The sequence below is a fragment of the Muscardinus avellanarius genome, assembly GCF_963383645.1.
Source record: "Muscardinus avellanarius genome assembly, chromosome: 12".
Taxonomy (NCBI): domain Eukaryota; kingdom Metazoa; phylum Chordata; class Mammalia; order Rodentia; family Gliridae; genus Muscardinus; species Muscardinus avellanarius.
This window is the reverse complement of record NC_137798.1, coordinates 25,774,799-25,835,746: the sequence shown is the minus strand read 5'-3', so window position 1 is coordinate 25,835,746 and position 60,948 is coordinate 25,774,799. Positions and strand designations below refer to the sequence as shown.

Below are 60,948 nucleotides of genomic sequence, written 5' to 3'. Positions count from 1 at the left end.
AGGAGGATCTGGGTTCGTGGATAGCCTCAGCTACTTAGTGAAGCCCTCTGCAACTCATTGAGACCCTGTTTCAAAATAAAGAATAAAAAATAGGGCTGAGGAGGCTGGGTGTGGTGGCGCACGCTTGTAATCCCTGCGCTTGGGAGGTGGAGACAGGAGGATCATGCAGGTAGGTTCAAAGCCAGCCTCACTGGCTTAAGAGACCCTGTTTCCAAATTAAAAAAAAAAAAAAATATATATATATATAGTCTGGGAGTGTAGCCCTGAGGTAGAAGGGTTTCCAGGAACCCCAGCACCACCCCCCAAAAAAAAAAAAAGAAAAAAAATAGGGCTGAGGGTGTAGCTCCGAGGTAGAATGCCCTGGGTTTCATTCTCAGTACTGAAAAATAAAATAAAAAAAAAAGTCCATCTGTGACTGGCCTTTTGCAGGCATCCCATAGACCCGGGTCTGATGTGCTCCTTCTCTGTGTCCTTTCAATTTACCTTTTCTAGTGGCAGTGGCCCCTGCTCAGGTCCGGGGGATGTGAGCGGGTGCCATGCTCACACATACCAACCAGAGCCAGAAGCAGGAAACTTTTCCCTGCAGTGAAGAAGGCAAGACACTCCAAAACTGTGCTTCAGGTGGGGGGCAGGTGGCAGGAATTGCCTCGGGAGTCAGTCTGGAGCCCTGGCTCTTGTTCCTGGCTGCATCTTACCCTCGGGTCGGCTTCTGATGGGCTGTCCACCGGGCCCCCGCAGTGCCTTAAACTCAGCTCTCCCTTGGATGCTATTTCCCCAGCCCTCTTCCTTCAGATTGTCATCCCAACAGCGGCAGTATCCAAACCAACCCCGCGGTTTGAAAGCAGAGGACAGGTGGGTGTTCCAAATGGTGACTTCAGAGAACAATTTATTGGGTGCAGAAATGGAAAGGTGCCTCTAGGAAACAGGGCAGTTGGAGACCTTGTTCCGCCGCTGCTGCTGCCTCTTCCTCCTCCCTCTTTTGTGTGTGTGTGTGTGTGTGTGTGTGTGTGTGTGTGTGTGTGTGTATTCCACCCAGAGGCATTCTACACCCCCTCAGCCCTGATTTATTTTGAAATAGGGTCTCACTAAAGTACAGATGGCCTCACTAAGTTGCCGAGGTTGGCCTTGAACCTGTGATCCTCCAGTCTCAGTATCCCAAGTACTGGGATTAGTCAAGGGCCACCATGCCCGATGATTCATTTCTTCTTAAGTATATAAAAACAATATATGCCAGGCATGGTGGTGCACGCTTGTAATTCCAATATTTGGAAGGCTGAGACAGGAGGATCCAGGTTTGCTGGCAGCCTCAGCTACTTAGTGAGGCTCTCTGCAACTTAGTGAGACTCTGTTTCAAATTATAGAATAAAAATATGGGGAGCCAGGTGTGGTGGCACACGCTTGTAATCCCGGCATTCGGAAGGCTAAGACCAGAGGATCGCGGTTCTCCAGTACCAAAAAAAAAAAAAAAAAAAAAAAAAAAAGAGGGAGGGGCAGGGGTGGTGGCACACACTTGGCACACACTTGGAATTCCAGCTCCTTGGGATGTTGGGGTATAGCTCCAGTGGCAGAGCATTACCGGCTCAACCCCTGGGCCTGGAAAAAAAAAGAGGAGAGAGAAAGAGAGAAGGAAATGAAAAGGAAAATCTGGATGATACGCAGCTGAAAAAGGGATGAGGATAACCCAGCTGAAGTAATGGTGAGAAAACTTAGGTGGGAGAATTGTCACATCTCCCCCGTTCGTGTCACCCTTCCCCGCCTCTCATTCTCCACTCCCACACAGGCATTTATTTTATTTTACTTATTTATTTATTTTTGGTGCTGGGGATAGAACTCAGGGGCATTCTACCTCCGAGTTGCACCCCCAGCCCTATTTTTTATTCTTTATTTTGAAACAGAGTCTCACTGAGTTGCAAAGGGCCTCACTAAGTAGCTGAGGCTGCGTGTGAACCGCGATCCTCCTGTCTCAGCCTCCCAAATGCTGGGATTACAAGCGTGGGCCACCACGTCCAGCTTCCTATTTATATTTTTCAACTCATCATTCTAGTTGGTTTCTGAGTGAACCAAACTCACTCTTGCATCTGGCTTCTAGGCACCACACCCCAGCCATCTCAGCTTTTCCTGTCCTTTGGTTTGCTTGTTCTTATTTCAGCGTCTTGGATTGACCTCATTCATCTTGAGCTCCTTTACAGCCCTCTCTGGATCCACGCTGGGAATTCCCCTCTTTTGCAAATGATCAAAAGTTGTTTCCTCTTTCTGGTCTTGATGTTCTCCCTATGCTCTCTACAGAGCACCCTCTAGCTTTGTCCCAGCTCTTTTTTTTTTTTTTTTTTTTTTTTGGTGGTACTGGGTTCCTGGAAGCCCTTCTACCTCCGGGCTACACTCCCAGACCTATTTTGTATTTTTTTATTTGGAAACAGGGTCTCTTAAGCCAGCGAGGCTGGCTCCGAACCAGCGCAATCCTCCTGTCTCCGCCTCCCAAGCGCTGGGATTACAAGCGTGCGCCACCACGCCTGGCTTGTCCCAGCTCTTGATGCAATGTGGTTTAAACAAAAGATGATTCTGGACCTGATTGTTAAGAATTTGGGGAAAACGAAAGGAAACAGACCTGGGGAGGAAAGAAAGCACTGATGGCTGAGTGCAGAATGGGAATGGGCATGGGAATTCACGGCCTCTGGGATGGGAGAGGCAAAAAGTACATGACTTGTTTATGCTGGGAACATCCTACCTCTGCTTCTTTCACCTCAGATGCTCATAGTGACCCAGAAGCACGGGGAAGAGCCTTGATGGACGAATGTACTTCTTAAGTCTCCTGTCTATAGTCATACAAACCCGCTCTACTGAGATAAATAGCTTTCTGGCTTTCATTAACCATGTCGCTTTCAATCCATCTCTGCCAAAGTCCTGGCAAGATCACTTGAGCAGGCGGTACGCAGGGACGTCTTCAGTTTGCCCATCTAACTCTCCAAATGATGCTCAGTGCCCATGAGGTTGACCTGTTTGCAATGCACCAACAGACATTTTTCTCTGTCAGTAAGTCACTGACAGTAGGTCGCAGAATAGAGGGCCAATGAGATGATTTCCCTGGTTTTCTCCTTGTTTGGGCCCCTCTACCAAGGCCACATCTCTTATCTCCCTTTCTCTTCCTTTTCTTTCTTTCTTTCTTTTTTTTTTGTGGTGCTGGGGATTGAACCCAGGGGTATTCTACCTCCAAGCTACACCCCCAACCTGTTTTTTTAATTCTTTATTTGGAAACAGGGTCTCACTAAATTGTGGAGGGCCTCACTAAGTAGCTGAGGCTGGCCGCAAACCTGTGATTCTCCCGTCTCAGTCTTCCAAGTACTGGGATTATGAGTGTGCACCACCATGCCCAGCTGTCCTCTTTCATTTCTTTTTTTTCTTTCTTTCCTTCCTTTTTTTTTTTTTTTTTTTTTGGTGGTACTGGGGATAGAACCTAGAGGCATTCTATCGCTAAGCTACACCTCCAGCCCTATTTTTTTTTTTTTTTTTTTTTTTTTTTAGGTACTGGGGATTTAACCCAGGGGCATTCTACACCCCTAGCCACATATTTTATTCTTTATTTTGAAACAAGGTCTCACTAAGTTGTATAGGGCCTCACTAAGTAGCTGAGGCTGGTTGTGAATCTGGATCCTCCTGTCTCAGCCTCCCAAGTACTGGGATTACAAGTGTGGGCCACCGAGCCTGGCCCTCTTTAATTTCTAACTGCTCTTTTCTTTTCGGCCTAGGTAACAGCATTGTTAATGCCCGGACCTAGGAGACTGCATCTTCGCTTACTGCTTTCTCCAAACCCTGCCCATACTGTACTAAATTTGCCCTTTATTAAACTTGCCTTGGTTAGTGTGCTACTATTTGCTTTGTATACGTGTGTTTGGAATTTGGGATTAAATTTAGGGGCATTCTACTTATGAGCTACACCCCAGCCCTATTTTATTTTATATTTTGAAACAGGGTCTTGCTCAATTGCTGAGGGTCTGAGTTGTTGAGGCTTGGCCTTGAATCTGTGTTTTTCCCACCTCAGCCTCCCTAGTATTGGGATTGTAGGAGGGTACTGCCACAGCTGGCTTCTATTTGCTTTCTTCTGGGATCCTAACATATGGGACACGAGAGCAATGGTAAGGAAGGAGAAGAGAATCTATATACTGAGCTTTTCTTAGAATCACAGAAATAGGAGTTTGAAGCTCAGTTAGCTAAGTGACCAAATTATTTAACTGTGTGTGTGTGTGTGTGTGTGTGTGTGTGTGTGTGTGTGTGGTAGTAGGGATTGAACCCAGGAATATTCAACCTCTGAGCTACTCCACCCCCTGCGCCCCTATTTTAGCTTTTATTTGGAAACAGCGGGCCTTGCTAAAGTGCTGAGGCGGGCTGTGAACCTGCAATCTTCCTATTTCAGCCTCCCAGGTACTGGGATTATAGACGTGCACCACCACACCTGGCTCTATTTAACTTTTCTTAATGCCAGTTTCCCTAGACTTATGACAGGGATAATATCTACCTGTCAGCCTTGTGGACGTGAGATAACGTATGTGAAGGCAGTAGCATATTATCGGGCAAGAAGCAGGTTTCGGTGTAGAAACTCTACTGTGATTACTACCTCCTAGGCACTCTTGAGTGTATTACATGTTCTTGCACTTAACACTGAAGAGAAAATACAAGAGGATGGTGGTGGTTCCTGGAAATTTCTATCTATCCCTCATCTACAGTTTATCTAGTTTTGCCTATAGCTTGCCTTGACGCCAATGCCTAGGCATGTAACCTGGGTTGATAGGAGGTTTGTATTTCTTACTCTGTAGGAAGGAGAAAAGATGGAAGGGAGACAAAGACTGAGACAAGGATGAGCGCAGGAGACCTTGTCCATACTAAGGTCATTTGGGCTTCCACGGTGAAAACCACAGAGGGGCAAACTGGGGAGGCAAGTGGGTTCCAGGAGACGCCATCTCTTTCCCTATTCGTCCACTAGGTCTGAACGGTCCCCCAACTAATAGGCGGAGGAACTGGGCAGCAGTAATCCTGCTTCTTCTTGACTCCAGATAACCTGTTATGTTTATCCTTAGCAGGTTTGTTGTTTTGGTACTGGGATGAAACCCAGGAGCATTCTACCTCTGAGCTACACCCCCAGTGTTACTTTTTATTCTTTATTTTATATTATTTTATTTGTGGGTCTGCGGATGAAACCCAGGGGCATTTGACCTCTGAGCTACACCTGCTGCCCTATTTTTTTTTTAATTTTTTCTTTATTTTGAAACAGGGTCTCACTGAATTGCAGAGGGCCTCACTAAGTAGCCGAGGCTGTCCACGCACCAAGATCCTCCTGTCTCAGTCTCCCGAATGCTGGGATTACAGGCGTGTGCCACCACACCTGGCTTTTATTTTTGCGATCCTCCTATCTCAGTCTCCCAAGTACTGTGATTACAGGCGTGCACCACCATGCCCAGCTGCAAAGCAGTTCTGAAGGAAAGCATATGTTGTAGAGGTCACTCAAACGAAAAGACAATTGGTAGGGCAGGCAGAGGAAAGCCACCAAGTCATGGCACAGCCAAGTAATCACCCTTGGTATTTATCTGGCGCCTTTCCCCCTCTCTGAACACACTACTTTTTAATCCCTTAGCCTGAGGCAGCCGGAAGGAGACAGAGGATCAAAGAATAGTAATTGTGTCCCTGAGGCCACGCAGGGCTCAGTGAGAAACATAGGAACTTGGTGGCAAAGGCTCCATTTAGCCCGATGATCTCATGGGCGTGCTGGGCATGCCCCGGTAGCCTGATAGTAGGTACTAGGAGTAGGGTAAGGTGGCTAGTGTAGGAAAAACTTGGACCCCCTTCTTCCGGTTTCTGACTTTAAACCTCTTTTCCCTGGGAGTTCTGGCTCGTTTTCTTGATCTTTGTGGGTAAGGTGTGCATATGGGGAGGAGCCAGAATTTCAGCAATACTTCCATGTCCGGAGCCATAGCTTACCACTGACAGAATGTCAAGAAGAGCTCTGCTTCCAGAGAAAATACCGCACCTAACACAAGTCCTTCCCATTCCCCACTGCACCCCCTTCTGCCTTCCTGCACCGGGCAGCTTCTAGGCAGTGGGAGAAATAAAATATGGCTGTAAGGGAAGGGTAAAATGAACATTTTATTATACACAGTAGCATAAACAGGACAAGAATCAAATCAGAAGTGATGGACCTTAGACCAATTCTCCAATTAATAGGTATTCAATGGAAACATCCCTTAGTCCTGAGCGAGAAATGGGGTCTTATAAAGGTACGAGCTGAGGTCCAGTCCTTAGAAATAATGCCTAGTACCTGTCAGTAAAAAACAAGTTCTGAGGGCCAAAGCCACTTGGGAGGTTTTTCCTGAGGTAGGGAGAGCTCCTTTCAGATACGTCCATCAGAAAAGTCAGAAATTGCCAGGCATGGTGTTGCACGCCTATAACCCTAGTACTTGGGAGGCTGAGATAGGAGAATCACAGGTTCGAGACCAGCCTCAGCAACTTAGTGAGGCCCTCAGCAACTTAGACCATGTTTCAAAATAAAAAATAAAAAGGGCCGGGGGTGTAGTTCAGAGGTAGAATGTTCCTGGGTTCAATCCCTAGAACCCATAAGAAAGAAAATAAAAAATAAAAAAATAAGAAAGTCAGAAATCTCTCAGGCCCACAAGGCAATGAAGGCCATGAAGGCAAAACCAGCAGCTACACAGCCCCACTTGGCCAGGGGCGCCTCTGGAGCAGCCAGCTCCCGGGGCAGGATTTCTAGGAAGGTGACATACAGGAACGTGCCGGCTGCCACGCACTCTAATATGGCCTGGGCCAGGCCTTGCCCCCCTTCGGAGTCCCCTCCAGCCACCGTCAGCCCCAGGGCCAGGCCCAGGGGGGACATGAGAGCCAGCAACAGTATGGAGAACATGGCCCAGCGTGACTCGGTGCCTATCTTCACCAGCCGCAGCCCTACACCAAACACCACGAGCCCCTTGTGAGCCAGGACGGCAAGGCAGAGCTGTATGGTCGCCGCGATGGTTGGCTGTAGCCCCACAGCGAGGCCTTCAAACACGGAGTGAAAGGAGAGAGACAGCAAGAGGACCAGGGCTCGAAGGGGGCCCTGTGAGGGCGGAGGTGGAGCCTCGTGGCTGTGGAAACCAAACATCTCAGTTCCACCCCACTCGGCCTCCCGCGCTGTCGATTCTCCAGCGGCCCCCGGACAGCACTGCAGTGCCAGCGACTCCACGAAGAAGACAAAGAAAAAGCCCAGGGAGATGATGAGCTCTCCGTAGGGGTACTCCACCTAGAACAGAAGAAGCCGTGAGGTGGGAGGGGGTGCACGCCAGGCAGGTGGGAGGACTGGAGAGAATGGGGACCTTGAACGGGATATAGAAAAGGGGTAGAGGGGGGAAGACACGCGAGAGGGCAGTGCCAGGGGACAGAGGGGCAGTGCCAACAGGGTTAAAACACGGGAAAATAATATGAGACATGTTGGCAGTCCAGGGATGAAAAAGAAAGAGGAAAGCAAGAGATTTTCCCAGGGTTCCACAAGAGGGTTGGAAAGCAAGAGATTTTCCCAGGGTTCCACAAGAGGGTTGGGGTGGCTCCTCCTTTCCTCTGCACTGCGCTGGGGAGCAGGCAGGATTCCTGGTATTCCTTACATAGTCTGCTCTAAAGGGTCTGGGTATGAAAGGAATCTCTGGTTCTCCTCACCCTCCAGATAGGGGCTGGGGCTTGGAGAAAACTTACACCAGCCGAATCCGCATCACCGGAAGAGTTTCCCTGACTTTCGGTCTTGTTCTAGGGAGAGAGAAGGGGGAGTTAGACGGCGAGGGCGCAGCTCGGCTTCAGTGCCGGCCTTCAGCAACGCTGCTTTCCTTAAGGCCCGGTCTGACCCACTTTCATCATGCCAACATGAGAGCTGTCCTCTTCCCTGTGGTCCCACCCACGTCCTTGCCCCGTTGCCACCCCCTTCCTTCCCTTTATTCTGTTTATCATCTGGCCTCACAGCCCTGCAGCTTGGTATTCTGCTGCTCACCTGCACCACCAGCTTCTGGATCTCTGATTCAATTCCCTCCAGGGCCTCAGCGGTCATGTGCATGAGCCCTGCTCCCAGGAAAACACCTGCAGAAATGCAGCCCAAGAGGCTGAGGACCCGGCGTTGACGACCTAATAAAAAAGAAGATTTAGCCAGGCGAGTGGCGCACGCCTGTAATCCCAGTACTAGGGAGGCTGAGTCAGTGGCTTGCAGGTTCCAGGCCAGCCTCAGTAACCTAGCCAGGCTCTCAGCAATTTAGTGAGACCCTGTTTCCAAATAAAGAACAAAAGCAAAACAAACAAAAAAAAAATATAATAGGGCTGGGGGTATGGCTGGAACATAGAATGGCTCTGGGTTCAATCCCTAGCACTACACATTCACAGACACAAACCCACAAAGTTTTACTCCAGTTGGCAGTTAGGGGACGAACACACAGCACCACTGTGCTGAGCTTGGGCTTGACGGGAGGATCGGGCTGGAGTCAGGAGAGAGTTCAGGAGAGACTCAGGCTGAGGGACAAATTGGGGTAGGGCCATACCTGTAGCTACCTTGATCTGGAACCACTTGAAGCAGATGGGAATGAGGCCACAGCCGAGAGTGAGAACCAGCAGGGCAACCAGGCAGCCAATTTTCACTCCCATTAGTGAATCCATCTCTGGGGTGCAGGATAAGCAGAGGCCTCAGGATGACAAATGGAGCAGGAATGCGAGCCCAGGTTGGTCAGAGCTGGAGAGCCTCCACTCTCATGGGCTCCAGGAGGCTGCTGGTATTCAGGTGGTTACAGCTGGAATGCCTCCCCTCCCGCAGGCTTCAGGAGACTGCTGGTATGCTCAGGTTCCGGGTTGCCTCTGCCGGTGCTGCTCTGCCTAGCTGACAAGGGCCTGGCCCCAGCTACCTGCCCTCCCTCCATGTGGAGGCCCCTCCCCTCGCTCACGCCTTCTTGTGCTTCCAAACCAGAAACTCCAGACTCACGGCCAGGCACAGTTCAGTGCTGTCTTCTCTTCAATGCCGTGACTAATCCAAGAGCTCTGCACGGTCTTAGTTCATCCCCAGAGTTGAGCGAAGCCAAAATGGAACAACCGATGGTAGCTACTTCCTAGCTATTTTGTGTTGGGGACAATCTGGTCCTGCCTCGCTCTGGACATTTGATCTAAGCCTTCCATACCCTCTCCACACCAAGTTTTATAGGTTGCAACGCTGATACCTGAACCGAACTCTTTCAGAGGGGATTTGGGGCCACCTGAGGGTAAAGAGGTGGGGCTAAGTGGTGGTGCTGCTGCTCTGTGGGAACTAGTAGGTCGAGGGGACTCCCCTTTCCTGTAACTCCAGAAAAATAGCTCCAGGCATGGAAATGTCTCGTGGGGAGTGGAGTTTGCTAGTATTACGACACTGATACTGTCACAACTTCTGACTGCTGCTTTCTGTAACTGAGCCCCCATAACAAAATTAATAATTTTCCTCTTGTAAGATGATTGGACCATTCTCCCTCCCTAGTTAAGTTTAAAAAAAAAAAAGGCAGAGCCACATTCTTTCCTCTGGTCAAGGTGACCCGTGGCAGTGTTGCCATTGCTATAAGCATGAATTGCTAACCTCGTTATTTTTGTCACATAGGGAGGTTTACAAGCTGGATTTGTAGCCTGCTCAGTGGTCCACCCAGATGTCCTCTAGCGTCAGGAAGTTGGAAAAGCCTTATCAAAACTTGTGAAACTACCAGATCCCCCCTGGATTCCGGCTTCTGCCCTTTCCCTTGGGTAAGTCATGATCATGCTCGTTGGGGTGAGGCAGACTTGAGCTCGTCCGTCTTCTCCGCGGATGCCTTCCTTATACTTCACCACCGTCCAGTGATGAGCTGCCATGCGTCTAGCATACACTCTGATTTGGGCCTTAGTAATATTTCCTGATATGAACAGTAAGGACATTTTTGGTGTGTGTGGTGCTGGGGATTAAACCTAGGAGCACTAGACTTCCAGGCTACACCCTCAGCCATTTTATTTTTTATTTGGAAACAAGGTCTTGCTAGGTTGCTGGAGCTGTACTTGAACCTGCCATCCTTCTGTCTTAGCCTCCAAGTTCTGGGATGACAGGCATGTACACCACACCCAGAGGAGAGGACTTTGAGGAATTTTTTGGTTGTTTTGGTACTAGGAATAGAAACTAAGGGCCATCATCCCAAACTAATCCCCAGCTTTTTTTTTTTTTTTAATTATTATTGTGCTGGGGATTGAACCCAGGGGCATTCTACCTCTTAGTGACACCCCCAGCCCTATTTTTTATTCTTTATTTTGAAACAGGGTCTCACTGAGTTGCAAAGGACCTAAGTAGCTGGGCTGTTTGCGCACCACAATCCTCCTGTCTCAGCCACCCAAATGCTGGGATTACAGTGTGTGTCACTACTCCCGGCTCCCCCCAGATGTTTTTATTTTGAAGCAGGGTCTTGCTAAATTGCTGAGGCTGGCCTCAAATCCATGATCCTACCATCTCAGTCTCCCAAGCTTTGAGTTTTAAGATAAAGAAAATTGCTCTAGCTGTAAAACAGGAAGGCCTAGGGGAAAACAGAATGAACTGAATACATAGAAAAGAGTCTGACCTGGCTGGTCAGAATCCCAGTATTTGGGAGGGTGAGACAGGAGGATCATAGGTTCGAAGCCAGTCTCGGCAAACTAGTGAGTTTCTCAGCAACCCAATGAGATCCTATTTCCAAATAAGAAATAAAATCAGGCTGTAGCTTGGAGGTAGAATGCCTCTGGGTTCAATCCCTAGTACAGGAAAAAAGAAAAAAAGAAAATAAAAAAAAAAGAAAGACTTTGACCTTCTAAGTGTAGAGGTAGAAGATTTGATCCCAATAAGGATCAATCTTGAGGAAAAGGTATGGGCAAAATCTATGATGCTGGCAAGGATGGAAGGGAAAGAGGTAAGAAAAGAAAAAACGGTGGCTATTAGCTGTTGTTTCCCCCATTCAGGTGGCCCATGCGACAACCTGTTGAGCCAGTTCTCAGAGAGCTGGGTGGCTCCCACCACCCAGATTATCTTCTCAGGAAGTCAGGTCTCGGGTAGAAGCAGAGTACTCTTAGAGTGAGCTACGGATTTGTGTGGAAAGCCCGGCACTGAGAATCTTGGTATTCTCTTCATTACAGGATAGACAGGGCTTCTTAGAAATCACAAGATCCACTTCCATTCTTTAAAAATTTATTATCATTATTAAAACATCAATAAATACAGATGTACAGGTGTACCAGCACTCAGTTCCTGGATACCAGGTAGCTTCAGCCGTAGCAGCTATGATGGAAGACATATTGTTACACATCCTTGTCAGCTCTCAGGGGGATCCTGAGCAGGGGATGGAAGAAATTCAGATGGCGTGATCACAGGTAAAAGATCTCCCCAGGAGCTGGCTCGGGCACATCGATACAAATCCCTATGTGATGGAAAAGGATGTCAGTGTGGGTTACAGGTTTCCTGCAACATCCCATGATTCTGGCCATGTCTCCCATACCTGCCATGCCGGCGGGCCGTGACGATGGCATGCTGCATGTGGCCATCTGGACAGCACAGGTGGCAATGCACGTGGCGGGGCCGTCTAAGGACGGGCTGAGTGATACGGGGCCAGCGATGGGCCTCCTCTGGGGACCCGCGGGCAAGGATCACTAGAGAGAACTTTTCTTCCTTTGGCTGCTTGTTCTAAAATAAGAACATAAAGAAATGTTAAGAGAAGAAAGATATGGGGAAGAAACTTTTTTTTTTTTTTTTTTTTTTTTTGCGGGTCTGGGGATGGAACCCAGGGGCATTCAACCTGAGCTACACCCCCTGCCCTATTTTTTATTCTTTATTTTGAAACAGGGTTTAAGTTGCAGAGGGCCTAAGTAGTTGAGGCTAGCCGCGAACCCCGATCCTCTAGTCTCAGCCTCCCGAATGCTGGGATTACAAGTGTGCGCCACCACGCCCGGCCTGCAAAGAAATTTTTCAGTCCCCTTCCCCCAACATTTCTGCAGTCCTTTGTATTTATTTATTTTTTGATGGCCTGGGGATGGAAGCCAGGGGCATTCGACCTCCGAGCTACACCCCTTGCCCTATTTTTATTCTTTATTTTGAAACAGGGTCTCACTAAGTTGCAGAGGGCCTAGGTAGCTGAGGCTGTCTGCAAACTGCGATCCTGTCTCAGCCTCCCAAATGCTGGGATTACAAGCATGCGCCACCATGCCTGGCTTCCTGCAGTCCTTTTTAATATTCCATAAATCCTATTGAGCTGGAGTGGTGTTGCACACCTGGAATTCCAATTCTTAGGAGGCTGAAACAACAGGATCATAGGTTTGAGGCCAGTGCCAACGATTTAGAGACCCTATTTCAAACTAAAAAAAGTACTCGCTTTGGCAGCACATATACTAAAATATGAACAATACAGAGAAGCTTAGCATGGACCTGCGCAAGGATGACACACAAACTCATGAAGTGTTCCATTTTAAACTCGGCCTGCAAAACAAAACTAAAAAACAAAAACAAAAACAAAAACAAAAAAAAACAAAACAAACAAAAAAAAAGTAATCCCAGGCCAGGCATGGTGGCACACACTTGTAAACCCAGCATTTGGGAGGTGGAGACAGAAGGATTTGGGTTCATGGACAGCCTCAGCTCCTTAGTGAGGCCCTTTGCAACTCAGTGAGACACGGTTTCAAAATAAGAGACTAAAAAAATAGGGCTGGGGGTGTATCTTGGAGGTAGAATGCCCTGGGTTCCATCCCCAGTACCACACATACGCACACAAAAAAGGTAATCCCGGTAATTGGGAGGCTGAGACAGGAGGATCACAGGTTTGTGTCAAGCCTCAGCTACTTAGTGAGGTCCCCCGCAACTTAGAGAAACCCTGTTTCAAAATAAAGAATAAAAAATAGGGATAAGGTGTAGGTCAGAGGTAGAATGCCCCTAGGTTCAATCCCCAGTACTTAAAAAAAAAAAAAAAAAAAAAAAAAAAAAAAAAAAAAGTCCGGGCATGGTGGTGCATACTTGTAATCCCTGCGCTTGGGAGGTGGAGACAGGAGGATCATGCAGCTTCGAAGCCAGCCGTGCTGGCTTAAGAGACCCTGTTTCCAAATAAAAAAAGTATAAAAAACAGGTCTGAGAGTATAGCCTGGAAGTAGAAGGGTTTCCAGGAACCCCAGTACCACCCCCCCAAAAAAAAAAGAAAAAAAAAAAAAAAGGCTGGGGTGTAGCTCAGAGGTTAAATGCCTCTGAATTCAAGTACCAGGGGAAAGGGGGAAAAAAAAAAAATCAAGCCTGGCACAGTGGTGCACACCTATAATCCCAGTACTTGGAAGACTAAGACAGGAGGATCACAGATTTAAAGCCAGCCTCAGCAACTTAGTGAGACTCTGTTTCAAAATAAAATAGGGTTGGGGGTATAGCTCAGTGGTAGAATGTCATGTTTCTGGGATCAATCCCCAGTACAAAAAAAAAAAAAGCAGGCTCTAAAATTTTGCAATGAACTCTCCAACTCTTCCCATCTGTAATTCTTTTCCTTCCTGCTTTCTAAGGCTATTTTCTCCCTGTTGCAATATTCCCATGATACATACCCAGCTGAAAGGGATGGGGTGGTAAGCCTGGGAGAAGCTACAGGCCAGGGGCTGAGGACAAGGATGCTCATGGGGACACTGTGAACACAGAAAGAGAGAAGATAAAAGGGCATCAGCTGTAAAATTTAAGAATGATAGAGCCAAGGGGGGTCAGGGATTCAGGTGTGGTGGCGCATGTCTGTAATCCCAGTGTTGAGAGGCTGAGATGGGAACATCACAGGTTTAAGAACAAGAACAGCCTTAGCAACTTAGCAAGGTTCTCAGCAACCTGGCAAGACTGTTTCAAAAACAGTAACAACAAAAAACCAAAACCAAACAAACAAACAAAAATTGGGATGCAGTTCAGGAGTGAATACCATGGTTCTTTTTTTTTGTGTGTGGTACTGGGGGTGGAACCCTGGAGCCTTCTAACTCCGGGCTACACACCCAGATCTATTTTTATATTTTATTTGGAAACAGGGTCTCATTAAGTTGCTGAGAGCCTCACTAAGTAGCTGAGCTGGCTTTGAACCTGCGCAATCCTCCTGCCTCAGCCTCCCAAGTGCGGGGATTACAAGCGTGCACCACCATGCCCAGCAGAATACCATGGTTTTAATCTTTAGTACAAAAAAAAAAAAAAAAAGGGTCAGGGGAAAGGAGAGGGCAGGTAGAAAGAGGGCAGGGACATACACTATATTTAATAGAGTGGCTTGGCTTTATTCTCTGACTTCTTCTGGCTATATCTGAATTCAGACCTGTGTGCTGGGACAGTCAAAAGTAATACTCACTGGGGCAAAGACAAAACTGGGCCGAGGGTCCGACGGTAACTTCTCTTTTCCCTGAAATCAAAGAAATAAAGCTGGGCCTTTAGGGTCTATTTTCATAATTCAGTTTCTGCACTTGGTAAGTTGAGGACTCCTTAAACATCCAATTCTAATAATGACAAACTATGTCCTCTGGGTTAAGCCGGCCACACCTCTACTGCTCCAAACAAAGCACTCTCTCTTTGCAGCAGTCGGCAGGAGCTTGGCACGCCACGCGGTACTCTCCTTGTCAGCAACTTCCACTCTCAACAAATCCCACGCCAGGACAATTAAGTTTATGATTAGTACTGGCTCATTCTCCAAAGAGACAAAGCTCTTGACTCACCAATGCCCTAGATCAGGGGTTGGCAAACTTATTTATTTACTTTCTTCTTCTTCTTCTTCTTCTTCTTCTTCTTCTTCTTCTTCTTCTTCTTCTTCTTCTTCTTATTATTATTATTATTATTATTATTATTATTATTATTATTATTATTTTTTGTGGTACTGGAGATTGAACCCAGGGGTATTCTACCTTTGAGCTACACCCTAATTCCTATTATTATTTGTTTGAAAATACAGTCTCACTAAGTTGTGGAGGGCCTTGCTAAACCGCTGAGGCTGGCCATGAACCTATGATTCTCTTGTTTCAACCTCCCAGTTACTAAGATTACAAGCATGTGCCACCTTGCCTGACTGGCACTTTTTTATTTTTAAAGGCCAGAGAAGCAGGACACAGTGGAATATGTCTATCATCTCAGTATTTGAGAGGCTAAAATAGGAGAACTGCTGGGCGTGTTGGTGCATGCTTGTAATCCCAGCACTTGTGAGGCTGAAACAGGAGGATTGCACAGCTTCAAAGCCAGCCTCAGCTACTGAGTGAGGCTCTCAGCAACTTAGCGAGACCCTGTTTTCCAAATAAAGTATAAAATAGGTCTGGGAGTATAGCCCAGAGGTAGAAAAACCCCTGGGTTCCACCTCTAATAACACACACACACACACACAAGAGGATTTCAAGTTGGGGCCAGCATGCACCCAGACTCAAAAATATAAAAGGTCTGGGTGAGCCGGGCATGGTGGCGCATGCTTGTAATCCCCGCGCTTGGGAGGCTGAGACAGGAGGATCGCAAAGGTTTGAAGCCAGCCTCAGCTATTTAGTGAGGCTCTCAGCAACGTAGTGAGACCCTGATTCCAAATAAAATATAAAATAGGTCTGGAAGTATAGCCCGGAGGTAGAAAGCCTCTGGGTTCCACCCCCAGTACCACCACCAAAAAAAAAAAAAAAAAAAAAAAAAAGGTCTGGGTGTAGCTCAGTGGTAGAAGCCCCTGGGTTCAATTCCTAGCAACACACCCACACGCATCCATGCATGCAACCAGAGAATGGGCAAAATCTATCTCTGTCCCAACTACTCAACTCTGCAGTATACAAGAGAGACAAATTTGTGTAGTTCATACAAAAACTGGTGATACGTGGGATTTTATCCACAGGTCCTCGTTTGTCAGACACTGCTAGAGAGCGCGGTGACTATAAGAAGCCAGGCGTGGTGGCCGAGGCCTGTAATCCCAGTACCTGGGAGGCTGAGCAGGAGGATCACAGGTTTGTGGCCAACCTCAGCAACTTGGTGAGACTCAACAACCTAGGAAGGCTGTTTCACAATGAACAGGACTGGGGATGTAGCTCCAGAGGTGGCAGGAGGATCACAGGTTCCCAGCCAGCCTTAGCAACTTAGTGAGACCTTGTTTCAAAATCAATAATAAAGCCGGGAGTGGTGGTGCACACTTGTAATCCCAGTGCTTGGGAGGCTGAGCCAGGAGGATCGCACAGGTTCGAAGCCAGCCTCAGCTACTTAGTGTGGCCCGGTTTCCAAATAGGGCTGAGGGTGTAGTTCAAAGGTAGAATGCCCCTGAACTCTATCCCCAGCACCGCCCCCCCCCCCACAAAATTCTAGTTTTCAAGGGAGTAATAGTAATTGGTGAGAGACAGGTGATGGAGTCTGAAGGAAGGACAAAGAACCTTGCCTTAAGGACCAGCTCCCTGGCGTCCATGAGAAGGCGGTGTCCAGATTTTGTTCCATTCTCCACCAATACCTGTTCACAAAAGGGGCAAGTAAGCAGAAGCCCTGAATTACACGAGAGCATAAATAAATGTCAGTAATTCTTTGACAGCATTCACAAGCCGTGCGTGGGGGCGTGTACTTGCAATCTCAGTATTCGGGAGGCTGAGACAGAAGGATTACAGGTATGCAGCCAGCCTTAGCAAGGCTGTCAGCAACTTAGTGAGACTCTGTTTCAAAATAAAAAATAAAATAGAGCTGGGTGTGTAGCTTCATGCCCCTGGGTTCAATCCCCAGTGTCTGTCTGTTTGATACACACAATCACACCATTCCCACAATGAGTAAGGATCTTTTTGTGGTACTGGGGATGGAACCCAGGGGTATTTTGAAAAAGGGTCTCACTAAGTAAAAGAGGGCCTCACTAAGTAGTTGAGGCTGGCCTTGAGCTTGTGATCCTCGTGTCTCAGCCTCCCAAGGACTGGGATTGCAAGGGTGCGCCACCATGCCCGGCGAGTAAGGATCTTGAAATGGGCGTTATGTATAAGATGGGGATAGAAACCCTAAAAGGAGGACACAGAGATCTACAAAGGAGAAAAATATTCAAGAATGAAGACAATAAGCTGGGCATTGTGGTGCATGCCTGTATTCCCAGTTCTTGGGAGGCTGAGACAGGAGGATGGCAGGTTTGAGGCCAACCTCAGCAACTTAGACAGACCCTGTTTCAAAATAAAAATAAAATAGGGCTGGGAATGTAGCTCAGAAGTAGGACCTGCCTAGGCTGAATCCTCAGTACACACACACATACACACACACGTACGTATGAAGTCCATGAAGTTGTTTTATGACTTCAGAGGAAAACAGGTTTCAACTCACCAGAAAATGGCCTGTCTTACGCCACAAGGTTTGAACGACCTCAGCGCGGGCGGCCTTGCTGGGCAGTTCACTCAGGGCGTAGGCTGCTACCACCACGTCAAACTGAACCTGAGGAGCAACACAAGGACGTGCCAGGCCGACTCCCCCATTCGAGGCTGGCCCCTAACTCCCTTCTACCGCCGTCTTGTATCTAATACTCAATGCTAATACCAACCCCACAGTTTTCCGTCCGCCAATCCCACATTAGAATACTCTAAACTCTCTTACTTACCTTGGGTGATACAGGTAGAAACTGTCTGAAAAAGACACCTGGAACACAAGGCTCCCCTGATTCTGAACCACCTGTGAAGAAGGAAACGTGGCGACCGAGGGTTTATATGAGTTTACAGGCATAGGTATGCTGAAGAGAGAAGCCGCCCCCAGGACTAGGTCCGCGTGAGGTGCAATACGGCAGGTAAAAATGAAAAATGGCAGGCAGCTCCCCGTGCTACCTACCTGAGCCAACCACTCAAGCCCAGCTGAGTCCTCTGACACCCTAGGCTGCACCATACTATCGGAAGGAACCAGCTTCATTGCAACTTTTATCTCTCTCTTCTACTCCCCTCCCCCTTTTGTGATACTGGGGATTGAGGCCAGGGAAGTCCTAACGCTGAGCTATACCTCCAATCTTATATTATTATTATTTTTTGGTGGTACTGGGGTTCCAGGAAGCCCTTCTATCTCCGGGCTACGCTCCCAGACCTATTTCTATACTTTTCTAATTTGGAAACAGGGTCTCTTAAGCTAGCGCGGCTGGCTTCGAACCTGCGTGATCCTCCTGTCTCCGTCTCCCAAGTGCAGGGATTACAAGCGTGCGCCACCACGCCCGGCCATCTTATACTATTTTTATTTTGAGACAGGGTCTCACTAAGTTGGTGAGGCTGGCCTTAAACCTGTGATCTTCCTGTCTCAGCCTCCCAATGAATGCCACCACTTCTGGTTCCAATTAAACATACTTTCTAGTCTTCCTCTGCTTTCTCAACTCCCTCATTTTTAGAGGAACCCTGCCTTATAGCTTGTTCTCACCTTTCAGTAGCTTTTCTGCCAAATCCAACATGGCAGCTGAGCGGTCCACACACACGTATTCGCACAGGCTCTGGCCCCAAGTATTGTGAGCAGCCCTGAAACGGCGAAATAAAAACCATCAATTCTCACGACAGAGAGTTAAGAGACCCATCTGTTCCCAGCCCCACCCCTGGGGAAATGGAGTATGTTACAATAGTTATAAATTCTTTCTTTTTAAGCTTTCCTGCCTCAGCCTCCCAAGTAGCTGGGAAAACAGATGTGCACCACCGTGCCCAGCTCCCTTGACATTTCTGTAAATTCTGGCGCCTTGGCCGGGTGTGGTGGCGCACGCTTGTAATCCCCGCGCTTGGGAGGCAGACAGGAGGATCGCACAGGTTCGAAGCCAGCCGCGTGCGCTGGCTTAGGAGACCCTGTTTCCAAATTTTAAAAAATGTAAAAATAGGTCTGGGAGTGTAGCCCGGAGGTAGAAGGGCTTCCTGGAACCCCAGTACCACCAAAAAACAAAAACAAAAACAACAACAAAAAAAATTCTGGCCCCGATCCATACACTTTCTTCTACCTTGCCTAATCTGAAACACTCTAGTTTCCCGATTCTAGTTCCCTTTTGGAGGAATCTTGATATCTCGATACCGAAACACAGTAAACATGGCTCTCTAGAGAGAACCGACAAACGGCTGAAAAAAGCCACTCACCAGGCGACAGATCCAGTACCAGAGCCGAAGTCCATCAAGGTTTGTGGCTTGAACTCTGGAATTCGAGCCTGGATCTGAAAAAATACACAGCATCCGAGAGATGGGTAAGTGGAGACTTACTCGGGGCCTTCGTAAATAGAAACCAGGGAGAAGGTGAGGTGTAAATGCACTTTGAGAGTCATCAGGGTCTGAAACCTTTCTTGGGCCACAGCATCTTTCCAGGGGATAAATCAATTTCTCTCTCTTTCTTTGTGGTGCTAGGAATTGAACACAGGGGCAATCGACCTCTGAGCTATACTCCCAGCCCTATTTTATTTTTTATTTAGAAACAGGCTCTCACTAAGTTGCCAAGGTTGGCTTCAAACCTGTGATCCTCCTGTCTCAGCCTCCCATGTCCTGGGTTACAGGTGTGTGCCACCACTCCTGGCTAGAGAATCTTTTAAAACATGCATATACAATGTGTCAAGAATCCCAGCTCTAGAAGACCATTTTATGAATAAGGGAGCAGATGGTAAAGGGTTTAGGTTGGAAGGTGGCAGGCTTTTACCTCATGGAATGCTCTGGAGACTGCCGCAAAGGCACCATCCAGTCTTGCTGCCATGTACACCAGGCTCAGGTCCTCATTGTAGCTGTCACAAAAAGCAGAGTCATACTCATTGGCAAACAATCTTGATCCCATAGTTACTTTCTAGATTTTTAGGAAAAGAAATCTCTGGAAAGGGCTCTTCCAACTCAGCCCTTTCCCTCTGCCATGTAGAAGGGTCCAGGTAGCTTTCTCAAACACTAAAGTGATTGTGTAGTTGCATTCTCCACCCCACTCTTCTCAAGCCCAGTGTCCCTTTCTCTTACATCCTTACTACCTCTCCTTACCTCAGTTCTTGCCAATGGTAGGTAGTTTTGCGCAGGGCCCGTAACACTGCTCCATGAAGTTTGTCTTCTGTCAGGGGTGAGTCTGCGGTGAGAACAAGGACTGGAAGTGAGGACCTACGGAGAACAGGGATCAGATCCAATATCTGAATATACTGCCCACTCAATCCTCTTTCGTTCCCATCTGAGAAAAGCCTCAAAACTCAAGAGAAAAGTCAAATCTAAAAAAAAAAACTCCAGGTAAAAGCAATCATATTAACTACCTCCACCAAAGAGTATCAGATAGTACCCTGCTTCTTAATAGCACTTTATTCAATGTAACCAACTGCATCAACACAAGTTTTGTCTTATAGCAAGTGTGATGAGGAATGTAAAGGATAGGATAAGGTCAATATTTGGTAGACTTCTTCACTTGTCCAAAATTTAAGACTGTGGTATCTTTAATGTTGGGGGGGGGATTGAAAATCTAAGTCCCATGACTGTGTTCAGTTCCATACTATTTACCAAGTATCTGTTGAACATCTACTTTGAGCCAGGGACTATGGGAAGTGCAGGGAGTAAAAGAAGAACAAGCCTGGCATGGTGGCACACGCTTGTAATCCCTGCACTTGGGAGGCTGAGACCGGAGGATTGCACAGGTTCCATGCCAGCCTCAGCTACTGAGACCCTGTTTCTAAATAAAATATAAAATAGGTCTGGGAGTATAGCCCGGAGGTAGAAAGCCTCTGGGTTCCACCCCCAGTACCACCAAAAAAAAAAAAAAAAAAAAAAAAGACAAAAGGAAGGCAAGTCTGCAACACAAAGGAGCTTACAATCATGAAAATAACCTGATGAATTATACCCATTCTACATTCCTACAGGTTTCAGTACTGGACAGGGAGTCATACATGGACTTTATTGCCCCTGAAAAAGTATAAAATCCTAATCCAATGGACTTGAAGGGTTGAAGGGGGGAGCCAATCCCTCAAAGAGCTAAATCTCTCTCCCTGTTTTTCTTCTTTTTTTATTTTTTTATTCTACCCAAACCCAAGGGGTAAACTCTGGACCAATCTGCATTCTAATAAGGCATCACAACTGCTCTCACAACAAAGTCAAATACATTGGCATCTATTGGAGAGACTGAAATTGTTTCTGGCTCCTCAGTTCACACTGCTATTTCAACCTCGCTTCTTCTTAATAATTCTTAAACCTTACCTGGGTTTCCCAGGAATTTATTCTCAAGATGGACAGCCCGTCTTTGCAGCTCCTCTGGCTCTACAGGCAAATGTCGGCTCCAAAGATAATTGGTCAGAGCTTGCACCTGCTTTTCTACATTAGCCACTGCGCTCTCTGTGGGCCAAGGATGAGACGCGGAGTCAGGGCGTGCAGACCCAGCCCCCGGCCTTTCCAGCCTCCTTTCCCGCCTTACTCACCCAGCAGCAGCAGCTGCGCGGCCTTCACCAGCGCCGGCGGCAACCGCACGTGCGGAAGCTGCAGGATGCCGGGGTGCTGACGATGGGGCTTCTTCCCCAGAAAGTCGGACCTGTTATCTACCTGGGTCGCGCCAGGCACGAGGGCGGCGAGGGTCTGCAGGAAAGAAGAGCTGACTGCCAGGCAGGAAGGGAGGCGGCAGGTGCGTGCTGACGCCAGGGGCTGCCCAGGGCGCTCCTCTGCCGCGCCGAGGAGTAGGTACTTACCCGGGACTGGGGAGCTCCCCGCAGGCTGCGGTGCCATCTGCCTAAGGTTAAAAGGAACGTCAGTCCCCTCGCGGTCGCCATGGCTCCGGAGGCAAACCGGAAGCGGAACTGTGGGTGCCAGTGACCCTCAGTCCCAACCACAGGGCGAGAATTCTCTTCGGAACTTCGCGCGGGATGGTGTTAGCCAATGAGAAGAGCGAGTATTTGCTAGCAGCCAATGAACAATCGATATGTAAATCTCCTCGAGCGGAAACCGTACGTGGGCGGGACTTAGGCTGTAGTTCCTTGGTAGTGCTGGGGAGACGTGAGCTTGGGCCAGGAGTCCAGGGGGCGGGGCGGATACCTCCTGAAGTGCACACACACACACACACACACACACACACACACACACACACACACACACACACTCTCTCTCTCTCTCTCTCATATATATATATATATATATATATATATATATATATATACACACACACATACATGCATCACACACACACTCCCCCCCCCCGCCCCAGGAGTCCAGGGGGCGGGGCGATACATCCTAAAGTACACACACATTCTCTCTCTCTCTCTCTCTCTCTCTCTCTCTCTCTCTCTCATATATATACACACACATACATGCATAACTAGGGCATTCTACCTCCCAGCTGTAGCCCCATCTCTTTTTTTATTTTGAAAAAGGGATTCACTACGTTGTTGAGGGTCTTGCTAAACTGGTGAGGCTGGCCTCGAACCTGGGATCCTCCTGTCTCAGCCTTCCAAGTACTGAGATTACAGTCCTGCACCCATGCCTGATTTATTTCTAAATATATTGACTACCTGTATTCTTTGTTTTTCTCCCTGGAGAATTCTGAGACCTAGGTTGTTTTTCTCTGTGTGAAAAGGGGAGAATGCAGTAACCAAAAAAATGTGATGACAAAATCAGATTTAGGCGACCAAGGATAACAAAATTAAGCCGGACGTGGTGGCGCACACTTGTAATCCCAGCATTCGAGAGGCTGAGACCAGAGGATCTTGGTTTGCGGAAGCCTCAGCTACTTAGTGAGGCCCTCTGCAACTCAGTGAGACCCGGTTTCAAAATAAAGAATAAAAAGTAGACAAGGGGTGTAGCTCAGAGGTCTAATGCCACTGGTTTCCATCCCAGACCCACACACACAAATAGGGCAGGGGGGGTATAGCTCGGAGGTCAAATGCCTCTGGGTTCCATCTCCAGACCCGCAAAAAAAAAAAAAAAAAAAAAGTCAATTGTTGATTAATTATTAAGCATAGTTAGTAGGCTTAATTTTTATGGTTGTTAATATTCTTTATTTTTAATATGCTTTTATTGGTACATTATAGTCTCACAGCATAAATTAATATTATTTATTTATTTGGCACTGAGAATGGAACTCAGGGGCTTTCTACCTCTGAACTACAACCAGACCTATTTTATTTTTTTATTTGGAAACGAGGTCTCACTAAATTGCTAAGAGCCTCACTAAGTTGCTGACACTGGCTTTGAACCTAGGATCTTCCTGTCTCAGCCTCCAGAGTACTGGGATTACAAGTGTGTGCCATCACGCCTAGATCAGTTAATATTTTTAAAATCAAACCAATCCTCTTAATAAGCAATAGTGAGAACGTCTGTGTGCTAGGTGCTGTTCCAAAGAACTTTTATATAATACTACCTCATTTAGTTCTCCTGGTCCTTTGAAACAGGCTCTGTTGTTAACACCATTTTGCGGTTAAATAAAATGAGGCTTCTGAAGGTTAACGGTGTTCAAGATGACGAAAGTTGTTAGATGACGGCTGGATTTAAATCTAGAGTTTGGGCTGGGGGTGTAGCTCAGTACAATACTTGCCTAGCATGTGGGAAGCCCTGGGTTTGATCCTTGGTACTGTAAACACAAACAAAAAACGTGTGGGAAGTCTAGGTTTTTTTTTTTTTTTTTTCCGGGCCTAGGGATGGAACCCAGGGACATTTGACCTCAGAGCTACAGCCCCTGCCCTATTTTTTACTCTTTATTTTGAAACTGGGTCTCACTGAGTTGCAGAGGGCCTCACTAAGTAGCTGAGGCTGTCCGCGAACTGCAATCCTCCAGGTCTCAGCCTCTCGAATGCTGGGATTACAAGTGTGCGCCACCACGCCCGGCTGGAAGTCTAGGTTTGAACGTCACCTTTTAACTATATGCTGAGCCAGGCGTGGTGGCCCATACTTGTAATGCCAGTACTTGGGAAGTTGAGACAAGGGGATCACAGGTTCAAGGACAGCCTTAGCAACCTAGCAAGACCCTGTTTCAAAATAGAAAAGTAAAATTAAACTAGGGGTGTAGCTCAGAGATAGAAAGCTCTGGGTTCAGTCCCCAGTGCCACAAAACAAACAAATCTATATGCTGTACTAAGTATTGTTGGTACTTGGAATGCAAGTTACTAGAAACTTTTTATGCTAAGTGTTCATAAGAATTAAAGTATCATGTAACTCACTGTAAACTCTTGGTTCCTGTAGCAAACACTGTAGTCAACTATGGTATGTCCATAACTTCTCAGGATAGAACTCTAGTAACAGGATGGATAAAAGTACTCTTTGAGTGGGGCGTGGTGGTGCACACCTGTAATCCCAGTACTTGGAAGACAAGAGGATGGCAGGCTTGCGGACAGCCTCAGCAACATAGAGACACTCTCAGCAACCTAGTGAGACTGTTTCAAAATCAAAAAATAATAAAAGGATGGTGGTGTAGCTCAGAGGGAGAATGCTCCTGGATTCAATCTGCAGTAACACACACACACACACACACACACACACACACACACACACACACACACAGAGTACTCTTTGCTATAATTGCAGGATCCATTTATAGTTATGGGTAAATACAAGAAACTAAGTCATTTGGAAGTTAAATGTCTGGTTTGTATTTAGGTCATTCAGACTTGGTTCTAATGCAGACTTTCCTTCAAAATCTGCATCTCTGGAAGGACCGTGAGGTGTGCAGGACAGCTGTGTAGGAGCACTACTCACTTGGCTTCTCTTTCTCACGTTTACCTCCTTTTTTTTTTTTTTTTTTTTGGTGGTACTGGGGTTCCTGGAAACCCTTCTACCTCCGGGCTACACTCCCAGACCTATTTTATACTTTTTTAAAATTTGGAAACAGGGTCTCTTAAGCCAGCGTGGCTGGCCTCGAACCAGCGTGATCCTCCTGTCTCCGCCTCCCAAGCGCAGGGATTACAAGCGTGCCCACCACGCCCGGCCGTTTACCTCCTTTTTGGTATGTGTTTTCTTCCTTTCATTGATTCGAACTGGCACAGTTTCATCTCTTGTACCACATGCTTTTACTTTAAATTACTGGCTCACAATAAAATATTCCTGTAATAGGTCAGCTGTAATATAAGATTTGTTCTTTTTTGTTGTAGGGAGGTAGCAGAACATAGGAATAAAGTGCTTGGCCTGGAATTCTGAGGTTGAATTTCAGAACAGCCATATAATAGTTGCTGCCTTGCAAGATTGTTACAATAAATATAAAATGAGATAATATCTGGCTCAAAATGAGTGTATAATAAATTTATGTCACTATCATTATCATATATGTTTTTGAAATTTGCAGGGACATAATTTATTTATTTATTTTTGGTATTGTGAGTTAAACCCAGGGATATTCTACCTCTGAGCTACATGCTCAGCTCTATTTTTTATTTTTTTTATTTGAAACAGGGTCTCACTAAGTTGCAGGGGGGCCTCACTAAGTAGCTGAGGCTGGCTATGAACCTGGATCCTCCTGTCTCAGCCTCCCAAATGCTGGGATTACAAGTGTGCGCCACTACACCTGGCCTCATAGGGACTTTTATTTTTATTTTTTTTTTTTTGGTGGTGGTACTGGGGTTCCTGGAAGCCCTTCTACCTTTGGGCTACACTCCCAGACCTATTTTTACATTTTTATTTGGAAACAGGGTCTCCTAGGCCAGCGTGCGTGGCTGGCTTCGAACCTGCACGATCCTCCTGTCTCTGCCTCCCAAGCGCGGGGATTACAAGTGTGCGCCACCGCGCTCGGCCCCATAGGGACTTTTAAATAACATGAAGAGAGACCAGTATAATAGTAGAAAGCAACTGGGGGAGGACAGGGAAGGAGAAAAAGGAGGATTGAGGAAGCAAACAGTTCAAATAATACTATGACAATATAAGAAGGTATTACTGCCAATTTCATGGACATGTATGGGGAGGAAGGATGTGGGAGCTGGGTGGGATGTGGAGGGAAATACACAAGAATGGTGTGCATGTATATCTTATCATATTAAAACTCAGTATGATGTGTAAGTGTAATGCCCTAATAAAAGTATTTAAAGAAACACTGCCAGTATAGACATGGCTTTGCGTATTCTGATAACATTCTAATTGTCCCGGGCTTTTGGTAGTGCAACATCACAAAAGCTGACTTAGAGCTAAAGTTATGTGTAGTTTATTTTTTTTTTTTTCCGTACTGGGGAGGCCCTTACTAGGTTGTTGAGGCTGGCTGCAAACACACAGTCCTCCTGCCTCAGCCTTCCAGGTACTGGGATTACAAGTGTGCACCACCAGGCCCCGCTAGTTAGGTATATTTGTTATTCATCTAAAATATTGTTCGCCAAAACAAAACAAAAACTTCCATATCACGCTCCTCATTGATCAGGACTGTCCTTAAGTTACCTAAAACAGTGAATGTTATTTTCTTCACATTGAAAACGCTTAATATTTGTTGATGATATTGTTAAAGCGATCTCTTTTCATACTGATGCTTTGATGCTTTGCTCAAAGCCTGTCATCAGGATAGGCTTTGTTTAAGATCTGGCTCTACTCAATTTGACCAGGTCACAATCCACCCAGAAGTAAAGATGACCCCATTTTGTACCTAATCTATGACTTCTGCTATATTAACACTGGTCATAGCTAGGCATGGGGGTTAATGCCTGTCATCTTAAAACCTGGGAGGCTGAGACAGGAGGATCTCCGTTCAGAGTCAACTTTAGCAACGTAGTGAGACTCTCAATGACCTAGTGAGATGCTGTTTTCAAATAAAAAATAAAATAGGGCTTGGGGTGCTCCAGACCTGGTCTCATTGCGCGGCAGGCTCCGAGACCCTGGCCTCGCTGGTTCCAGACCCGGCCTTGCTGTTTGGTAGGCTCTGGTCCCCATCACCATGGGCAGGCTGTCTACAGAGGTTCCCATTTTTCCTTTCTTATATACTTTTTTTTTAAGTAGGAGAAAACAGTACGTGTCATCTGCAGAAGCTAGGAGCCCAAATCCCTAGCAGCAATGTTTTTTTTTTATCTCCCCACCAAAAGCTGAGGCCCACAGCTTTACCATGGAGAGCAGGATCCGCTACTCCAAGCACACCTCCACCCCCAGCTCAGCGCAGAGGAGCACGGTGGCCATGAGCACCAAGGTTTCCTGGGACGCCTGGAGCAGTGAGCTGGCCCGGCCATTCAGGAGGGGCTCCCTCCGACTCACCCCGGACATTTTTCTTACATAGGGTATTGTCCAGATTTCCTGAGCATGTGCGGCAGGAGCAGTCTACTTTTGGGGAGATTTCTTCAAAAATTCAAGGTGGTGGATTGGATTGGATCTGTCTGCCTCTCCTGAATACTGGCAACTGCCGCCACCACCTTCTTGGTCTCTCCTAGAGTATGTTGTTTTTAAGAATTCCTATGTATATACGGCAGAAGCAGTCTACTTTCTGATCTCTTCTGGGATATCCCTCAAAAAATCACTTTTCTTGCAGTAGTGGGCGCCATGCTGCTGTCTTGCCTCTCTGCCATTTTCTGCTTTCTCTCCTATATTTCAGATGGGAAGTCATGATTGGAAATGTTTCTGTGTGTTGTCCCAATCAGCTATTAAACCAAAATCTGTTGTCCAGGGTTTCTCTGAGGAATGCATGTCCCATTCGGCTGCTGCCAGCTGTCACCGCTGCGGCCGTGGTCACCGCTGTGGCCGTGGTCGCCACTGCCATCTTCCTCCTTCAATATTTTTTAATAAAAGAAAACAGTATGTGTCTGTTGCAGAAGTTTGGGGTCTGAGTATTTAGCAGTGGGTGCTATCTCCCCGCCAAGAGCGGAGGCCCACAGCTTCTCTACGGAGAGCGGGTTCTGCTGCTCCTAGTGAACCCCAGCCCCCAGCACTGCACAGGGGAGCATGGCATCCAGGAGCACTGTTGCCTCCCAGGATGTGTGGCACTCCGGCCAACCCAACTATGCGGTGCTCCCTCTGACACTCCCCGAACCTTTTTTCTTACATAATATTGTAAGAAAGTTTTGGGGAGATTACGAAGGAGGCAATCAGCCAGCAAGGTACAGAATCTGCTTTTAATCGGCACCTTCAGAGATGGGTCATCCAGTAGTGGGAAAGGGAGCAGTCCCAATCGGCTGGCTGAGTCACCCGCCTGGCTGGGCGGAAGTACTGCTTTTAAGCCAATATTTTGGGGGGTGGGGCTAGGCCGGGAACGCCGATTCTCTGGCGGCATCTGTAGTCTCGTGAGGCCTGGAGTCTCGAAGCATCTCTGCCTCTAGGGTTCTGCCTCCTGTCCCTGCTGTGAGATCATGTGGGGGAGGGGAGGGAGCCGACTTATCAAGTATGTTGTCCAGAGTTCCTGAGCCTGTGGGACAGGAGCAGTCTACTTTTGGGGAGATTTCTTCAAAAGTTCAGGGTGGATTGGATTGAATCTGTCTGCCTCTCCCAAATACTGGCTGCCGCTGCCACTGCCATCTTGGTTCTCCTCCCGAACATTTTCTTTTTTGAAGATTTAAAGGAGTTTATTAAAAAGATAGAAACACAGGAGACAGTTACAGCCCCGTGCCGCTCAGGAGTGCCACGGAGGAATGATTCGAATGAATTCACTGACTCCCGAACGTTGTTCTTAGGTAGTATATTGTCCAGAATTCCTGAGCACGTGGGGCAGGAGCAGTCTATTTTCAGGGCGATTTCTCCAACAGTTCAAGGTGGATTGGAATGGATCTGCTTGCCTCTCCTGAATACTGGCTGCCGCCATCTTGGTCCATCTCTTCTCCCTTATATTTTAGATAGGAAGTCATGGCTGGAAATGTTTCTGTATATTGTCCCAATCAGATATTAACCCAAAATCTGTTTTCAGGGGTTTCTGAGAGGAATACATGTCCTATTTGGCTGCTGCCAGCCATTGCCGCTGAGGCTGCGGTTGCCACTGCCATGGCCTCCACCATCTTCCCTTCTCAGTTATGAGTTTTAGCCTCTTGATGAGGCCTGTGCTTCTGCCATTGCTCCCGACAGCCAGTTTTCCACAGAGTAGCTGAGCAAGTCTTTGAAAATAAATGAAATCAGCTGGGCGTGGTGGCACACACATGTAATCCCTGTACTTGGAAGACTGAGATGGGAGGATCACAGATTAAAGGCCAGCCTCAGCAATTTAGTGAGACCCTGTTTCAAAATAAAGAATTAAAAAATAGGGCTGGGGTTGGTGTGGTGGCGCACGCTTGTAATCCCCGTGCGTGGGAGGCGGAGACAGGAGGGTCACACAGGTTCGAAGCCAGCCTCACTGGCTTAAGAGACCCTGTTTCCAAATTAAAAAAAATATAAAATAGGTCTGGAAGTGTATCCTGGAGATAGAGTTTCCAGGAACCCCAGTACCACCAAAAAAAAAAAAAAAAAAAAAAAAAAAAAAATAGGGCTGGGGGTATAGCTTGGAGGTAGAATGTCATTGGGTTCAATCCCCAGTACTGCAAAAAAAAAGTATATGCACACACACACACACACACACACACACACACACACACACATTATATATTTAAATTTTGAAACAGGGTCTCCATAAGTTGCTGAGAGTTTTGTTAAGTTTTTGAGGCTGGCTGCAAACCTGTAATCCTGTCTCAGCTTCCTAAGTATAGCCCAAATCTTTGTTTTACCCAGTCCTTTGCCCTATGAAGTTGGTGAAGAAGTCATGGGCAAACAGAAGGGCAAGTGTAAGGTATGGGAGTTAATTTTTTTTTTCCGGTACTGGGACATTCTACCTCCAAACTGTACTCTCAGCCCTATTTTTTATTCTTTATTTTGAAACCGGGCCTCATTGGGTTGCAAAGGGCCTCACTAAGTAGCTGAAGCTGCCCGCGAACCACGATCCTCCCGTCTCAGCCTCCGGAATGCTGGAATTATAAGCGTGCGCCACCATGCCTGGCTGGTATGAGAGTTTATTTTAAGCCCCAAAGAAATAGAGACTCAGGACCTTCCTCCTATGGGTAGCCTGTATGGACACTGAGTATAGGGGTTTATATCTGTTAGAAGCCCCTGTGTCTCCACACTGATCAAGGACCGCGAGCTCCTGCCTTATTACACTTCTCAACTCAGTCAACATAGGCTGTTAGCTCCCCAGGGCCATGAGGCTGTCTGTTCTGCATTCTTGTTCCCTTATCTGTGCAATATAACAGTCTAAGAGCTGGTGACTGGTACCCATGTATCCTGGGTTTTGACATCCTTGGACATCCCAGCTCTGTTTGTTGCTGTCCAGGTCTGATAAGCAGAGCTGCATTCCTTCCTAGGGAGGCCTGGACCGTTCTTTCTTAACCTCTGACCTCCCTGGGGTTCCTGCCCTCATTGCCTATCCAAGATCTAACTCCTTACAAGTACTGGGATTGCAGGTGTGCACCCCACCCCCACTGCACAGGGTTGTGCCAGGTACGGAAAAGTAGCGTCTAGGTACGGAAAAGTAGCTCCATCCATCACAGATCTGACAGCAGAGATGCCTACTCTTCTGGGCTTATGCTGCTCTTGGGCACCAGCAAAGGAATTAATCGTCTTGCAGGCAAATTCTGCTTTCTATCCTGAAATTCATTTTTTTTGTACTACTGGGAATGGAACCCAGGAGCATTCTACCTCTGAGCTACACCCCCAGACTTATATTATTCTTTTTTATTTTGAAACAGGGTCTCACTAAGTTGTGGAGGTCTGTGGCTGGCTATGAAACTGTGATCCTCTTGTCTCAGCCTCCCAAGTACATTACAAATGTGTACCAACACGCCCAGCTTTGAAATCCAATTTGAGGAAACAGAATCTGCTACTTGATTGATTGAGGGAAAATTAAAAAAAGAAGGGAGGGAGAGAGGGAGAGAGAGAGAGAGAGAAAGCAGAGCTTCATTTCTTCCTAGGGAGGCCTGGGCTGTTCTTTTCTTAACCTCTGACCTACAGTAGCTACTTAGTGAGACCCTGTTTCAAAATAAAAAATAAAAAGGGTTGGAGGTATAGCTCAGAGGTAGGATGCCCTTGGGTTCAATCCCCAGTAACACACTAAATAAATAAAAATATAAATAAATAAATATAAAAAGGGCTTGGAATGTAGCTTGGAAGTAGAAAGCCCCTGGGTTCAATCCTTGTACCACTAAATAAATAAATAGCACGTACAAACTCTTATAAGAATTGACACTGCTATCATCAAAACTGGAGAAAAGATAAAATCAGACTAAAAAACTAGATTTAAAATAGTTTGTCTTGAGCCGGGCGTGGTGGCGCACGCTTGTAATCCCAGCATTAGGGAGGCTGAGACCTGGAGGATCACGGTTCGCGGACAGCCTCAGCTACTTAGTGAGGCCCTCTGCAACTCAGTGAGACCCGGTTTCAAAATAAAGAATAAAAAATAGGGCAGGGGGTGTAGCTTGGAGGTCAAATGCCCCTGGGTTCCATCCCCAGACCCGCAAAAAAAAAAAAAAAAAAAAAAGTTTGTCTTACTATAAAACAAAGACATTAAAAATACTATCCAATATGGTTTTTAGGAATATGGCTGGAGAGATGGGATGTGGAGTATCTGGGGTGGAATTACAAGATGTGCCACCACGCCCAGCTTGTTCTGAGTTACTTTTATGTGGTTAAATGTTGGCAAAATTTCAAAGACAACTGAACTTGTTATTATGAATGTCATTTATCAGCTGGCAGACTGTTATGAAAAAACATAATTTATACATTATACATTTTCATGAAATTTATTTTCTTGCTTTTTAAAAATAATGCGTTGCTGTCTAGCTATTCACATAATTATGTTTTTTTTTACAGTAATAAATGTCAAACTAGGCAGTTTTTCTTGAATCATTATGTCATGAAAGATAAGCTAATTCCAAAAAGGGTCTGAGGAATTCTCAGTGGGGGAAAGCAAGGGAAACGCAGCATGACCTGAGGGGTCCTTGGCTGGCATAACAGGAAAGAATTTCAGCACATATGAGTTGGAGGCATAGACAGAGGTTGATTTGGGAAAACAAGAAATGCACATTGGAGGGAGAAGGGGGCCACCCCAGAGTGGGAGGCCCTTTGGCTCTTCTTTTATAGGCAACTTGGTGAGGGTTGGGTACGTGAGGATGACATTGGTCCATAATCTCAAGATGGCTTAGGGTGTCTGGTCATCTCTGGTCCAGACCAGAAGATGCGTCTCCATGGCCTAATCAGTAAGTACCTCTTTTGTTTAGACTATTCATGGGCGGGATGGCTAAGCATGTGTAAGGTAACTACCTTAAGTGGATGAGTTTCATGTTTGGTGTCTGGATCTTTGTGTTACCTCTGTCTTCTGATCAATAGATACTATTTTTGGAGGTGGGCGTGGTGGTACATGCCTGTAATCCTAGTACATGGAAGGCTGAGAACATCTTTATCAATTTAGCAAGGCACTCAGCAACCTAGAGAGACTCTGTTTCCAAATAAAAACTAAAATAGGAGCCAGGCATAAAAATAAAACAGGAGGAAAGCAGGTTTCTGGCCAGCCTCAGCTACTTGTGAGGCTCTCTGCAACTTAGTGAGACTCTGTTTCAAAATAAAGAATAAAAATAGGCCTGAGTGTAGCTCAAAGATAGAATGCCCCTGGATTCAATCCTCAGTACCAATAATAAATGAATGAATGAATGAATGAATGAATGAATTAGGGATGGGGATATAGCAGCTCAGAGGTAGAATGCCCCTGGGCTCAATCTCCAGCACCACAACAAAAACAACAGATATTCCTTTTGAAGAGAGTTAATTATTTATTATTTATTTATTTTTTGTGGTAATGGGGATTGAACCCAGGGGCATTCTATCTTGTGAATTTTACATAATATGTCCTAGTGTAATGGGGTCACATATGAGAAATTATGTTATGAGAAAAAATGTTACCACTGTAAATACTAAAGAAATACTAAAGAATATTTTAATTGTATAATAAAAATCACATTATGATTTTACTTCTTAAAGCAACAAATAGATAATAAAGTATTGTAAAGAATTATTATCAAGTTTCACACATGTCCAAACTTATATATACACAAATTTAAATGTAAAGAAATTGTTTAATATTTGCAAAATGCATCTCAGTGGCCATGTACAACCCTTGGAAATATTGTGCTAATCTGTGAGTACTTTTGGAACTGTGCATTGGTATAGGGAGCAAGAAAATAGATGTTTAGCACCAATGATCTATCATAATACAATATCTACTGCAGTCACACTATCTAAGAAGACCTTAACAAGTCAGTTTTCCCCTGAGTTACACCCCCAGCAACAGGGTTTCTCTAGGTTGATGAGTCTCACTACTTGCTGAGGCTGTACTCAAGCCTGTGATCCTCCTGTCTCAGCCTCCCAAGTACTGGGATTATAGGTGTGTGCCACCATACCTGGCAGGGCCTGTTTCTTATATCGACAGAGGCAATGATGATTTGAATGCAGTCATCTTTTGAGAATGTAGGTAGGGCAAGAGATATGAAGAGATGTCTTCCTTGGATTCAAGCCATATTATTCACAGAAGCAGAAATTCAGGATAGTGGGTTGCACTGGATCGCAAGTGACTGGGCACCTCTGTGTTCTTATGAATTTATCATTTAGTATGTTTGTGTTAGTTATATGTAGGGCTATTTATTTTATTTTATTTTTTGTGGTACTGGGGATTGAACCCAGGGGCATTTTATCTCCAAGCTATATCCCCAGCCCAATTTTTTATTCTTTATTTTGAAACAGGGTCTCACTAAGTTGCAGAGGGACTCAGTAAATAAAGATGGCCGAGAATCTGGATCCTCCAGTCTCAGCCTCCCAAATGCTGGATTATAAGTGTGTGCCACCATGCCCGGCTTATGGCTTTCTTAAATGTGAGGGCCAGAGAGGGAGCCCCATGTACCCGAGTCTAAGGGCAGTTCTGGCTGTATCTTCAGCACTTGGGCAAAGTCATAGCAAATTTCTAATAAATATCTGATGAAATACTTTGAGTGAATGGGATGAGTGACTAGGAGAGATGTGTTGTTGGTTCTCCTGGGGCCACAGCATTGATGAATTTTAAGAAAACAAGTCTCTTTGGAGTCCTAAAAAGGGGAGAAGACTTTCAGGGCAGAAGTTGGTGGTGGTTGGTCATGAAGAGACTATTTTAGAAATGTCCTCTGAGCAAAATACATAGAAGCTCTTGAGCTGAGCCCTGCGATTAGATAGAAAGAACCCCACTTCTCACTGGGCACGGTGGGCACGCTTGTGATCTCAGTACTTGGGAGGCTGAGACAGGGGATCCCGGATCACAGACAGTCCCAGCGACTTAGCGAGGCCCTCTGCAACTTAGTGAGACCCTGTTTCAAAATAAAGAATAAAAAATAGGGCTGGGGGTGTAGCTCGGAGGGAGAATACCCTTGGGTTCCATCTCCAGTAACACACACACACACACACACACACACACACACACACACACACTTTTAACACTTTATCAGGTATCAAGGGATAAATAGCTCTGGCTCCCAACTGGGACAGGCAGTACACATGAACTTTGAAATGAAACTCAAGCCGACTTCAAAGCCGGAACAGTGGGCGAGTCTCTGCCAAGCTGAATTGTGTGGCATGAGATAGTATCTATAAATTTTCCCTAATTATATCTAGTATGTGCTGTGAAAAGTCACTGTCACCGGGATAAAATAAGATGTGCTCTTTAAATAACTACCTGTCAAGCTGGGCATGGTGGTGCACGTTTGTAATCCCAGTACTTGGGAGGCTGAGACAGGAGGACCGCAGGTTTGTTCTAACCTCAGCGACTTAGTGAGGCCCTCTGCAACTTGGTAAGACCCTGTTTCAAAAATACAAAATAAAAATAAGGCTGGGGCTAGCTCGGAGGTAGAATGCCCCTGGTTCAATCCTCAGTACCGCACACACACAAAAAACCCTTCACATAAATAAGTTAGTTAATTAATAACTGTCAGAAGAAGTAGGGGAGATATATCCAGGGAGATATTAGAGGAGGATTTAAGCCACACATTTTGGAGAAAAAGACTTTGACCCTCAGTGTTAAGTAAAAAGAACTTAACCACCTAGCAGCAAAGCTGGCTAAGGAGTCCTTAAGCTCTGCCCTGTCAATACCCTTTGCTTCCAACCCCTGCTTTCCCTCTTCATTTAGAGGTTTGAGGGGAGAATGTCTAGAGAATAGACTTGGCAAATTTCAAGGAAGAGAAGACAGGGCTCTTTCTTTTTATAGACTTGCACTTTTCCAGAAATTTTAGGTACCCACTAAAAAGTGTAAGACCTTATTTCTTCTGTAACTCCTTATCAAGAAAACGGAATCTGAGCCGTGTGTGCCGGTGTCCAATTGTTATGCAAACTATTCTGTAGGCTGAGGCAGTGGTATCTCAAGTTCAAGGCCAGCCTGGGCAACTTAGCAAGATTCTCTCTCAAAATAAAATGAAAAATGCTGAGGGATAGCCACGCCTGGTGGTGCACACCTGTAATCCCAGTACTTGGGAGGCAGAGACAGGATGGGTGTAGTTCAGAGAGAGAATGCCCCTAGGTTCAATCCCCAGTACCCAAAACAAACAACAAATACAACGAAACAAAATGGGCTCAGGATGCCATTCAGGTAGGCTGCTTACCACTGCAGGAGGCCCTGGGCTCAATACCCAGTACTAAAACAACACAACACCACACACACACACACACACACACACACACACACACACACACACGGGCAGGGAGGGGGAGAGAGAGAATACGAATGAATGCAATCTCAAATGTGGAGACTCTTAACTAGGTCCTTAGTGAATTTAAGTTGTAATTGTCCTTCTATGGGACAATGATATGGATCTACACAAATTATGAAAAAAATTCTTTTCAACAACTATAAGTTTGGATTCACGGCTCTTTGCTTAAGGGAGAAAGATATTTGGTCATGGCCTTGGCAAGTTGTTAGAAAATGATTACTGGGATATAAAGAAAAAAATTAACAATAAAGGATTAGGATAGTGAAATGAATACTTGGAAAACTATCCAACGTCATTAATAAAGAAATGCATGTTAGCCGGGCGTGGTGGCTCAGGTGCCCTGTACTCGGAAGGATTGCAGGTTCGAGGACAGCCTCAGCAAATAGTGAGAATCTCACCAACCTAGTGAGACGTTGTTTCTAAATGAAAATAAAATAAGGCTAGGAGTGTAGCGTGGGGGTAGAATACTCCTGGTTTCAATCCTCAGTACACTAAAACAACAACAAAAGAAACATGTTAAACATTATTAAATGTTTAAACTTTATTAAACTTCTAATAAAATAGAAAGGTTGCAATGAACTCATACTCTCAGCAAATGCCCAAGTGAACAGGTGCAAACTTTGGAGGGAAGTTTGTAGTGCGCCAAGAGCCAAACGCATGTTTAGGCCTTCGATACATTGATCCAATTCTCTTAGTCTATAGACATTCATAGAGTCTGTTCCATATGACTAATAACATTCTACGCAAAGACAACTGTAATCCCACACTGATGTTATAGTTTGTGCCTTTTGGGAGGAACTAGCAGTTTCCTGGAGGGAAACATACCTCTAGTCAGATAATTATCATACAAGGTGAGCAGGAAGATGAAGCTACCTGTAGTCTGGGGTGTGTGCAGCCAAAGACAGGGAAGGCTTCCTGCAGGGGACAATACAAACTGAATCTTGAAGATAAGCAATAATTTTCCTAGAAGACAGAGTGGGGAAGGATGCTGCAAAGTCAGAATCAGGACCAGAGGAGGGGATAGTCCACGGCCCAGCATTGTTGGAGGAGAGGCCTTACAGGAATTTCGGGAAGTTACTTAACTATTCTTTAGACTGGTTTTAGAGAAAGATTTCATATATTGAGTTGTTTTCCTTTACCTCTGGTTTTAATTTTCTGGGAAGAGATACCTGTTCATCCCTTCACTTCCTGGGGATGAGCACAGACCCATCCTGTCACCTGGGCCACAAACTCTTCCACGGTAGTGACTGGAAGGAGTTGTGCTCCCGGGTCGCCTTAGACCTCATGTCAGAGGTCTTACCCCATGTCAGACCTCAGTGCGCCCCAGCCCCGAAGGGGAAGCAGAGATGGTCGCATGGGCAGGAATAGCTGGCAGCTGTAGCCACAGGGCTCAGACAGGCAGCACCTCCGTGACCCCCTTGCTTTTCCATGGCAAGGGGCCCTGGCGAGGCCAAGGACCTTGCTGAAGAGCCAGAGAAGCGCAGCAGGGATAACTGATAGCTTGGGAGTTAAAAATTTGGCAGAAAGGCTAAAGGAAAGTACGTCAGGAAGGAAAGGTTTTGCAACATTAAAAGTCAACATTTAATGTGTGTTTTTGTGCTTGCGTGTGTGTGTGTGTGTGTGTGTGTGTGTGTGCATGCGTATATCCCTTCTCTGAAAATGGGACAAAGTGAAATGGGGTCATAATTGTCCTATTGGTCCCAAAGGACTTGGGTAAGAGCAGCAGGTGAGAACGCACTGGCCTGTGGTCACCAAGCAGAGACCTGGGAGACTCTGGAGCGCTCCGCAGCAGGAGCTGGCCTGTTACCACCTCGCCGTGTTGCAGAGAGATACCAAGTTTAGAAACTAAGGCAGCCTTCTTCACTAAGGCACCTCTGTTGCACTCAGAAAAGATTTACTTAGCATGTGCTATGTATGGTGTGGGCTAGGCATCATAAATCATCATATAGCTGAGAGTGGGGGTGCACGCCTGTAATCCCAGTACTTGGGAGTCTGAGGCAGGAGGATCGCAGGTTTGAAGCCAGTCTTGGAAATTTAGCAAGGCTCTCAGCAACCCAGTAGACCTTGTTCCCAGATAAGAAGTAAAACAGGGCTAGAGGTGTAGCTCAGAGGTAGAATGGCTCTGAGTTCAATCCTCAGCACCCCCCCGAGTTAATATATATGTATACATTTTTACATGAATTTTCCAGATTAGGGATAATGATTTCTATTGGCTGTGACAGATGAGAGTGCAGTCTTAATCATAGGAGAAGCTCTGGATCCTGGAAGAAGAGGGCCAGGCAGGGATGAATGGACAGGCTGAAAGAACCAACTCAAGAAAAACAACAAACTTAGCTGGGCGTGGCGGCGCACGCTTGTAATCCCCGCGCTTGGGAGGCAGAGACAGGAGGATCGCGCAGGTTCTAAGTCAGCCGCGTGCACTGGCTTAGGAGACCCTGTTTCCAAATTAAAAAAAAAATGTAAAAATAGGTCTGGGAGTGTAGCCCGGAGGTAGACGGGCTTCCAGGAACCCCAGTACCAAAAAAGAAAAAGAAAAAGAAAAACAACAAACTGGCCTGACCTGGGAGGGTGGTGGGGTTGGGGGCTTGTGCGTGGTGGGGCATCAGGACAGCTATCCTGAGTGTGGACTGTGCAAGAGAGATGGGAGCTCTGGCTCCAGGGCTGCGGGTGCGTGGGGAGGTGAGGGAGGGTGTGTTGGGGGTCAGGTCTTTCTTTCTTTGGTGCTAGGGATTAAACCCTGGGCACCCTGGACTCCAGGCAAGCCCGCTACACTGAGCCCCACCCCAGCCTCAGGGCTTCTGTGGAAGCTGGGAGGGCACTCAAGAGAGGGGAGGCCTTCACTCAATCGGCACAGATATTCCTCTCACATCACACCCAGGTTCCTCCCAGGCCCTCTTCCCCTTCTGCTAGCTCATCTTTAGGGTGCCCCTTCCTCTCTTGAAAACTGTCAACCTATTTCCCCAGTGCTGTGGTTCAAACATGGTTTGTCCACTCCAAAACTCACGCTGAAGTTTAGCCCTCAGTGTGGAGAATTAAGAGAGCCGTGTTTAGAAGGGGGCCTCTGGAGGTGATTAGCACTGAGTCCTGGACGTGGGTCACCATGATCGAATCCCGGTGTCTTCATAAGAAGAGGGAGGACACACAGCACACGTGCTCCCTGCCTCTTGCCAGGTGGTGCTCTGTGCCACCCCAGGGCTGGCCATCAACAAGTGTGGCCTCTCCAGTTTTATTTATTTATTTATTTATTTATTTATTTATTTATTTATTTTGGTACTGGGGATTGAACCCAGGGGCATTCTAACTCCGAGCTACACCCTCAGCCTTATTTTATTTTTATTTTGAAATAAGGTCTTGCTAGGTTAATGAGAGTCTTAACTATTTGCTGAGGCTGTCCTCACTTGTGATCCTCCTGTCTCACCCTCCCATGTACTGGGATTACAAGCCTGTGCCACTATGCCCAGCTCTCTATTTTTAACCTCCAGAATAAAGAGGAAAAAATAAATCATTTTCTTTAAAACATACCCAGTCTGTGGTATTCTGTCATTGGCAATAGAAAATTGACAAATATACCCAAGCCCTTTGGCTTCGAGGCTTCCTGTGAAAACCCCAGGGCTGCAGGGAGGAGCGGTTGTAGAAAGCACAGGCAGGAGGAACTGTCTTACTGTTGCTGCTGGGTCCCAGCCAGCCTCATCACTCCCGCTTTCTACTTACACTGGGGCCTTTTCAGCCCCTGCTCTTCTGGATACAAGGCGACGCTATCACCCCTTCCCTATATGATCTGTGGGGTAAAAAGGCTTGGGGACCAGAGACTGCTATGTAGACAGCCTAGGAGCCAGGGATGCCTTCTGTTTACTTCTCCTCACCTGCCAGGCCATGATAGGCTTCTTGCTGTGTCGTCTCTTACACACTGCTTGAGTTCCTATGTGCCAGGAGTGAAAAGTTTCAACTTTTCTCCCTAGAAAAGAGTGGAGCCAGGCGCAGTGGCTCATGCATGTAATCCCAGTACTTGAGAGGTTGAAACAGGAGGAGCGTAGGTTTGAGAACGGTCTCAGCTATTTAGTGAGGCCCCGTTTCAAAAAACAAACAAGCCGGGCATGGTGGCGCATGCTTGTAATCCCAGCATTTGGGAGGCTAAGACTGGAGGATCGTGGTTCACGGACAGCCTCAGATACTTGTTGAGGCCCTCCGCAACTTAGTGAGACCCTGTTTCAAAATAAAGAATAAAAAAATAGGGCAGGAGATACAGCTTAGAGGTCAAAGGCCCCTGGGTTCCATCCCCAGATCCGCAAAAAACCAAAACAAACAAACAAACAAACAAACAAACAAATAAACAGCATAGAGCTGGGGATGGAGCTCAGAGGTAGAGCGCTCCCCCAAAGCGGGACAGTAAGGAGTTAGTCAGCGCCACCTACCCTGCCCCTCTGTACAGCAGGGCACTATAACAATAGATCTTGGGAGCCGGGCGTGGCGCTCGCTTGTAATCCCAGCATTTGGGAGGTTGAAACAGGATGATCGGGGTTCACATCCAGCCTCAGCTGCTTACTGAGGCCCTTTTCAGCTCAGTGAGACCCTGTTTTAAAATAAAAAATAAAAAATAGGGCTGGGGTTGTAGCTCGGAGGTAGAAGGCCCCTGAGTTCCATCCCCAGTACCGCGGGGAAAAAAAAATTTCAGGAGGAGCAGTTCTACACCCTTTCAGCTGCAGAATCCCTGACCCCAGTTCTGTGGAATCCTCGGCCCAGGGTGGAGTAAAGGAGGGCACAGGCCAGGTCAGGCTGTGACTGGGAGGGTTCTCCTGGAGGTGGAGGTGGCTGTGATGAGCTTCTGCGGTGCTGGAGAGAACAGAGAGGCAGGGGTGAGCAAGGGGCGGAATGAGGTGGTTATACGTGAAGTAGAGTGAGTGCAGAGGAAGGAAGAGGAGGCGTGGATTTCATAGTTTAAGGGGGAGCAAATGCTGGAGGACTTTATTTTTATGGGCAATCTGCAGGGCTCACCACTGTCTAGGCTGCTCCTCACTTATCAGCTGTTTTTGGACAGGTCATCCAAACATCTGAGACTCACTTATCTCTTTATAAAATGGACTTGTGGCTGGGTGTAGTGGCACACTCTTGTAATCCCAGTACTTGGTGGGGGGGGGTGAGACATGAGGATCGCAGGTTCGAGGACAGCATCAGCAAGTAGTAAGACTTTCATCAACTTAGCGAGACCCTGTTTTCAAAAAAAAAAAAATAAGCCTGTAGTTTGGAGGTAGAATGCCCCTGGGTTCAACCCCCAATACTGTAAAAAAAAAAAAAAAAAAAAGAAAAGGAATTGTGTTGTGGTAATATTTGCTTTAGCTCACAAGGATGTGGAAGAAATCAGATTTTTTTTTTTTTTTTTTTTTGCAGGTCTGGGGATGGAACCCAGGGGCTTTTGATCCCCGAGCTACACCCCCTGTCCTATTTTTAAAATTCTTTCTATTATTATTATTATTATTATTATTATTAGTAGTAGTAGTAATAGTAGGCATGGAACCCAGGGGCTTTCTACCTCTGGGCTACACTCTCAGACCACTTTTATATTTTATTTGGAAACAGGGTCTCACTAAGTTGCTGAGAGCCTCACTAAGTTGCTGAGGTTGGCTTCATTCCTCCTGTCTCAGCCTCCCAAGTACTAGGATTACAAGCGTGTGCCACCACGTTTATTCTTTATTTTGAAACAGGGTCTCACTGAGTTGCAAAGGGGTCTTACTAAGTAGCTGAGGCTGGCTGTGAACCACTATAAAGTCTCAGCTTCCCAAATGCTGGGATTACAAGCGTGAGCCACCATGCCCAGCTGAAAGAGCTCTGTAATCCCTAAAGCACTTTACAAAGGTAAATTGATTTGGTGACTGAGGAAGACTTACAGACTTACTTGAGGATCAAAGACCCTTTGAGGCACCACTCCCACTGACCCAGCCTGCGGGGGGGGGAAACCAGGGCGGGCAGAGGAGAAGGACCACTCTGCTTCTTTCACGGGATTGCTCTTCCTGCCAGGTGAGCGCAGGGGCTGCTGCAACATTTTAGGCAGAAGTTGCCTCTCCCAGCTTTGAGCCAGGAATGTTCTTTGGGTGTGTTGTGCGTCTGAGGATAGTGGTGCGTCAAGAAGCCGTAGGTGGTGTTCTCTGAGTCACAGAACCAATTTGTTCAGGAATCTCTCTAATTAAACTGGTGAAGGCATGGATTCTGCTCCACTTCACTTTTGGCAGCTCCATCCGGATCCTTTGCAGAAGCGCCACCCCTAGGCTGCCTGCTCCCACCAGCCAACAGCAGCCAGAACTTTCCCTCGTGGATCTACTTAGCAAACTGTGATCAGGCTTTATCTTATGGAAACACATGTGTACTTTGTATATGTATGTGTGTGTATATGTATGTATCTATATATGTTTGTATATATATTATATGCCAACACAAACCGCTTTTTGAGACTGAGAACAACAGAGAAATAAACACAGAGGATTGAACTATGTATCTCAAAACAGATTACCTTTCGTGGGGCGTGGTGGCGCACGCTTGTAATCCCCGCGCTTGGGAGGTGGAGACAGGAGGATGGCGCAGGTTTGAAGCCAGCCGCGCTGGCTTAGGAGACCCTGCTTCCAAATAAAAATATAAAATAGGTCTGGGAGTGTAGCCTGGAAGTAGAAGGGTCTCCAGGAACCCCAGTACCACCAAAACAAAAACAAAAACAAAAAACAGACTAGCTTTCACCCCACATGGTGGCGTAGGCTCGTAATCCCAGTACTTGGAAGGCTGAGACAGGGGAATTGCAGGTTCTTGTCCAGCTTCAGCTATTTAGTGAGACCCTTTGCAACTTAGTGAGACCATTGTAAAGAATAAAAAACAGGGCAGGGGTGTAACTCAAAGGTAGAATGCTTCTGAGTTCAATCCCCAGTACTGCAAAAACAGAAACTCGAAAAACCCTCAAACATTAAAAAAAAGTATCTATACAGCCGGGCGTGGTGGCGCACGCTTGTAATCCCCGCGCTTGGGAGGCAGAGACAGGAGGATCGCGCAGGTTCGAAGCCAGCCGCATGCGCTGGTTTAGGAGACCCTGTTTCCAAATAAAAATGTAAAAATAGGTCTGGGAGTGTAGCCCAGAGGTAGAAGGGCTTCCAGGAACCCCAGTACCACCAAAAAGAAAAAAAGTATCTATACAATGAAAGGTATGTATGATGTACATATGTACATATATACACGCACACATGCATGCATACATACATATATGTGTGTGTATGTATGTCTGTACTTATATATTTTGGTTTTCCTCCATAGTTCCTGGCTCAAAAATTCCTCCCAAGACAGGCCTTAGAAACTAGGATTTCTCTTCTTCGAAGTGGTTCTTAGGAGCTTTATTCTTTTCCCACCTTTTTGTCTTGGGGCTAGCCATAAAGAAATCCTCTGACCTACTTTGGTAAGCAGATGATAAGATCGTCCATTTCAGGAGAAACCCTACCACATTCCTGGGGAGAAGGAATGCTGCGGAGAAAAATCAAGAAGAACCTGGCCGGGCCTTGCTGGGTTTCCCCACTCAGTCTGTTAGCATAGGCCACACCCTTTTTACTTAATCCTATTTCTACACCATCGTCCAGCCTTAGTCATGCTTATGCAATACAGCCTTCATAACATTTCAAAAAGGCAGGATTCAGAAAGCTTAGCATGTAGAAGTTTCTAGAAGGAGGTATCTGGAGAGAACATGGAGGTGCTATGCTTCTTCTCCAAACCTCACCCTTGCACCTCTTCATCTGTACACTTTCAGTCTCCTTTGCTGTTTGTTTGTTTATTTATTTTCATGTACTGGGCAGAGTTTGTTCTTTCCCTCAGCATTCCATTTATATATCTGAAATCATGTCATGTCCTCAAATGTCACTATCCAAGTATGGCACGTGTGTGCTTTGAGAAACCATTCCTGATAGGCATGCTGTCCAAAGAAGTCACCAGGTCTCACATGGCTCACCGTCCAGAGGCCTGTGTGGGGACTTCACCCCCTGTCCGAACGCCAAGATGGGAGCGAGGACACGCAGGCGTCATCTCCACTGGGAGTGTGTAAACGAGACTCCAATGCCCTCTGTGGTGTTCTGAGTTATATTTAGTGTCCTTGCAGCAGCAGAGCCATCCTGGCCTTGCGCCCGGCTCTGAGCTCAGGTTGTGGCGGGTGCTGAGTGCTGGCCGAAGGGCCCTGTCTGATTTGCTGCTGTCCAAAGGGCTCTTCATTTGGGAGGGCACATGATCCCGAACTTTCTCCCTCTTCTTCTTGGTTTTATATCTTTTACTGCTTTCTTATCTTTCTTTTTTCTATTTTAATTTTTTCTTTCTATAACGTTGAAATTGAGTTGGGGTCGCAAAGGAGGCAAAATCCGGCAAAGGAGTGTGAGACCAGGCCCCTTTTTATTAAAGGTCTGTCACTCCCATTAGAGGTCTGCACACTGATACTGGGGGGTTAGCGGTCAGCTGAGTCCCGCCGCAGAGAGGAAGTGAGAGTATATATGCAGCCGGGGTCTTGGGGTGGGGCTAGCAGAGTGGGAGAATGCCAGTGGGAGAATGCCAGTCTTCTTGCAACATCTGGAGCTGGCCTCATCTCCACTTCTAGCTTCCGGGTTTCCATGCGGGGAGGGGAAGGGACTGACCTATCAATTTCCATCCTCCCTTTTTTGCTTCTTTTTTGTTTGTTTTGTTTATAACACATTATACTTCTAATGTAAATTTTGTGATTTTTTTTGTGGGTCTGGGGATGGAACCCAGGGCATTTGACCTCCGAGCTACACCCCCTGCCCTATTTTTTATTCTTTATTTTGAAACAGGGTCTCTCTAAGTTGCAGAGGGCCTCACTAAGTAGCTGCGGCTCTCCACGAACTGTGATCCTCCGTTCTCAGCCTCCCGAATGCTGGGATTACAAGTGTGCACCACCACGCCTGGCTAATTTTGTGATTTATTTTTTATTATTTTATTTTATTTTTTTGTGAGTCTGGGGATGGAACCCAGGGGCATTCTACCTCCGAGCTACACCCCCTGCCCTATTTTTTTATTCTTTATTTTGAAACTGGGTCTCACTGAGTTGCAGAGGACCTCACTAAATAGCTGAGGCTGTCTGCGAACGGCGATCCTCCGGTCTCAGTGTCCTGAATGCTGGGACTACAAGCGTGCACTACCACGCCCGGCTAATTCTGTGATTTTTTAAAGACTAATTTTAAAAGGCAATCGGGACTGGGTACTTTTACGGTTGTAACGGCACTGAGGGCTCTTTTACTCAATTCAAATAGATAAATTGAATTGGGAAATTAAAACTAAAAGCTTGCTTGCAGCTTCAACAAATCTATATTGCAAAGTCAGTGAGAAATAGAGAAGGAAAAGAAGAGAAGCAGCGTGCCTGGCAGACGTGCTGGAGAGCCCCAAATGGAGCTCTGTCCCCCCTTTATCCCTGGCCTTTAAATACAGGTTTTCTTATTGGTATGTTCTTACCAGTGTTGCCAAGGCAACAGGCAGGTAACTTATTTCTTAGGCAGGTGGTGCCTCCTCGCCTCTAGGCAGTGCACTTTAAGGGCAGGGTTAATATTCCATCTTGTTTCTATTCCTGTTGTACTGGGCTGTATTGGTTGCCCATCAACTATAGGTGCTTTGAAGTAACATGTGCAGTTGACATTTCTCATACAGGGCTGGGTCCTAAAGAATAGGATGGAACCCAGGCGTGGTGGCGCATGCTTGTAATCCCAGCATTCGGGAGGCTGAGACCGGAGGTCGCGGTTCGCGGACAGTCTCAGCTACTTAGTGAGGCCCTCTGCAACTCTGTGAGACCTGGTTTCAAAATAAAGAATAAAAAATAGGGCAGGGGGTGTAACTCGGAGGTTGAATGCCCCTGGGTTCCATCCCCAGACCCGCAAAAGAAAAAAAAAAAAAAAAAAGAATAGGATGGAAATAGAGAGGCACAAATTACAGCCTGTGTAGCTGTGTGCAATCTCCAAGAGCAAGGTTTAAAAGGTTCTTGCTATCTTTTTTTAAATTTTTTTTGGTGGTACTGGGGTTCCTGGAAGCCCTTCTACCTCTGGGCTACACTCCCAGACCTATTTTTATATTTTTTATTTGGAAACAGGATCTCTTAAGCCAGAGAGGCTGGCTTTGAACCAGCACGATCCTCCTGTTTCTGCCTCCCAGAGGCAGGGATTACAAGCGTGCGCCACCACGCCCGGCGGCTCTTGCTATCTCTAAAATTCTGAAATGCACCAGGCAGAGTCACTATGATTTTAGAGTTTTAGATTTCTTTTTTTTTATATATATGTAGGGCTACAGGCTTTAGTTGTTGCAGATATACTACATAAGTATATCTAAGGCCAAAGGTTTCAGTTGTCTTTATGGGGTTTTAAGACTAAAGGCTTTAATCGCCTTTACATTTTTACTATGAGTAAACATTGGACAAAGGGGAGTTCTGGAATGTAACAGTCCACGCTGTGTTTCTTCCTGCCTGGGGGCCTGCATGCACCTCAACTCTGACTGCTTTATTTATTTATTTATTTTTGTGGGTGTGGGGATGGAACCCAGGGGCATTCGACCTCCGAGCTACACCCCCCCTGCCCTATTTTTTTTCTTTTCTTTATTTTGAAACATGGTCTCACTAAGCTGCGGAGGGCCTAAGTAGCTGAGGCTGTCTGCGAACTGAGATCCTTCGGTCTCAGCCTCCTAAATTCTGGGATTACAAGCGTGCGCCACCATGCCCGGCTTGCTGTTTATATTTCTACTGGAAGTTAATACCATAGCAGTTTGTCAACACCGGGACAGGTACAGCTCGGCGGTAAAGTGTACACGGGCATGCTTAGCATGTGTGAGGACCTCAGGGTTAATCCTCAGCATGTGCAAGTCCACCCACAAGACCACATGCTGAGTATGCACAGCCCTGGGGCCAATTCCTAGCGTGCGTGCGTGCATGTGCGTGCGTGCATGTGTAAGCACGCACTTGCAGGCTAGGGAGCACACACATCCACCCCCACACACAAAGACAAACAATCTAATCAGAGTCAACCTGACGCTTGTTTTCTCCTTCCTCCCTGGGGCTCCTGTGCCTCTTGGGTGGAAGGAGCGCAGATCCCAGGTGCGGCCCCAGTGGCCTAGGAGGAAGTACAAGTGAGACTTGCACAAGGGCGCATGCGCGTCCACGAGGCGGAGGCCCGCACACTGGTGGCGGGCGGCGGTGGAACTGGCGTCCTCTCAGTGCCGGCTGATGAGCTCCTACGCAAGCCGACAGATCCAGTGCAGCGCATCCGCCGCACGGCAGAGGTTTGCCAACTGGATCTGGTCTCCTTTGGCAAAAAGTTTATGTTGAAGAGAAGAAGCTGTTTGTCTTAAACTTGTTTTGAACCTTACTCACGTCCGTAGGGACTTATTTTTCAGCGTTAGCTTCCTCATAGATGACACCCTACGAACCTCTCCCTGGACCTCTCCCCTCTGGCCTGCGTCACTGACTCCTCAGTGCTAAACCCCACAGTTCTTGTCCTCACAATTCTATTCATATGGCTGAATAGGTGTGGTCAGGGGTAGAATGCTCCTGGGTTCAATCTCCAGTACTCCCCTTCAAAGAAAAAGAAAAGAAAAGAAGAAAAACAGAGTAAAGGAGGGCTGTTTGTAAAGGAGGAACCAGCTTCTTTTTGGTAGAATCCACATTCTCTCTTCATACAAACATTCCCCATGTCATCATTCCCCTTAGCTGGAAATTTGAATATTTAAATTTCTTTTTAAATTATATTTGTTTAGCCGGTCATGGTGGCACACGCTTGTAATCCCAGCATTTGGGAGGCTGAGACGGGAGGATCACGGTTTGAGGACAGCCTCAGCTACTTAGTGAGGCCCTCTGCAACTCAGTGAGACCCAGTTTCAAAATAAAGAATTAAAAATAGGGCAGGGGGTGTAGCTTGGAGATAGATTGCCCCTGGGTTCCATTCCGAGACCCGCAAACAAATATATATATATATATATATATATATATATATATATATATATATATATATATATATATATATATCTGTTTATATGGTACTAGTTATAAACCCAGGGACATTCTACCGCTATGCAAACCCCTAGCCATATTTTGTTATTTTGAAATGGGGTTTCACTGAGTTGCTGAGGCCTGGGTAAGTTGCTGAGGCTGGCCTGAAACTTGATATCCTTTGTCTCAGCCTCCAAAGTACTGGGATTACAGGCCTGCACCACCATGCCTGGCTTTAAGGTTTTTATTTTGAAATAGGGTCTTGCTAAGTTGCTGAGGGCCCTACTAATTTGCTGGGGCTGGTTTTGAATCTGCAATCCTCCTGTCTCAGCCTCCAAGTACTGGGATTACAGGCATGTGCCACCACTCCTGGATCACTCATCACCAGTCGTGTATGTGTGTGTGTGTGTGTGTGTGTGTGTGTGTGTGTGTGTGTGTGTGACTAGGCACTGAATCCAAGGGCATTCTACCTCTCAGCTATATCCCCATCCCTATTTATTTTTTATTGAAAAACAAGGGCTCAAGCCGGGCATGGTGGCGCATGCCTGTAATCCCAGCATTTGGGAGGCTGAGAGAGGAGGATATCTGTTCGTGGCCAGCCTCAGCTACTTAGTGAGGCCCTCTGCAACTCAGTGAGACCCTGTTTGAAAACAAAGAATAAAAAATATATTTTTTTCCCCAAGGGGTGTTGCTTGAAGGTAGAATGCCCCTGGGTTCCATTCCCAGTACCACAAAAACAAAACAAGCAACAACAACAACAACAACAACAACAACAACACACCAAAAAAAAAAAAACCCCAAAACAAAGGGCTCACTATGTTGTTGAGGCTGGCCTTGAAGCTGTGATCCTCCTGCCTCAGCCTCCAAGTCTGGGACTACAGGTACGCACCACTATGCGGCTTTCCTTTTCATTGTGGCATTGTAATTATGCGTAATAGTGAGACTGATTGTGCCCCTCGCAAGCGCACATAACGTTACCTGGTCAGTTCCATTCCCTGGCACTTCTCCTTCCCCTCCCCTCCTCCCCCGCCCTTGCTCTACTCTCAGGGCCTCCCTTGACTTTCTGACCCTGCCTCCTCCCCTTTCCTGTCTCTGCTCTGCGGCTTCCACCTGTAAGAGGAGACATTTGGCCCATGGCTTTCTGAGTCTGGCGTCTCTTAACACGATGCTCCCTAGTTCCGTTCATTTTACTGCAAATGACATTATTTTGTTCCTTATGGCTGGATAAAACTGCATTATGTGTATACACCACATTTTCTTTATTCTCACACCTGCTGATGGACACACAGGCTGGTTTCATAACTTGTAACTGTTCCACAAAGTGTGAATTGTTCTGTTATCAACATGAGTGTGGATGTATCACTACAGCATGCTGACATTGTTATTATTTATCATTATTCTTATTATTCTGGAGATTGAACCCAGGGGCACTCTACACCTAAGCTATACTCCCAGCCCTTTTTATTTTTTCTTTTGGAAAAGGGTTTTATGAAGTTCCAAGGGTCTAAATTGCTGAGGGTGGCCTTGAACTTGTGAACTTCCTGTGTCAGCCTCCCAGGTACTGGCATTATAGGTGTGTACCACTAAGCCTTGTGTGTGTGTGTGTGTGTGTGTTTAATAGTACTGTAAATTATAGGGACATTCTTTGAACTACCCCCCTGGCCCAATTTTATTTTTCATTTTAAAACAGGGTCAGGACTTCTGGGAAGATAGCGACAGAGAAAAGCAGGGCTTATGAGCCCCGCTAACAACCAATCTCTATTACCACAAAATCAGCGCCTTTCATAGCCAGAAAACATCATCATCAGAGAAACAAAGAATGTAAATACAAGAGACAGAGAAAAAGAGGGCTGGAAAAACGAGATACCAGAAAGAAACCAGACCGCAGTGCTGCGGCTGGAGCCGCGATGCAGAGCAGCGCGGGCGCCATCTTCCCTTGCAGCACCAGGCCCCAGAGAGGAGGGGAACTCAGAACGGAGCTTCGAGCCAGAGAGGGGATACACCGGCCTCACAGCTGAGGACGTGGCAGCAGCGCCATAGTGCCGGCAGCAACAGCAAGTTCACCGGACTGCTCAGACCAACGCACTCAACAGCCCACCAGGCTCCAGAGAGGAGCGGCAGACAGCGAGCCGAGGTGAGCCGCTGCGGAAGAGCTGGGCGGAATTTGGCGGATTTCTTGGCACAGGGAGCATCTAAAGCTCCCAGGGACTGGGCTCAGCACACCCTGCAGGGACTCAGAGCAGAGCTCAAAACCAGAGAAGAAATATGCCAGCCTCACGGCTGAGGGCATGACAATGGTGCCATATTGCCACTGGCGGCAGCAGCAGCAGCAGCAGCGAATTCACTGAGTCCACTACAGCTTCATCAGTGCACTCAACAACAGTGAATCAAATTGCGGCCCCTAGAGGAGAAATCCCAGTACTGCACTCCCAGGGACTTGACCCAGTGGGGGAGTGGCGGTGGCAGAGATATCACACCATAGTCACAATTCCCCGCTGGAGAACGCCCAACCTGGCACCCCCCATGGTCTAAAGTAGCCTCGATTGACTCCCTGGGTCAGAGACTTTGTGATACCACCCGTAAAGGAGTAGGGGTTACTGAGATACCACAGACTCGAGATCCAGAGCACCTTAAGTGAAGTCGTAGTGACCCAGGGAAGAACCCAGAGAAAGCACAAACTTCTGAAATCATGGGAAAGAGGAATAACAATGGAGCAATGAATGCCCACAACCCCACAACATCAGAACCTGATAAAACAGAAATTCAGAGATTTCTAGAAGATCAAATCAGGAAAATAACTGTAGAAATAATAGAGGTGTTTCGAAAAGAACTCAGAGAGAGCCAAAAAGAGATAAAGGATGCAATCAATGAAGTAAAGGCCTCAATTCAAAGTACAAACAACTGATTAGACCACATGGAGAAAAGAATCTCACTCCTAGAAGATGACCACTCCAAAAATGAACGCATAGTTTCTAATCTAGAAAATAAAATCCGACAGCAGGAATCTGACATTGAAGAAATATGGGCCCATTTTAAGAGAGCTAACCTAAGAATAATCGGAATAGAGGAGGGAAAAGAAGGTGAAACCAAAGGGATCGACAATCTCTTCAAGGAAGTAATAGCAGAAAATTTTCCAAACATAGAGCAAGAGGTCGATACACAGGTCAGGAAACTTATAGAACTCCCTTTGACAGGATCGGAGAAGAGGATCCCCACGCCACATAATTGTCAAAATGACCAATGTGGAAACCAAGCAGAGAATCTTAAAGGCAACAAAAACAAAGGGCCAAGTGGCATTCAGAGGCAAACCAATTAGAATCACTCCAGACTTCCCAAACCAAGTCATGATAGCCAGAAGGTCTTGGAGTAACATATTCCAAACTCTGAAAGAAAACAACTTCCAGCCAAAAATTTCCTACCCAGCAAAACTTTCTATCAAATTAGATGGAGAAATAAGAAGCTTCCATGACAAACAGAAACTGAAGGAATTTATGTCTTCAAAACCAGCGCTAGAGAAAATACTCAAAGAGATTAACTACAAAGAAGAAATAGGTAACACACACCAGAACCAGAGAAACAAGATTTTCCATCCAACAGACAACTAAGATTGGTTATCTTTGGAGATTCATTTTTTATGTTAGTCTTTTACCTATTTCTAAATTGTACTGTTTGCTTTTATTGTTGCTAATTTTTAGGATTTCTATTTGGAACATCAATAAACCTTCAGATATAGCATTTGGAAAAATTTTATCCCATTCTATCAGTAACTTTTAACTCTTTATATTGTCTTTGGATATACAATAATTTTTTATTTTTGGGGGAGTTTGTTTACCCTTCTGTTTTCTGTGCCATTGAAATCATATCCAAGAAATCATTGCCAATTTATATATATATAAGACTTAGTGGCAACATTTTCAAGTGAAGATTTCACATTAACCATTTTGATTCCTGATGTGCCTTAAAAGAGTTGAAAATGAAGTCTCATTGGCCATTTGCTCAATGTGAGAGATCACCTTGTGCTGAGCAGCAGCCTTCTGTTCTCAGCTGCTTCTTAGGTGGCAGGTTTCTTTCCATTGAAGACAAAAGCTTGACTGGCTCTACTGCCTGATCTTGGAGACAGGTGTGTTTTTGACCATCAGACTTGTTATGGACACCAAGAAATGACTCAGACCATACTTGCCCAATCCTGTGTGTTTAAAACACACCTCCAAACAGATTTTTCTGGTTATTTCTTGTATTGTTACCTCTGTATGTATTTAACTGCCTTCATTGCTTCCAAATTAAATCCAAAGACCTACTTGACAGGAGAAATCTTGTGCTAAGGACCTGTTTATTATTAATATATTATTATTAATTATTATTTTGCAATACTGGGGATTAAACCCAGGGGAATTCTACCTCTGAGCTATACCCCAGTCCTATCTTTTTTTTCCTATTCTTTATTTTGAAACAAGGTCTCACTAAGTTGCAGAGGGTCTCACTAAGTAGCTGAGACTGACTGTGAACTTATGATCCTCCTGCCTCAGCCTCCCAAGTACTGGGATTATAAGCATGTGCTACGATGCCCGGCTATGGACCTATTTATTTAAAACAGGGATTAATGCAAACATATTTAGGCAAGTACCTTGTATCCCTGGAGTGTTTTTTTTTTTTTTTTTTCTGGCATTATTGGGCTTGGAACCCAGGGGCAATCTACCTCTGAGCTATGCCCCAGCCCTATTTTTTATTCTTTATTTTAAAACAAGGTCTCACTGAGTTGTAAAGGGCCTCACTAAGTAGCTGAGGCTGTCTGCAAACCTGGATCCTCCTGTTTCAGCCTCCCAAGTACTGGGAGTACAAGCGTGTGCCACCATGCTAGGCTATCCCTGGAGTGATTTTGACTTCAATATCAACAGACTGATAAATGTGGGCATTTAAAAAATATTTTCTTGAGTTTAAATACCACATTGGTATTAGGGTAGCTATGGAATTATTGGCTATTGTCATTATGCCCTTATTTGTAATTAAGGGTCATTGTAAGATGTGGTTCCAGGAAAAAGTCTTCTGTACTGATATAAAAACAGCAGTTGTGGCCATTTGCCACAAGGTTGCTCAAAGCCACCTCGATGTCCCCACTTGACATTTCCTCAGTTATGGGGTACCCTTGCAATATCTGCTCTTAAGACCCTGTTTTTAAAACATAGAGCTAGGGGTGTAGCTCAGAGGTAGAATGCCCCTGGGTGTAACCTCCAGTACCGAAACACACACACACACAAACGCACGCACACACACACACACACACACACACACACACACACACACACGAAGATTGTAAGTGAAATGGACTCATCACAAATTTAGCATAAGAAAGGCATTTATTGAGATTTTTGGAGCCTACGGGAAATGGATTCATGTTTGCATGTCTGAAATTGTGTACATGTGTGGAACAGTGATTGGAGTTTATGTTGTGGACAGCTTAGTTGGTACGAGTCCTGACGACATCGTCATTTGCTCCTCCTCTCTAGGCCTCCGTCCTCTAACCTGATAGTGCTGCTGATGATAAGAGCACATGCATGAGGTTGTTGGGGAGATGCAATTGGGTAACACAAAGCAAAAAGTGCTCATGATCAGGAATATCAGGGTGAGCTGGCATTCAGAGTGCCAGAGTGTGCAGGACAGAGCGGGAGCTCAGGGGCATTATGAACTTCAGTCAGAGAGCCATCAGGAGGCTCTAGAACAAAGGTCAGCACAGGCTCTGAGAGCAGTGCGTACAGAAGCTGAGTTAGCACCAAGGGAGGGGTCTGAGCAGGGTGAAGGAGGCTGACGCAGACATCTGGACCTTCCATGCTACTCCAGAGCAGATGACAGAGGGGTCACTGTGGGAGCGAATCAGTCTCATGGTGCAGAGGCCCTGGGACAGCAACAGAGGAACCTGGACATGGTTTATAAGCTTGGGCCGTGGCCATTGGGAAGGGCTAAGTCTAACTGGGGTAGCTAAGTCCAGGCAGATGTGAATGTAGCAGGGCCGCTTTATTGATTACAGAGGAATCTGGATACAGGGCTGCAGGCTAGTCGTGTTGACAGGGGAGGGGAGGAGTGGTTGGGGCTGAACAAATGTTGCTTTTTTGATATTAGGGATTGAACCAAGGGGCATTCTACCTTTGAGCTACACCCCAGCCCTTTTTATTTTTATTTTTATTTTTTATTTTTTATTTTTTATTTTTTTGGTGTTACTGGGGTTCCTGGAAGCCCTTCTACCTCCGGGCTACACTCCCAGACTTATTTTTACATTTTTATTTGGAAACAGGTTCTCCTAAGCCAGAGCGTGCGGCTGGCTTCGAACCTGTGCGATCCTCCTGTCTCTGCCTCCCAAGCGCGGGGATTACAAGTGTGCGCCACCACGCCCGGCTTTATTTTTTATTTTGTTTTTTGTTTTGTTTTTTGTTTTTGTTTTTTTTGGTGGTACTGGGGTTCCTGGAAGCCCTTCTACCTCCGGGCTACACTCCCAGACCTATTTTTACATTTTTATATTTGGAAACAGGGTCTCCTAAGCCAGCGCGCGCGGCTGGCTTCGAACCTGCGCGATCCTCCTGTCTCTGCCTCCCAAGCGCGGGGATTACAAGCATGCGCCACCACGCCCGGCTTTATTTTTTATTTTGAAACAGGGTCTCCCTAGGTTATTGAGGGCCTCTGTAATTTGCCACGGCTAGCCTTGGTTCTGCAATCCTCTATCTATCTCAGGTTCTCAAGCACTGTGATTCCAGCCTTGTGCCACCGAGCCTGGTTGAGTGAGTGGATATGGCAGAGAAAGAAAGAGCCACAAGTTCCCTTCCATGCTTTCAAAAATATTTCAGGGCACCCTATGATCCTGGTACTTGGGAGGTTGAGACCCGAGGATTGTTGATTTGAGATCAGTCCTAGCAACTTAGCAAGATTCTTCTTCAAAATAAAAAATAAAAAAGGAGTTGTGCGTGGTGGCGCACACTTGTAATCCCAGCATTTGGGAGGCTGAGAGGGAGGATTGTGGTTCAGGGACAGCCTCAGCTACCACTTAGTGAGGCCCTTTGTAACTCAGTGAGACCCTGTTTCAAAATAAAAGAATTAAAAAATAGGACTAGGGGTGTGCCTTAGAGGTAGAATGCCTCTGGGTTCCATGCCAAGTATCTAAAATAAAAATAAATAAATAAATAGGGCTAGAGGTGTAGCTCAGAGATAGAATGCCCCTGGGGTCAATCCTCAGTACAAAAAACCAAAACTGTCCACACATTTATCATAGGCCGGCGATGTCTCCAGGGCAGAGCCTCTCCAGTCTCTCAGTTCCCTCCGTCTCCTCATGGTGGACCTGACTGTGACTGCGGAAGCCTTGCTGTGGGCTCAGGACCACAGCTCATGTCTTCATCCGGGCTTTACCACAAAAGGCGCAAGTGTACATGCCATCCTGGCTGATTTCAATTTTCTTCACCATTTTCTTCTCTCTCTCTCTCTTTTTCTTTTTTGCGGGTCTGGGGATGGAACCCAGGGGCATTCTATGTCTATGCTACACCCCCAGCCCTATTTTTTATTCTTTATTTTGAAACAGGGTCTCACTGAGTTGTGGAGGGCCTCACTATGTAGCTGAGGCTGTCCACGAGCCACGATCCTCCTGTGTCAGCCAAATACTGGGGTTACAGACTAATTATGTTATAGACTGGGATTACAGACATTCACCACCATGCCCAACTAAATGCATTAATTTATATAACAACACCATTCTTCATGACTTTGTAAACTTGAGCATGGAAGAGTTAGCCTTTGCTTACTTTTCATTGTAACTAATGAGATACAGAGATAGTTAACTTGTTAGCTATCTGTATAGAGATGGCTGACACACCACGCCACGGCTACTGGTGTGATCAGGGTAGAGACACACTTTGGGATGAGGAGGCTGGATGTGAGGATTTCAGACATAAACTATCAAAGTTGTGTCATTGGGTGTTTGAGGAGATGGACATTTTCTGATCAGGGAATGCCAGGATGTACAGACGTGGCTAATAGGCAATTTGGCCTATTCCTCCTCAACCACACCAGACAAGTGATTTTATACAAATTTTCATGAAACTTCCAGACCTGTTGTTTTTTAGTGACTTGGTGGTCTTGCAATCCCTAGAGATACTTTTGTCAACTATTACGATGGGGAGGTCAGCACTGGCATTTAGTGGGTAGGGTGCAGGATGCACTGAGCATACAGGAAGGGAGAGAAAGAGTCCTGAGAGATGGAGAATTAGCACAGGACTGGACATGAACAACTTATGAAAGTCCTCTGGACACGCAAGCGGGAACGAAAACAGTCTGTAAACATCAGAGCCCCCTTCATCCGAAGTCTCTTTTACTTTTTATTTACTTATTATTATTATTTTTTGAAGGCCTAGGGATGGAACCCAGAGGCATTTGACCTCCAAGCTACATTCCCTGACCAATTTTTTTTTTTTTGTGTGTGTGTGGCACTGGGGTTCCTGGAAACCCTTCTACCTCTGGGTTACACTCCCAGACCTATTTTTTATTTTTTATTTGGAAATAGGGTCTCTTAAGCCAGCATGGCTGGCTTTGAACCTGCGCGATCCTCCTGTCTCTGCCTCCCAAGCACGGGGATTACAAGCGTGCGCCACCACGCCTGGCTCCTGCCCAATTTTTTTTTTTTTTTTTTTGGTGGAACTGGGGGTGGAACCCAGAGGCTTTCTACCTCTGGGCTATGCTCCCAGACCTTTTTTATATTTTATTTGGAAACAGGGTCTCACTAAGTTGCTGAGAGCCTCACTAAGTAGCTGAGGCTGGCTTCGAACCTGTGCAATCCTCCTGTCTCAGCCTCCCAAGCGTGGGGATTACAAGCGTGCACCACTGCGTCCGGCTCCTGCCCAATTTTTTATTCTTTATTTTTAAACATGGTCTCACTAAGTTGCGGAGAGCCTCACTAAGTAGCTGAAGCTGTCCGCGAACCGCGATCCTCTGGTCTCAGCCTCCCAAATGCTGAGATTTTAAGCGTGTGCCACCACGCCCGGCTTCTAAGTCTCTTTTATTTTGAGTGACTTTCTTTAAAGTCATAAAGAATTTGCTGGGAATGTATATGTAAATTGAAAAAAAAATTGTACTTCTAGCCAGGTATGGTGGCACACACCTGTAATTCAAGTACTTGGAAGACTGAAACTGGATGATCGGATATTCAAGGGAAGTCTCAGCAAGTTAGCCAGACTCTAAGCAACCTAGTGAGACCCTGTTTCAAAACAAAAAATAGCTGGGTGTGGTGGCGCACGCTTGTAATCTCAGACCTTGGGAGGCTGAGGCAGGAGGATCGTAGGGTCGAAGCCAGCCTCAACAGTTTAGTGAGGCCCTTTGCAACCTAGTGAGACCGTTTCCAAATAAGAAGTAAAGCTGACATGGAGATGGAATTTGGAGGAAGAATGCCTCTGGGTTTAAGGTTTAATCCCTTGTAACACACATGCACACACACATATGCACACACACACACACACACACACAGAGTAAAATTTTAAGCCAGTGTGGTGGCACATGCCTGTAATTTCGATACTTGAGAGTCTGAGATAGGAGGATCATGGGTTCAAGGCCATCCTTGTTAACTTTGTTAACTTAGAGCTTTAGCAACGTTTTAAGACTCTTTCAAAATAAAAAATTAGCTGGGCGTGGTGGCACACACTTGTAATCCATGCACTTGGGAGGCGGAGACAGGAGGATCGCGCAGGTTCGAAGCCAGTCTTGCTGGCTGGCTTAAAAGACCCTGTTTCCAAATAAAAATATAAAATAGGTCTGAGAGTGTAGCCCGGACATAGAAGGGTTTCCAGGAACCCCAGTACCACCAAAAATAAAATAAAATAGAATAAAATAAAATAAAATAAAGTAGGGCTGGACATGTAGCTCAAAGTAGGATGCCTCTCCGTTCAATCTCCAACCTCCCTCCTCCAAAGGGGCTGGAGATGTAGCTCAGAGGTAGAGTGCTCTTGGGTTCAATCCCCAGGACCACAATAAGTAAGTAAGCAAGTGAATTAAGTGTTCATTGTTTTAAAAATTTTTTATTGGTGCATTATATTCATTCATCATATTGGGGTAAAAAACTTGTGTGTACAGACATGTACACATCACCGATTTAACACCTACCCAATTCCCACCCCATTCCCTCCCCTACGTGTTAATTGTTAAGAATTTACTTATTTGCGGCACTGGGGATGGAACTCAGGGACATCCTACCTCGGAGCTATGCCCCCAGCCCTATTTTTATTCTTTATTTTGAAACAGGGTTTCAGTACATTGAGGAGGGCTTCACTAAATAGCTGGGGCTGGCTGCGAACCTGCAATCCCCCGTCTAAGCTTTCCAAGTACTGGGATTACAAGTGTGGGTCACCATGCCTGGCAAGGATTTATTTAATGTGTACAAATAAGTAACACCTCAGGTCTGTGGCTTCATGGCTTTCTTTTTCTGCTTTCGGCAAAACCATGTGAAAGGCGTGTTGGCTAATAGTCCAGGTGGACGGGAGCTCTGGGGCAGGATACCTAGCGTCTGGCTAATCTGAGACCGTTTAGCTGGCCTTCATCTTTGCTTAATTGCCTGGATTCCTCAACCTGAGTTGTTTCACTGTTTCCCAAAGATAATAACAACTGCCATTTTAGTAGTCATTTACATATTTAGTATTTTTAATATTTGTGCCTTTCACAAAGATCCTTGGCCTCTTACATTGCCAAACTCTGCACTCTTACAAAACCAGGATATTCTTCTGTATGGAGCGTCGCTTTTCATTTCAGTCTCCTCCCTACCTTGAACCCTTCCTTTAAGAGGAACTAAACTTGGTTGTCTGTCTAAAGTGGATGGACTTGTGAAAAAGAGAGATAAGAGCTGGACTCAGATCTGCTATTTACAAACTGTGTGAGCTCAGACAAGACCGTTACCTTCTCTTCCCCTCCGGGGAAATGTTAGAACCCGGGACACACAGACGTCAGTCGGCTGGTGGTCAGCGGAGACCGTGAGCAGAATGAAGACCTGGTCAGCTCTGGAGGGGACGGGAGAGCGCTGTCTTCTGGACAGTGTGGCTGTGAGGTGTAACCCCATTGCCTGCATGCAATGGGGGCATCAAATGCACTGGCTTCCTTCCTGTTTCCAGTGCTCCTTAGGAAGCCATAAAGGTTCAAGAATTTTGAATGATGCTGAGATATTTTATTCTGTAAGCAGTCATTAGAGCTTCCTTTCATTTATTTTATTTTTGTTTATTTATTCTTATTTTATTTATGGTTTGGATTGGACCCAGGGGCATTTGACCTCTGAGCTACACCTCCAGCCCTATTAATTCTTTCATAACAGGGTCTCACTAAGTTGCAGAGGGCCTCACTACGTTGCTGAGGCTGTCCTCGAATCTGCAATTCTCCTGTCTCAGCCTCCCAGTACTGGGATTATAAAGGTGTGCCACCATGCCCAGCTGCTTCCTCTTATTTAATGAGTTTTAGGGGTTTGTTTTCTTACTAAGTTAGAGGCAGGTGAAGCTTATAGGGTCAGCGAAGGAGACGGGGACTGCTACATTTTTGCTCGCTAGTGACTCCTGCCCTAGTTGTATGTAACCAGGCCTCAAATCTAGACAGGACCTGAGGAGTAGGATCACCTGGAGTCTTCCAAGCTGCTCTTTTCTTTTTTGATTTTCTCTGTGCTTATCTTTGCTCAACTGAGCAAGAGTTTTGAGGAATAAGGACATGCACATTGCCCTCGATAATAGTTAAGATGCTTTTCTTAATATCAAATTAAATAATAAGTAATAAAGTATCAATAATAACAAATGTAGTGAACATTCTTTATCCATGGGGGGTATACCCAAGACCCCCAGTGGATGCCTTGAAACTGTAGGTGACACTGAACATATAGTACCGTGTTTTTCCTTTTCTTTTTTCTCTTTTTGGTACTAGGAATTGAACCCAGTGGCTCTTTAGCACCGAGCTCTACCCTCAGCCTTTATTTTTATTTATTTATTTATTTTTGTGGTCCTGGGGATGGAACCCAGAGGCATTTGACCTCTGAGCTACACCCCCAGCCCTATTTCTTATTCTTTATTTTGAAACAGGGTCTCACTGAGTTGTAGAGGGCCTCACTGAGTAGCTGAGGCTGTCTGCGAATCGCGATCCTCTGTTCTCAGCCTCCCGAATGCTGGGATTACAATGTGCGCCACCACGCCCGGCCTGTGTTTTTTCTTATACATCCATACATACCTATGACAAACAGGTTAATGTATAAATTAGGTTTATATATTATAAGAGGTTAATAACAACAACAATAATAAAAACAACTAAAAAACTCAGAGCTATAATGATGTACTATAATAAAAGTTGTGGGCTCTCTCTCTCTCTCTCTCCCTCTCTCTCTCCCTCTCCCTCTCTCTCTCTCTCTCTCTCTTCTCTCTCTCCCTCTCTTTCTCTCCCTCTCTGTCTGTCTCTCTCTCTCTCCCTCTCTGTCTCCCTCTCTCTCTCCCTCTCCCTCTCTCTCCCCTCTCTCTCCCCTCTCTCTCTCCCTCTCTCTCTCTCCTCTCTCCCTCCCTCCCTCTCTCTCTTCTCTCTCTCTGTCTCTCTCTCTCCCCCCCTCTCCCTCTCTCTCTCCCTCTCTCTCCCTCTCTGTCTCTCTCTCTTCTCTCTCTCCCTCTCTCTCTCCCTCTTTCTCTCTCTCCCTTCTGCCTCTCTCTCTCTTCTCTCTCTCTCTCTCTCTCTCTCTCTCTCTCTCTCTCTCTCTCTCTCTCTCTCTTCTCTCTCTCTCTCTCTCTCTCTCTCTCTCTCTCTCTCTCTCTCTCTCTCTCTCTCTCTTTCTCCCTCTCTCTCCCTCTCTCTCTCTCTCAGTATATCTTGTGCTATACTAACCCTCTTCTTGCCCGTGGATGACCTTGTGTAACTGAAACCACAGAAAAGGAAGCACAGGTAAGGGGGGGGGGACTACTCTCGAGATACATACGTTTATATGTAAGATACTATTTTTTTATTTCAGATAAGCAGGTATTACTTTTAGATTTTTGTAAAATATTTAAAGTAAAGCAGATTTATGAAGTAAAAAAATTCTGAATTGTGCAATGCATTTTCTATAGACATATGCGTGTGTGTAGACACACACACACACACACACATGCTTGCACACACGCACTCCTAGGGATTCAGAGAATTCCTGAAATGGAAGAAATTTGTGAAGTCTTTTATTTCACACCCTTAATAGCCAAGGCCGTGAATGGTGGGGTAATTTTCCTGGGCGACATAGAATTAAATATATGACTTCCTGATGTGAAGATTAAACATGACATTGATAGGAGGATTACATTAGTACTCAATTACAGGTTTTTTTTTTTTTTTTTTTTTTTTTTTGGTACTGAGGATGGAACCCAGGAAATTCTACCCCTGAGCTACACCCCCAGCTCTAGTTTTTTATTTTTTCATTTTATTTTTTATTTTATTTTTAGCGGGTTTGGGGATGGAACCCAG

The 60,948-nt window shown here is 46.0% G+C and overlaps 2 protein-coding genes across 2 annotated transcripts; both read right to left on the bottom strand.

Annotated features, from left to right (window-relative positions):
* Positions 1-6,398: 6,398 nt before the first annotated feature.
* SLC39A2 (solute carrier family 39 member 2) lies at positions 6,399-8,667 on the bottom strand (the record flags this gene model as incomplete). The annotated part of the gene is made up of 4 exons (XM_080707870.1): positions 6,399-7,279; positions 7,726-7,776; positions 8,015-8,145; positions 8,553-8,667. 4 exons carry the CDS (start codon positions 8,665-8,667, stop codon positions 6,647-6,649), a joined length of 930 nt encoding a protein of 309 aa, XP_080563996.1. The 3' UTR covers positions 6,399-6,646.
* Positions 8,668-11,323: 2,656 nt separating this feature from the next.
* METTL17 (methyltransferase like 17) lies at positions 11,324-21,686 on the bottom strand (the record flags this gene model as incomplete). The annotated part of the gene is made up of 14 exons (XM_080707594.1): positions 21,585-21,686; positions 21,321-21,474; positions 21,103-21,237; positions 19,912-19,993; positions 19,589-19,670; positions 19,042-19,115; positions 18,350-18,444; positions 17,556-17,626; positions 17,285-17,392; positions 16,377-16,445; positions 14,346-14,396; positions 13,579-13,656; positions 11,508-11,692; positions 11,324-11,429 (listed from the first exon to the last, which is right to left on the bottom strand). The coding sequence occupies exons 1-14, from the start codon at positions 21,663-21,665 to the stop codon at positions 11,324-11,326; spliced, it is 1,371 nt and encodes a 456-aa protein (XP_080563720.1). The 5' UTR covers positions 21,666-21,686.
* Positions 21,687-60,948: the final 39,262 nt, after the last annotated feature.